The sequence below is a fragment of the Hyperoodon ampullatus genome (genome assembly GCF_949752795.1).
Source record: "Hyperoodon ampullatus genome assembly, chromosome: 13".
Taxonomy (NCBI): Eukaryota; Metazoa; Chordata; class Mammalia; order Artiodactyla; family Ziphiidae; genus Hyperoodon; species Hyperoodon ampullatus.
Window position 1 is genome coordinate 85170396 of NC_136926.1, and position 60223 is coordinate 85230618.

A 60223-nucleotide genomic window follows, 5' to 3' on the forward strand; every position below is an offset into this window, starting at 1 on the left:
ATTGCCCTCATTTAGGGTTTGATGCATTCCTGGCCAGTAAACCACATAAGCGATGCTGTGTCCACTGCAGACATGTGGGGTCCATTGACCCATCTCTAGCAGCACCCATCACAGGTATCACCCAGTTTCCCTACTGCATGGTTCTATTGCTTCCCCTGCAGTGAATAAGCAGGCTATGGGGAGACACACGGAGGCCGGTCCTCATAAAATATTCCCCTTAGACTCAGCATCCATCAGTAATTCTTGCCTGAGTCCGTCTTTACTGTGATGGCTGCACACGATTTCCCATCGCTGGCACCCTCACACATCACCAGCCAACACTCGGCATTCCTGTAGCCCTCCTTTCTCTCCCATTTATTTATTTATTTATTTAATTTATTGTATTTTTATCTTATTTTTGGCTGCACTGTGCCTTCGTTGCTGCGCGCAGGCTTTCTCTAGTTGCAGCGAGCAGGGGCTACTCTTCGTTGCGGCGCGCGGGCTTCTCACTGCAGTGGCTTCACTTGTTGCGGAGCATAGGCTCTAGGTGTGCGGGCTTCAGTAGCTGTGGCTCACGGGCTCTAGAGCGCAGGCTCAGTAGTTGTGGCGCACGGGCTTAGTTGCTCCGCAGCATGTGGGATCTTCCTGGACCAGGGCTCAAACCCGTGTCTCCTGCACTGGTAGGCGGGTTCTTAACCACTGCGCCACCAGGGAAGCCCCCCCCCATTTATTTATCCTTTAATTATCATTATGAACTCGAGGATTCTATTTTTTTCGAACAGTTAATAAGTCACTACTGTACTTGTCTGGCTGCTGAGATTGGGCCAGATTTAGCCAATGAGAGTCCCATCAAGTTGGCTCCTGTGTCCTTCCGACATGCCCCATCTTTTCTTTTTTTTAATCACTCCTTATTTTGTGGCATAAGGTACCCCACGCTCATGGACCTACACTGTCTTAGCCCTGAAATCAGCCATTTCTTGGAGGAGTCCTGGCTCCTTTGGGTGGGAAATAGTATTTGACACCAAGGTCTGGGTACAAGGTGTTCATTGCCACCGAGGTGTACTTGCTTCTAGGCCTTTCAGTGGACTCAGCACTCAACAATGTCTTGAGTGACTGAACAAATGAGTGCATTTCTATCATGGGGGTGTCCTTTCCAAGGTCAGCTTTTATTGGAACCAGCATTATATAACACGGTTCTTTCTATGTTCTCTCCCAGGAACAAAGAGGCCTAGAGTTCAGGCAAAGAGGAAAAAATCAATAAGGACACTGTGATAAAGGACTGGGCTCCCAGCACAAAAGGGCACCGCTCTGGGCCGGAGCTACTGGGACCGAGGGCCCCACTCGGGACGGGGCTTTCAAAATCTGATCCCCCGCACTGGTCACTGGATTTGAACCTTTCCCGTGACTTTGGACAGCAAGCCACCAGGTTATTTTAACTAGAAAACGGAGCAGTGAACTTTCTGGGATACTCGTGGAAATCACAGGGAGTTCCTTGAACCCCGCACCTGCCATCATGTCGATGAAATGAATTCCAGGATGCCCAGACTCTGGGGCAGCACCAGCACCAAAGAGCACGTGGCCCATGTCCTCTTTTTAAAACGTGGTATTATAAACCATTTCAAACACACGCAATCGTGAAAGAACCGGTATGGCCTCACCCACCATTCTTAGTTCATCCACACCCCTTCCTCCCCCATACATTTTGGCAAAACGATTTTAAAGCAAATTGTAAACATACTTCAATATGCATCTCCAACAGTAAAGGACAACACCATTATCATCTGCAACAAAATGAAAAGCAATAATCTCATTATCTAATATCTAATAGTACCCAGTCCATGCTTAATTTTCTCCAATTATCTCAAAAATGTCTTTTTATACTTGGTTTAAATTAAGATATAAACAAACAAGGCCCATACATTCAACATGATGGATCTCTTAAGAGTATTTTAACCCATAATAGTGCTCCCTCTTTTTCAATCCCATTTACTTGTTGCAGAAACAGGGTTCTTACAGAATTTCCCACATCCTGGACGTGGCTGATTGTCAAATTAGCTCTTAATATATGAGGAATGTTTAGCTCGGGAGAAATTATCCAGTGACCCAGTGAGTGGTAAACCCGGTGGGTGATGTGGTGATAAGTATGAGAGAAAGGGTATGTTTCTGGGGGCCACTGAGCAGGTGACCAAAGTCCAAAGGAAGAGACAGAAAGAAAGAGGCATTTCTAACTAAGGAAAACACCTCTAGGAATGTGACCCGGGTTCAGCTGAAAGAAGGCGGCCCCCGCAGGTAGGTGATAGCTGGGCACCAACGAACTGGTGCACATTGATCACAGGAAAACCCAAGTCCTCTTTTCCAAAGCTGCGGAAGGAGAGTCTTCGACAGGCTTCCACCGTGTGGCTGCCAGAGTGCATTTCTGATAAACTGCTCTCTCCGTGGTGGTTCGTATTACAGACAGCAGCGCATTACCACCATTCTTAGCAGGAACAAACAAAAACATACTAGTTTTACAGCCTTTAAAACAAAACAAAACACGCCTTAAAACTGCCTTTTAATGTTCATTCTTATCTAATTGACACCTTTTCTTTAATCTTTTTTGTCTGTTTAAATATCTGGATTTGTTATGAGGCCAAGATCCACGGGTACAGAGAGACGCATGACCGGTTATCATGCGGGAAAATGAGGGCTGTCCAGATCCTCCTAACCAGCCGTCTCAAATAGGGCACTTCCCGGTTTCTCCCCTGATTTAGTCTCCTGGGGCTGTCATAACAAGAGGCCACAAACCAGGTGGCTTAAAACAACAGAAATTGATTCTCCCGCAGCTCTGGAGGCCAGAAGTCCAAAACCAAGGTGTTGGCAGGGAAGGGAGAAGCCTTCCTGCCTCTCCCAGCTTCTGGTGGCTGCTGGCAGCCTTTGTCATTCCTGAGCTTTGGCTGCATCCCTCTTTTTCTCTCCCTTCATCAGCACAAGGCGTTCTCCCGCTGCACCTGTCTCCATGTGGCCGTATTCTTATAAGGGTACCAGTCATTGGATTAGGGTCCACCCAGCTCCAGTAGACCTCACCTTATCACACCTGCAACCATCCTATTTCTGAATGAAATCACATCCTCAGGTACTAGGGCTTTGGACTTCAACATGTCTTTTTTTCGGGAGACGTAATTCAACCTATAATGTTCCTCTCTCACATATGATTTCTATATAAATAAGAACACAGGTGTAGCTCCAAATAAAGTACAGATTATCAACCTCCCCACAACTTAAAATCATATGTCTGCCTTATCCAGACCGACATGTGAAATTCTACAGGCCACCAATACCTGGAGGTCTTATACAATGCTGCTATCCTAAAAACCAGGGCATCAACATTCCTTTACCTGTAAAGAATAAATGTAGGAGCTCCTACAAGCCAAGCTGGAGGAAAGCTTGCCAGGGAGGAGCATAGAGATGCTGGGCACCAGAGGCGAAAAGGATGCAGAAAGCAGAGCCAGGACCAGAGCCTGCACCTGTGTGAAGCCAGAACGAAGAGGTAAGACTCAGAGACGTGTGCGCCCTCCGAGCCGAGCAACCTTCTGCAAGTCACCGAGCTTTGCTGAATTTCAGTTTCCTTCTCTGTAAACTAACTGCGCTTGCAGGGTTGTTGTGAGGGTGGAGTGAAATGATGGATGCCCAATGCTTAGCACGCAGTGGTCGGGAAACGGTAGGTACGGCCACCTGCTTCCGTCAGGCACAGAAGCATAGAAGAAACGCTGGAACCAGATCCAAGGACTTGCAATCCCTGGGGGAATGTCTGTGTCCCCACCTCCTCCCACTTCAGAGGCAGGCTCAGTGGGGACGTCATCCCTGCAGGGGGCCAAGGGGACACATGGCAGGGCAGCCCTGTCATGGTAGCCTGGGGCTTAGAGAGCCATCATGGGTGGTTTGAACCTCAGACCAACAGAAAGGAAGCGTGTGGTTCACCCAAGCAGCACCTTGACCAGGTGTTCATGGACTAAACTTGGACATTTAAACTCTGCTCCGTGGAGAGATGTGGAAAAAACAAAGATGACCAAAGGGTATGTCTGGGGCATTTGTGAGAAGGTGAGATGACCGGCCAGGGATATTCCTGCAGGCGAAGTGCCTCGTCAGCTGGGGTAAAGAGGTGGAGAAGAGTAACAGCACTCCTTGTGTGGATGAGAACTAGGGTGTGTGGCTGTCCACTGGTGCACATGGACGCAGGTCGTTATAAAGGGAAATGGTTCTCAATTTGGGGACTGACATACATTGTTCCATAGAATCATTGCCCCAGACACAGGCAGAAATGAGCAAGAGGCTCTGGGGACTGCAAGTGTGAGAATGCTGTGTAGTAAAGTGACTGAGTTCTGCACCCGATGCTTCCTGGGCTATTCCCCAGTCCAACAAATTGCACCCACTCCGAACCGGAGGTAACGATCATGCGTGACCAAGGACTGTATCAAAGGTCTAGATGACGCGGCAGGAACCAAGAGCAAATAAACACCATACTGATAAGACAGAGCAAAAATCAAACAGGCGTGCAGTGCCTACCAAAGGCTTTTGACCACCCTGCTTGACTTTAATGCACTCAATGCACACTGACTCTTCCTCAGCTGAACTCTGTTGAGCAGCTTCAAGGGGCTCACCCCCGACTCCACACCTGTGACTTCCATCCTGCATTCACTGTGGTGCACGTATCAACAGATTCATTACTTCAGTGTACATTCTGGGGGAAGTGTCTCCCCAAAACACTATAGGTTGTTCCAAGTTAGGGGTCAACATGTGAAACATGAGAAAAGATGTATCATTCTTTGGAATCAAATAATTTATATTCATATGTAGGAGACATGTGAGTTATAGGTTCTCAATGCTATCAGACCCCATAGTCACCCTTTTAAAACTAAGATTTTCTAATGCCATCTGAATCTGAAATAAGATCCCTAGATGATATCACTTATACACACTTTTGAAAAGAATCATCATAACAACCTAAATCTAATATAAAGGGAAAATAAAATGAAAGCCGTTCGTAATCGAATAATAATATATATTTTAATACATAAACGTTAGAGGGCAGTTTTACTAGAAGACAAAAAGGGCCCCACATGTTTCCAAAACACCCCCCAGCAGGAAGTACCACTGTCACCGGGAAGCACTAGGGCTGCACGCTGTGACCAGGGCCACCCATTGGACCGTGGAGATCCCCCGACCCAGGAGGGCTCATCCACGGGGTGCAGAAGAGTCTAGCCAACAGTTAGCAGAGCCAAAGATGTCCTCCCAGCATCTGTACTGGAGACTGCAAAGCAAAGCGGCCACCAGAAGTAAAGGGGAGGGCTGGGGACAAATTCAGTGGGCAAATAAAGGTACAAAAAGAGAGAACGCGGGCTTCCCTGGTGGCGCAGTGGTTGAGAGTCCACCTGCCGATGCAGGGACACGGGTTCGTGCCCCGGTCTGGGAAGATCCCACATGCCGCAGAGCGGCTGGGCCCGTGAGCCATGGCCGCTGAGCCTGCGCGTCCGGAGCCTGTGCTCCGCAACGGGAGCGGCCACAACAGTGAGAGGCCCGCGTGCCGCAAAAAAAAAAAAAAAAAAAAGAGAACGCAACAGAAATAAACAGGAAGCCACTTGACCCTGGAGATGGCTCTGACCCTGCTGGCTCCCAGCTCCGGCTCCATCCCATACACTCACTCTCCTACCTTCTCCTTCAGATGGCTTGACTCAACTTCTGTGCCCTAAAATCAACATGGTCAAAATTTTGGAGTGAAAAGGAAGTTTTGACGAGGTTGGTTTGTTTGTTTGTTTTAATCTACTCTTGTGCTGGCTTGAGAAGTGATTTAATGGCGAGGTGAGCACCAGAGGTGTGGAGTTGTAATTTCTAATACTTTGTCAGTCACAAACTCAATACAGAGCTTGAGGCAAAAATACATAACATCATATCCATTGCAAACACCCCTTCCTCCGAGGTAAAGACTGAAAATCTGATTCATTTGACTACTGGTGACCTTGAATTGGAGTTGCTTGACACGCACCTGTACTACACCTGCTCAGAGCAGGTGTGCCCACAGGCTTGCCTGGGTCTGCCCGTGAGCCTTGCAGCACCTTTCAGCCAAGCTCTTCTCCCAGTGGGTGCTGAGTCATCTGCAGGGAACTGCCAAGCAGGGAAGAGGTTGCCAGCTGAGAAGGGACAGCAGAGCCTGGGGGGACCACCTGTGGCCCAAACCATTCAAGACGAAAAGATGGAACAGTGTAGACGTGTGGGATTTTATTCTGAGCTCCATTCTGTTAACCAAAATTTTAGAAACAGAGACCTGATTAGGTTCTTATGATGATTCTTTTCAAAAAAGTATGTATAAATGATATCGTCTAGGGATCTTATTTCAGATTAAGGTGGCATTACAAAATCTTAGTTTTAAAAGGGTGAATATGGGGTCAAATTAAAAGGTTTTTATTTGGAGTTTGTTAGGACTGCAGCCCTGGATACACAGATTCAAGAAGCACTTGAATTGTGTTCTGCCAGACTAAAAAAAGGGGGCGTTTATAAAGGTAAAAATCACAAGATTACAGGTGGTTACATGAGTTGTTTATCAAGAAGTATCATTGGAGCTGGCAAGAAATGGGGGTGCTTGTTAAGTCAGGGTTGGCTGGGGACTGAAATGGTTGTATAGTTACAAGGGGAGGCCTTGAGACCATAAGGTGACAGCTGGCAGGTGTTGCTGGTGGTGTCCTTGGTACAGTTCACAGGCAGTTCAAAATCTCAGTGGTGCACAGATGTGTCTGCGACCAGATCCTCAGTGGCCATCCGACTCCATTTTTGCATGCCTGAACTGTGATGACTTTATTATAATTTCCCTTTGTCATCACTGCCAAGTCCTGGTGCTTTGCAATTTGCAAAACTCACGGCGGCATACCTGCTCGCTTTGGAGCCATGTTCTCCGTCGCAGCTGAAGTCTGTTTCACATGCTGCACCTTCTACCTGCCTTGCTCTCGGCTCACCTGGGTTTTGTGAGGTCTCCTAGGACCAGACGGAGCCCAAAGAGCTGGGTGCCCTGTAGAACCACCTGCCCTTAAACAGCGCTATACATGCTCCTCCACAGAAGACATCCCAATCAGACGGTTTTGGGCAGCACCCCCTGCACGAACGGGCACTAGAGTGCTGTCATGATGCCACTTTCCCAGGACAGGTATGCCAGCCTGGATCTAGTAGCTATTTCATTTTCATTGTTTTTCTTTCCCCTTATGAGAGGTATAACCAATTTCTGGCACAGTACTTTTCTGCTTTAAAAATTAATTTTTAAAAAATGGGCCCTGGGTCACATTTTCCCTGAAAATCTGGCCCAATATTAGGTTTACTCATGGTTAGGGGTTGAATTGTTTCTCCCCAAATTCATATGTTGAAGTCCTAGCTCCCAATGTGAACTTACTTGGAAATAGGGCGATTGCAGATGTGATTAGTTAAGATGAGGTCATACTGGAATAGGGTGGGCCCTAATCCAACATGACTGGTGTCATCAGATGGCCTGTGAAGACACAGACACACAGAAGGAAAACACCATGTGAAGATGAAGGCAGAGATCGGGGTAATTATTCCACAAACCAAGAACACCAGAGTGCCAGCAAGCCACTGGAGGCTGGGAGAAAGACATATATATATATAACATTTATATATGTAACATAAATCTTGTTTGTTATTTTCTCCTTTGGCTATACTTAAGACCAACCCTTAAAGTCAGGCACACTGGGCATTAAATACATCATTTTTCTTCTCTCCTGCCCACAGAAGAATCAAAAGCAGCTTAAAGCAGTGCAAAGGAAGGAGTTGGTTCCACGTTTGGCCTCTAAGGGGAAGAGATTAAATTGAGAATACTCATCTCATCTGAATATCAAACAGTGCTGCAATTCTGAGGAATCAGTCTCCACAATGGGAAGGTGAATGCTAAGAGATACTCAGAATCTGACTCTCACTTTAATAGTGCAATTCTTTGTTTCCACTCCTTAGGCATAAGGTGGATGGATTTTTTAAAAATATTTATTTTATTTTTTAAAAAATTTTTGGCTGCATCCAGTCTTCGTTGTGGCATGCAGGATGTTTTTGTTGTGGCACATGGGCTTCTCTCTAGTTGTGGCGTATGGGTTTTCTCTCTCTAGCTGAGGCGCACGGACTCAGTAGTTGTGGCGTGTGGGCTTAGTTGCTCTGCGGCACATGGGATTGTAGTTCCTTGACAAGGGACTGAACTCACGTCCCCTGCATTGGAGGGTAGATTCTTTACCACTGGACCACCAGGGAAGTCCCAACGTGGATGGGTTTTAATAGTCCCCCGATCGTCAGCCTCGGCAATGCAAGAGATTGCCTAACAGTATGTGTAGCAACAAATTAAGCTGTCCCCTGTGGGTTTTGGCTTAGCAAGGGGCATGTGCATTTTTTTTTTTGAGACAGAGTTTGGAAGCAGACAAACTGATGTCATCGACAGCAAGGCAACCATCTTCGACTAATAAACAGAGCTAATTAAACCTCCCTGACTTGAGAAAAGAACCATGAAACCACGAAATCAAAGAACCTTTGATTTGAAAGGTTTGGGCTCTGAGGCTTTGTCAGCAACATGTTTCACCACATCCTTGTGCTCAAGTTACTCTTTGATGAGTGGGAAAGCAGGAAGTGCTAGAGGCCTCCACTAACCTTTGCTGGACTAAGAAAAGCCAATGATTTGCCTTCTTTGGCTTATGAAGCAAGCGTTGTCCCTCCTGGAGACCAGCTCCTACCCCAGCAAGGGGCAGGGGGGCAGGAGGTGAAGAGGCCCAGGGCACAGCTCCCAGCAGGGTGGCCCTACCTGCCCAGGCTCCTGCTGGCTCCGTCAGGAGAAGTGAGTCAAACAGACATTTTATGGAGGAAGAGCATGTATGCAAACACTGACTTAGGATTCCTCTTCCCTCACATAAGCAAATGACTGCTACCTGATGAAACATGTTGGGTTGATACTAATGAACTATGGTTTCAAGTGAAGCCGGCAGCTTACTGGGCACCACCAGCAGGAAAAATCCACTGCCTAAAGTGTGCATATTCTAACCTAGAAAAACTTCCTTCAGCCCGCACAACTGGCATTGGTCTGACTTACCTCGCCACACCAAAATCCTTTCTGGCTATTCCCAAATATTCACTTTGAGTTAAAAATTCAGACCTCTGCGGGCACCTGGAGGTCCCACCATCCATCCTCAACACATTTACGGAAGGAACTTGTTTTCAGCCACACTGATGTTTAAGAGGAGGGAACATTCACAGCAGAGCCTGTGACTCTCAAAGAGAGGTGTCTGTCTTCCTCACCCTCTGAGCCTGCAGACATTCCCCAGACGCAGGGGGACTCCTGTGCATGAACGCACTCTGACTGGCTGCGCTGAGCTGGGATTTGCTCCAAATCATAATCCTCCCGGGCTGGGGCTCATGGAAACCTGGGGTCAGTTAAGCCAAGCCCGCCCCACATCTGTGTCCCTTGGGCATCATCAGAGCAGCCGTGGCCATCGCTGCTACAGCAGCAAGCTGACGCATCTCTTGTACTGGCCAGGTGTGAGCAGCAAGAGGAACCGGTGGCAGCAGTGGCACCACAGAGACGTCCTGCAGCAGTCAGCACCCGGGGTTTAGGGGTGAGCTTCTCCTTCTCTGGGCGTGGTTCTGAGTTCCAGCTTGTCTTAGCAACAACTCACCTCAAACTGACTTAGACAGTCAAGCGGGTTTATGAATGTTGACTCGCAGTTTGAACCAAAAGAAACTGCCATTCTTATAAGTCAACATTTGTAAATTTATCAGCAGTATTAGAGGCTTCTGAACTGAAAAAACGCCCCATGATCTGGAAGAGAGGCATGATCCAGCAGCTTAGTCAGTGTCTCCAAGAACTCAGATTTTCCCAGTCCTTCCAATCTGCCTTTCATGAGGACAGGCTCATCCCCAGACCTCATGAGTCCCCACCCCAGTAGGACCCAAAATACCTCATGATGCCAAAATGGCTGCAGCAGTCCATGACATACATCTTTACACCCTATCATCCAGGAGAGGAGAGATGGTCTCTTCTGACAGCGCACACAGAGGAGGGAAGGTGTTTCACTTTCCCATGAACACTGGCAAACAGCTCTTCTGCCTCCTTGGTTCTGACAGAACAATATATCTTCCCAATATGGCCAAGAGATAGAATTTTTCAGCTCAAGCAAATCTGGGTTCATCCTGGATTTAGGAGTGGGGTCAATCCTACCCATATCACATCACTGAGAATGATGAGGCTGGTCTCCTAAGAGTCAGATCTGGGTCGTGTTACCAGAAGCACTTGAACTCTGGCTCTGTGCTATGAGCCTGCTATAGCACAACCTTTTGCTTTTTGATACGGACAGAGTTCTGCAATTTACTGTTGAGTGAAAAGAATCTTCCCACTGTGATTCCACTTATCTAAAGGAATGTGAGAAATAATTCTGGAAGAATATATATATTGAAATGCTAATCACAGGTATGTTCAGGTGGCCATCAATTAAAATTTTCTTTTTATCGATTTCTGATTTATACGTTGTTTCATTTTTCTATTAATATATATAAAATACTATAATTTTAAAATTCCCATTTTGAAAAATTTAAATACATAAAATGTATTCATAAATATATGTATTTATTCCTAGGCTTAGGCACCTGCTCTTGGCCACCCATATAATCTCCAGATGGATCCCTCTAAATGTAAATCAGATCACATGTGTTGAAGCCAGGCTGGCCTCCTCCTTCTTCTTCAAATGTCAGGCACCCTGCTGCCTCAGGGCCTTTGCACTTGCTATCCCTGATCTTGGGGATGCTTTTTGTGAGAAATTTGCATGGCTCATTCCCTCACTTCTTTCAGGTCTCCACCCAGATGTCTCCAATTCACAGAGGATTTCCTAATCACCTAATTAAAATCACACTCCTCTTCCCTTTAGAGGGCCTGCTTTACTCTTTTCATAATACTTTTCACTGATGTTCCACACGTCTCTTTATTTACCCGTTATTTGCACACCTCCCAACAGAATGCAGCTTCCAGAGGGCGGGGACTGTGGCGTACTGGTCAGGGCTCGGTCCCCAGGCCCAGATGGTTCTGACTCATAGCAAGAGCTCAATGCATAGTTGGGGGGTGGATTTTAGGCAACAGTTGTGAAGTGAAGAGGAACACTTTTTCCTTCATTCTTACACTTACATAATGAGTGGCTCTTGATCTTTGGGGAATAACAGACCCCTTAAGAATTTAAGAAAACTTACTAATACGCTTCTCAGAAAAACATGCACATGAACAGGACATTTCATATAATTTCTGGGAGTTTAACATCCGCTGGAGCTGCTTTTTAAAGTTGCAATCAGCTGCCCCAAACTTCAAGTGCCACTCATTTAAGCCTAATTGCTATTCAGCTGGGCCAGAAGTTACTAGAAAGCTCTTTCCTTTGGGTTTCTCCCACTGACAAATAACTACTGCTGTCACAGGATGGCAATTGATTATGAGAATGCACATAACACCAACACACATTATAAATGAAAATTTACAATTTGAACTTGAGATGGGTAAGAATCAATAGGCTAGATTTAGCAGTATAAATTATAGTAGGAGCTCTATCAACCTATCTCTACTGAATCTAGTCACCAGATTGTCTCTTTCCTCATCCTTTGAAATACTTAACCAACGCCCATGACACACTGATACGCTCAACGGAGTCTGCCTTCCTGAGGGCCTGCACATCCCAACTCTAACTAGTTAAATGTAGGTTAATCAGTTGCGTTAGTTCCCAGTCTGCTTATCGTAGCTGTATCTATAATTGCAATTACAATATTTAATTGTATGTAATGGACCTGTTCTCAAACAAAAGCACTGGACAAAAGAATGAACATTTGAATGAACTTAAAAAAAAATGATGATGATGTTCCACTTTACCCGACTTTGAGTAATCAACCATCTAACCATACAGTTAAAGGGGCTTCGACTACATTCTAAAAATAGGAAGAGGAGACAGGCAACCCAAAATCATAAACGAAAGAAAGGACATCCTATGAGCATTATGGAATTAATTTTTATAAAGATGTAATGCATCAGAGCTGTTTTGTTTTTCCCCTGGCATGACTCAGCAAACTGAGGAAGAATAGGTCTTCTGTAATCCCTCAGCGGGGGAGAGCTTTAAACAGAAGAGGGGCACAGGTGAAAAGGGCCACACATTGGCTCTGGAGGGAACAGGTTCATGAGAAGAGAAATGAAAGGGTTATGGAATCCCGTCTGAACTTGAAAGAGAACCAACCAAGAAGGGGCATAATGCCCAGGAGAGATGATTCTGAAAAATAACAAGCAGTGAAGAGCATTGGAGATAAAGGCAATGATCAACCCCACGATTTCCCTAAAAGGATTTTGTTCTAATATATGAAAACTTTAGCCAAAAACACTGAGAGATGCTCCTAGCTGTATCTGCTGGGAATTTGCCTATGAGTTAGTGTTTCAGTGTCTCGGGGCAAATCAGTGACCAAGCTCACACCAAGAGGAAAGAGAAATATGCTTTCTCTAGTTACTGTTGGCCTCAGTGGTAAGTCTTGAATGCTGAAATAATCACTATGTTCCCAGGAGGACAGTGTCACTTGGGGCCCCTAAAGCCTATAGGTTTTAGTTAAAATGAAGGCTTTTAGGGACTGGGCTTACTGCCAAGTAAACTTTACCAGCTTGGAAGAGTCTACAGGCTCAGGTCTGGGGCAGGTTTGCTGAAGTCATGAGATACTGCAGCTCGGCAGAGATAAAGAGTAACTAGCAGAAGTTAATCAGACTCAGCTCCAAGAGCACAGAACTCTCCTGACCTCTGGGTGTGTAACCAGCCTTGCCCTCCTTCCTGTTTGCAACTGATAACCTCCCACCCTCCCTCGCCCTCCATTTTTGGACAGGCTCCAAGGTCTAGGTACTAACCTAGCCTCACCAGCTAACAGGATCCGACATGCTAAGAATATCAGGGGCTTGTCAGATAACGTCTTTCTCCGCCTCTTGCCACTTCTGAGAAACTACTAGAGTCTAAACGCACCTGTACTCCAATATACAAAACTGGGAGCCAGCCTTCTGGCTGCTGTTCTTAAAGCTCAATATCCTTTCAGGCTGAGGAGCAGTTTGCCAAGTGCCTTCAGCACCGCCTTGGACTTGGTGCTATCGCCAAGGCTTTTGAGCAAGAGTGATATCAAAGTGGTGTCTCAGTAAAAATAATCCGATAATGGGAATAAGAGATTAGAAATAGATATGTGAGGTGGGAGACCAGCTAAGGGACTTCAGTCATTTATTAGTTTAGTTATTCAGTTAACAAAGAGACACCTCCTATGTCCCAGGAATTGGACAAGCTTTAAAAGATACACCGTGGAACAGAAATAACAGCATGGACAGATCCAGATGGGAAAAGCCAGGGAGGATTTGTAGCAAAAATTTAGAAGAGCTGAAGGCCTGAACTAAGGCAGTGACACTGCAGGTGGAGAAGCGAGATGGATTTGGGTAGAGAGTAGACAGACCATTAGAGCTATTTCTTATTTTTAATTGCAAAGGCATACATTTTCATTCAAGTAATATATGAGGCCAAAATATAAAGTAAAAAAACAAAAGTCCCTTCTCTAGCTTCACATCCCACATCTCACAGGAGGCCACTTTTAACAGAGTGCTGATTTCAGGAAGTGATGCTGTGGGTGAGCAGGATGTGAGCAACTCCCGCTGCTGGCATGAACTGGGCAGATGCTTCTAAGACAACGAACACGGGAGAAGACCAATTTCTTGGGGGTAGGGGATGTTTACTTTGTGCTGAATTTTTAAAATAACTGCTTTATTGAACTATATTATAATCCCACACCATACAGGTCGCCCATTTTAAATTACACAATGCAATGGTTTTTAGTACATTCACGGATACGGGCAGCCATCACCATAATCAATTGTAGAACATTTTCATCACCACCAAAAGAAACCCCATACACATCAGCAGTCACTCCCCATTTCTCCCCAACCCCGGGCAACCACTGCCTATTCTGAGCATTTCATATAAATGGAATCATACGATATGTGGCCTTTGGGGACTACTTTCAAAACAGAGCAGCACCCTATGGTCCTTGTCCCCCGACCATGTCCTCAGCCTGCCTTTTGTCTGTGGAAAAACTTTAGCCAAAGAATAAGTTTAATCAGAGAAGTGAGAAAATGCAGAAACAAAGTCCAAGGAGACCAGACAAGAATAGTCTAATCATTAAGCACAGTCAAGGACCTTTAGTTCCTCCTTAAGGGCTGTGGATAATATTCTGAGCCATCTCCTGTGAGCTGTTTTGCAGATATTGAAGCCCCCCCACCAGGGGGAGGAGGATGACTACACGATGACCAAACTGAAGCCATGACATAAGCTGCCACAATTCCGAGAACTGGCCTCAAAGAAATAGGAACAAACCCTGGAACTAAAGATTAACTGTACTTAAAACAACCAAGGTGACGCTGATCAGACCATCACATTACTGGTTTCAAGATGACTGTCAGAACAGACTGTGCTGTTCTGCTCCCTCTCTCCTCCTGAAACTCCCCTTTAAAAGCCGCTGTTCCCTGAGTAGCCATCCGGAGTTGGTTCTCCGAAAGGAGTCCACCCTCTCCCTGGGCTGCCAGCCTCCGAAATAAAGCGAACTTTCCTTTCCTACCAACACTTGTCTCTCAAGAATTGGCTTCCGAGCCTTGAGCAACCGGACCTGGGTTCGGTAACACTTTCACTTTGCATACGTTTCCAAGGTTCATCCATGTTTTATCACACATAGTACTTTTTGTTCTCAAATAATTCAACACTGCATGAATGTAACACATCTTTTATCCATTTGTCTGTTGATGAACAAATACTTGGATTGTTTCCACTTTTTGGCTATTATGAATGCTGCTGCTGTGAACATTCATGCACAGGTTTTTGTATCAGTACCTGTTTTCAATTTTCTTGAGCATATCGAATTTTGGGGTCATAGGTAACTCTATGTTTAACTTTTTTTTCATTGAAGTATAGTTGATTAACAATGGTGTGTTAATTTCTGCTGTACAGCAAAGTGATTCAGTTATACATATACATTTAAAAAATACTCTTTTCCATTATGGTTTATCACAGGAATGTTTTTTTAAGGAACTGCCATGTTTTCCACAGTGGCTATACCATTTTACATTCCCACCAGCAATGCACAAGGGTTCCAATCTCTCCACATCTTTGTCAAGGCTTGCTATCATCAGATTTTTGTATTATGGCCTTCTTAGTGGGTGTGAAGTGCTATCTCATTGTGGTTTTGACTTTCATTTCCTAATGACTAATGCTGTTGGACATCAATTCATTTATGTGCTCATTGGCTTTGAACATCTTCTTTGGAGAAGTGTACAATCAGATCTTTTGCCAATTTTTCAAATGGGTTATTATTTTTTATTGAGTTGTAAGAGTTCTTTAAAAGTTCCTCATTAAACATGATATGCAAATATTTTCTCCCATTCTGTGTGTTGTCTTTTCACTTGCTTGATGGGGTCCTTTAAAACACAGAAGTTGTTAATTCTGAAGAAGTTCAGTTTATCTATTTCTTCTTTTGTAGTTCGTGCTTCTGGTATCATTATCTAAGAAACCCTTGCCTACTCCAAAATCATAAAGAACTATGCCTATGTTTTCTTCCAAGATAATTATGAATCTGTTGTTGTTCTTGAACTGGTTAACTGAGAAAACGAATGTGAAAGTAATGCAATTACTTATGTATTAAATATTTCCATCTGACAATTCTCTAATGACTTCTTCCTGAAGAGCTATTGACATGACAAGCATAATCATAAAGGTGAAATAAATTCAGTTTATCAATAAAATATTAGGACAATGAAACAAGAGTTTTCAAAGTTGTTGAATGTTCACCACAGGATAAATGTTACTTAAAAGTATCGGGTAAATTCTTTCTACCAGAACTTCTAATTGTTCAGTTATTTCTAGAATTCCCCCATGGCTCCAAGAATATTAAAACAAACAGAACTTTCTTATCTAAAAATGACAACATGTCATTTTAATGGCTTCTTAAATTAACGTGGATTGAAGGTGAAATTTTTGCAGTTGCACCTTTTGCATCATTTTTCTGGAGGACCTACGCTGCAGACAGAAGCAAATGTGTTTCACTTGCTTCTTTCTTCTTTAAGGGGAATGATGAAGGTGGAGTCAACCCACGGCCCCACCCCTGGAAGTATAACTGTTTCAAGGCCCACCTGAAGCCTTGAGTCAACTTCAGCTTGGTGCTCAAGAAGCCAAATGCCACCAGATGTGGAGAGACCACCCGTGGGACCAGAAAGACCTGCTGCCCACCCACCCTCCTTAGAACAACCAGCCTTTATTTAAGAAACTCTGCTTCCAAACTTCACATGGGCTTTGTTTGGTTCATAGTGAATTTCATGACTTACGGGATTCTTTGCGTCATCTGCCTTAGTAGGAAAAAGGAGTGACTAGGTAGAGATACCCGGGCATGAGGCAACAGTAGACAGAAGCAGGAATACAAGGGTTACCTATTTCTCCATTTTTTAGGACTTTCCCTGACAGGGGCATCATTCCCACCTACAACTTGGGCTTCATTTTCTATCTTGATGGAAATGTTCACATTTGACAAAAAAACATATAAGACTGTGATTTAGTTTTAAAACTTACATAATGATTTCATGATCAATGAAATTCTCGAACATATGTTGATCTTTTACAAAATGTGCCTCCAGATGAACCCTCTGCTCCTCCCCCACTCACTACGGGAATCCCTTGTTATCTTTTTCTACGGTTTCTGAGACTAACGCCAAGCTTCGTGCATAAACATCTTCCTCTCCTGTTGCCCCTCCCCCAGCCTGCCCAGCCTTTGAGCAGCTGGACACGGCAGACATAGAAGTCCAGCCCGATCCCCACCATTATGTCTTCTCTTCCATGCCTGCTCCTCCCAGGAACTTGGTAAGGCCTGCTGAGAGCAGGGACAATATGAAAGCTTGTCTTTGCTAATGCCGATGGCACAGGAGTGGACCCTGACCCCTAAGAGCAATGTTGGGCTATCCCAAGTACCAGAGCTCCCCACCCTGATACGGAGCCAAACCAAACTGGGCCTCCAGATAAGGCGACAGTGAACACACATGCAGTCAGAAAGAGCAGAAAGGAGTCTGGAGGTTGGGTTGACCCAGCCTCACAGAGATTTCTGCACATGGACAGGACATGGCTTTTAACTGTAAGTATCGCAATTATTGTACGATTTGCTTTGTTCAAATTTCACACACCAAGTATCTCATCCAAATTTAAAGCAAGCTCTTCCCTAAGAGATCCAGATGGGGGACATGCAAACATTCACTGCGCGTGTGGGCCTGGCAGAGGAGTGCAAGCTTGGTGGTCATTTCATTCCAAGCTTCACAGGAACCTGCAGAGCCCCTATATCTATGGTGAGGTGGGGTGGGGGAGTGGAAGAGGGCAGATGCAGAAACGCTCGCCAGGGCACTAATTTCTTGCCTTAATCCCTTTGGTTATACTGTTTATTTCCAGACACACGCTTCATAATGATGCTGAAAACCATGCCCAGAGCAGTGAACCGACTGCTCTCCTATCTTAGAGGAAGAACTGTGGAACTCGACATGGATATCCTTGGTATGGTAGCATCAAAAAGCAGAGTGAAGGTCCCACAGTCATTTTTATTTAGCTACTGACCTATCCATGATTACACAGTCATGACGGCACGTTACAGCACAGCCTGCTGACTCGTCTGTCGATGTATCAAAATGCAGAGGGATGTGTCGGGCACTTCAAGTCCATTACAAGAGGCATGATTTTGTTCCAGGCTTATGTTTATTAAAATCTAAACAAAGGATTCCTCTGCAAGGTATTTTCCCATGTGATAGAGACAGCTGCCCCACTGCCCTCCTACATTCGCTCTAACTTCCAGTGACAAAAAAGGCAGAGGGTAATACATGTCTTTGATTATAAAAATCTATGCTCTGTAATTTAAACAAATTCCTTTCCAATGTGTTTAGTTATTTCTGAAGACCTCCATGGCTCGCCAGTCGGCTAGAAGGTCAATGGACAATCATCGCTAACTACAAAGTACTTCGAGTCTATAAATTCAACTCTCAAGTTTCGACATTTAAAGAAAAAAGAACTGGGAAGAGAATAATAAACAAAGACGGGATGACTGAATCAGTCCACTGAATCAGTCCACACCAGAGTTCTTCATGGCCCATCACCAGAGCTAAATTTCTCAGATTCCAAATGTCCCACAATCTCTTTCAAATGTGTGTTTTTACAAATTAGGGAATCAACATTTCTTTACAGGAGCACGTAAACAGTTTTCACCTCCGAAGGAGGAGTCTGTAAAACCTGAGAACCTGTATAACTGAGAATCTCTTCGGAATGACATGTTTAAGCTGAGAGAATGGACAGTGGTAATGTTCTCTCGTGGTTCACAGGCTTTTGTGATGTTGCTGGTGTTTTTAATCAAAGAAAAGATGGAGTATCTTTTCTAGGTCTTGCAGGCCACTTTCTCTTTTTATCATCTATATGATTGTTCAAGTAGAACAATTATTAGAAATCTTTAAGCTATTATTTCTGGGCCTTCCTTAATTTCCTTTAAAAAAAACACTACATTGGAAACATGCAATACCTGATTATTCAATTAGATGAAGCAGCACAAGAAGAGATCCAAGGACACCCCTGATCACATCAGACAGACAACTTGGATCTGAAAGATTAGCACATTAAATGACCGCCAAATAGTCAGATTCCAAACATTAAAGACAATTACATATCAAACAGACAGCCAAACATGGTGGTATGTTTTAAAAGATTGTGCCCACAATAAGCAAATGACATAGTGATGGAATATCAAAACAAAGCTGATGGATAAAAAGACACACTCTAAAAGTTCAGGAGTAGAAAGAACAATTCTTTGTGGTTTGTTCTGTGTCTAATGTAGGAGGAAAGGAAAACAGGTGTATTCAAAGCATTTTCAGGTGAAGAGTTCTGTCAGTTGAAGCAGTTAACGGTGGCTTCTTTCTCCCCAGACCAAAGCAGTCTTTTCTTCCATTGGCTTCTGAGAACGTGTTTAGTGTTCCGATGTGTAGAAGTGATACATCAGGGCTACAACCAGTGCTGAGATGGCTGGGATCACCCAATTGGTCCACCAGCTGGAAAGAAACAGCAGTGATGCTTGCATGGTGTTCGAAGGAGAGGACTCAAAACTGTGCTCCTTCTCTTTACCATGAAAGTCACCATGGCATGTTTTTATTACCTAACTTTTTTGGATGAAAAGGTAACTCTGAATTGCTGAAAGTGCAGTGAGTACAACACATGTCCTGGTATACGGGCAACTGGTCTGTCCTTCCAGTCTTATAAGAAAACTAATGTCCTCCCAGTTCCATCTAGGTCTGTTTCTGTGTACTTATACAAAGAGCTATGAATCACTCCCCCAACAGATGCCACCTAGAATTAGTGACTTATCGAAAAGACATCAACTCTGGGTTACACATCACAAGTTCACGAAAGTGAATATTCCTAGCAGGTTTTATTCTAGTTACATCCGTAAGTGAAGAACTGAAAATGGCACTGAACTGAGAACCAGAAGACCAACGTTCTCATTTCAAGAAAGCCATCAGCAAGCTCTATAGCCAAGGGCGAATCACATCCCCTGAGAATAAAGTTAAGGAGTTTGAAGCATGGGATTACTATGGTTGCTACTAGCACCACAGCTCAACATTCTGTGATTCTGTTTTGAAAATCTACTCTTTACATGTGTGTAGTAGGTTTAACGTGTAATAAACAACATGCCCAAATAACTTAATCTGTGGTCCATAGGTGTAAATTCACAAAAATCCCTAATTTACACATTGTTCAGTCCTGATGCACAGAATTTTTGATCTACTGTAAATGACAGATGATATCAGGGGCAGGGTTAGGAAGATCTTCAATACAGATTTGAACCTATAATTTCTTAGAAAACAGAAATTAATGTATAGGTTTTAGAATGTGAATAAAGAGCTGGTAACAGCTATGTATACATATATTTTGTCATAAACTTTCTACCCTTTAATATTCGTCACATATCAACCCATTCAAAGATCAAGTTCAAAATAAAGATTTAAATTGCAAAAGGATTATAAGTGTAACTTGGTAGGTTTTCACTTTCCATTTAGAAGGAGACTGACATTTCAGGGGAAAGCAAGAGGAAATAAGGAAATACTGCAGGGAATGTACCAGAACACTGGCAGCCTGGGGGCAGCAAAATTTGACAGGGGAAAATTAATAAGGAGGACTGTGTAGCTTTGAGCTTGGGTCCAAAAAAATGTATATAATGGCAACTAAACAAGTCAGGATGGTAGAGCTGCCAAAACTGTCATTATGATCTTAAACTATAATAAACGAATCTAGTCCCTAGAACAAGTGATTCATGCTACACTGGATTACTGCGTTCGATTTTAAGACCAACCTAAAAAAGGGACAAGGGAAAACTGAGCCATGCTTAGGGAGGTATAATCATGACAATTTCAGAAACTGACCACATATCAAATGAGGAAGGAAATGAGGAATGTCCGTCTGGAGATTAAAAGATTGCCCGGGTCACAGGACTGCCACAGGGGAACAGGAGACTACATTTGTTCTGTTCCTTAAGGTAGATGCAGCGGGGTCGCTCTAAAGTGTCCACGGTAGGAGCTGTCAGACAGTTGAGGAAGGAAGGGCCTGGGTAGTCCGGTGCTAAGTGGACATGACCCCTGGCCTGTCCACTGAGAGGCACACGGTGGGAGCTGGAGCAACAGAGGTGCCTCGGATGAGGGGAGAGGCCCCCAGTCCAACTCCGATTTTAGGAGCCTTCTGATCACAATAATGCTTTTAAAGAAAACTACCACATACCTGGAATTAGAATCAATAGTAGTAATAAGAGTTTCCTGAAACGCAAGAGAAAAAGTAAAGTAAGTTAAAGGGAAAATCTAAACATTTATTCAATTGACTAAAACCTGTTTTAAAACAAGATCACAGGGCTTCCCTGGTGGCGCAATGGTTGAGAGTCCGCCTGCCGATGCAGGGGACGCGAGTTCGTGCCCCGGTCCAGGAAGATCCCACATGCCGCGGAGCGGCTGGGCCACTGAGCCTGCGCGTCCAGAGCCTGTGCTCCGCAACAGGAGAGGCCACAACAGTGAGAGGCCCGTGTACCGCAAAAAAAAACCCCAACAAGATCACAATAGTGTATTCAATTCATTCTTCTTATTCAGTGCATTCTTCAAAAAAAGTTGAAAGGGAAAATTATACCATAAATTTCTCACCTGAATACCTAATTTCACCATTTTTTCAGAAGAAAAAAAAAATAGATAATTTGAAAGAAAATGTTAAAAATTAATAGGCTACCTAAAATATTCTGCACATCTAAATACTTCAACATAGAAACCGAACACAGGTATCATTTATACATACACAGAACCTATCATTATCTTTAAGGTTTCATTACCTTTAAGTTTCATTCTTCAAAAGCATGAATGAAATGTTCAATAAAAACATCAGTTATTTCATCAAATCTCATATGAAGTAAAAGTGTACCCAGATTATATAAAAAGACATGTCAACCAAAAAGAAAAAATAAGAAGTATCATTTAAATTATAACAGTCTGGACCACCTTTCCTGGCCTTCTTTAACTCTGTCAAGAAGGCTCTAAAAAGACACTGGAGGCGTCACAGGCTGACTTCACACTGTCACCCACCAAGAAACCTTCAAATGCCACGGTCTTTCACAGTTACAGCCTGTATTACTTTCCAGCACTTTCTGAGAGGGGTCCTTCCTGTCAGTGCCATGAAAATGAACTATGGATGGCTCTAGGAAGACGCATACTTCCCCAAACAGTGGGGTAACTAAGGCCTAGTGAAATGTAAGCTTTTTCGGGCTTAAAAACTTGTTAAGAAGCATTCTTTTGAAGCGCCACACCAGCAAAAGTATTAGTGCCTCAAAGAAAGGTAGCCAAAAATAAGGCAGCTTCACAGAGAGTTCTATCTCTGTAGTTTCCCAAAACACAAGATAAAAAACCATTAGCAAAACAATCAGCGATTTGCAGTGAGGCAAAGCTACACACAGCAAGGCGAGTTAAAGACATTCCCATGAAAAGGCAGAAACCTTCCAGGAAGAGCAAGCAAAGCAGTTATGAGACCCACCAACCTGGTAACATGGCCTTTAAGATTCCTGACACAGGAGGAGGGAAAAAAATAGTCATTTAAAAGAAAACTTCACAGTTATTATCTTTTTAAGCAATATTAAATCTTAGAGACTACAAAAAGTATTCATAACTACTGCAAGATTAGGTTTCAAATTTTGTATAGATGAATAAAATTAGTAAGTAGAAGTAACTGGACAATGAGAAAATATTATTTAGCTATTAGAGACATATAAAGAAAGACATAATCAGTTCTGAAACAAATACAACAGTTCATTTAAGGTAAAATGTTATTGTCACACTAGAAAGCTAAGCCTGAAGTAGTAAACAGAAGGCAAACACGGATCTGTTATTTTGTTATACCGAGCACATGCATTTCACCAAACATGCTGACAACTCGGCATGGAAACTTGGCTGGCTTGCCCTTCACTACTAGTGCATCGTCACCACCAGCAACAACAATGATCCTCTAAAGAGCTGAACTGTAAAAGATAATATGCATTTTTGATTGCTTATTGTCTGTTGGACTCTTAACCCAGGGATGCTTAAGAGTTAAGGCAAGTTTGAATTACCACTTAGCACTTGGGCCACAGTTGGGTTTTGGTATGTAACTAACAAATTTGTCAGAACAGGGAAAAAAGACTCTGGTCTTTATTACAGGCTGTGCCTCCTGTTCACTCCGTGACCTTGAGGGGTTCAATTTCAAGTAGGAAAAGGTTAACAATGAAATCAGTACATGATAAGCTCTCAATAAAAGCATGCAAAGCCCATCGAGCTTTTGCAACTCAAAGTCACCTCATTTATAACTTCATCTCACTTAGCCTATTTCTTCACTGGAAGGCTTTCCTAAAAATACTGCTGATGGAGTGATGCCTTTTATGTGAAGGCTAGAGCCTACGGAGGCATGAGAGACTTGCAACTGCCAAGCCTTAAGTAGACGCTAGCAGTGGTTCTGCAGTGTGTGACCTTGAACAAGGTCAAAGCTTGGAACAAGGTTGAGTTTCATTGCCTTCACCTTCCCTAGAAGGTCCAGGGATTCCCCCATGATATCATGAGAACCAAATCAATTCACTAACATAGCAATGTTTTGAAAACTGCAACCACAAAAACCTATCAGTAGGTATTGCCACTAATGATATCGTCCATGCCAAATTGATAGATATGGATTTGCTTACTTAAAAATGCGTCTCGGGCTTCCCTGGTGGCGCAGTGGTTGAGAGTCCGCCTGCTGATGCAGGGGACACGGGTTCGTGCCCCGGTCCAGGAAGATCCTACATGCCACGGAGTGGCTAGGCCCGTGAGCCATGGCCGCTAAGCCTGCGCGTCCGGAGCCTGTGCTCCGCAGTGGGAGAGGCCACAACAGAGAGAGGCCCGCGTACCGCAAAAAAAAAAAAAAGCATCTCTGTGTCTACAAATATCTTAACTTGGCAACTTCACCTGTTTCCCTTTGGGCAGGTTCAAGCTAATAATCTTTGGTGCAGCTTATTTCACAATTCGAATATATTCAGCAGGCAAAATTTCAAAAATTCAGACCACAGTGTACATTTATCAGACTGGAGATAGATGGAATGGTTATAAGACACACCCAGGGCTTCCCTGGTGGCGCAGTGGTTGAGAGTCCGCCTGCCGATGCAGAGGACACGGGTTCGTGCCCCGGTCCGGGAAGATCCCACATGCCACGGAGCGGCTGGGCCCGTGAGCTATGGCCGCTGAGCCTGTGCATCAGGCTCCGCAACGGGAGAGGCCACAACAGTGAGAGGTCCGCATACCGCAAAAAAAATAAAAAAAAATAAAAAAAAAAAAGACACACCCAACAAGGAACACTCTCTTCTGATAAACTAGAAGCACAGAAAAGATAAATCTAGGAAAGTGGTCATGTATTTTCTTTCACTGTGTTTGCTTATGGCCTCTAAGAAAAATAGCAAGTTCCTGTCCCATATTCCTCCAGTTCTGCTCTGAAGTCAGCAAAGTCACATATGTTCTAAAGGAAGAGTCTGTCTCTCAGAAGTAAAACAGTTATGTAGGAGATCTTAGCTCTAATTGGTGCTTGCTTCTGCTGGTAGGAATCGTGGTTCAGGACATGGTTGGACCTACATTAGTTCCAAGTTCAGGTAACAAGCCTTAGCAAATCCTTGTTTGACTACAGCTGAATGATATACACCAAGCTTACTAACATACCAAACACCTAATGGGAAAAATTACACTTTTTCCCTGACAGACTTCAGAGAAAAAGCAAAAAACTTCATGTATCACAGAATTTCAACAGTCCAAAAAGGAGCCTCAAAAAAGGTACTAAGTCATCTAAGTAAGGTGATCAGTTCAGAGAGAAGGGCTAGTGAACCAGGGCATAAAAGTAGCACTACTAGAATTATTTTCCTTCCTTAAGGAAAAACACATCAAAAAGTTCTTTAATTAGCATTAAATTCAACCAACAAATATTTACCGAACACCTATTATGAAGATGAAGACACAGGTAGTGTCCTTAAAGGTTTAAGTATTAAGACCTCTGCTCAGATTTTAACTTCTCTGAAAAGAAGGCTTACGTCAAATCTTTCAGATCAGAAGCACAATGCTACTTATAAAAAGTACCTCTTCAAAAGGTATCTGTTGATCATTATGATGAAAAAGTTATTTTAAGTATTGAGAGTCTTGTGACGAGAATACACATGCTATCCTAATGAAATATACTGAGCGGCCTAAACAAACAAAAAATTTTGCTGAGACAACAGGGTACATATTCATCTAACCTAGAAAGACCTATGCTGGCCTCAGGTAAATAAATGCCCTCCAGTTTGACAGGTATGAAATACAGCGCAGATAACTATAGCCGAGATACTGGAGATGGTCACACTTACCGAAGGCTTGGTTATCTTTGACCTGTCGTCCTGCAATTAAGAAAAAAACAAGTAAGGCCCATTATGAAAAGAAAAACATCTGTAAAACTACCATTTCCAAAGTACTCGCTTTTACTGAGATTTAAAAAAAAAAATTATTGTTCAGTAATTAGCGTTTTAGGTTCCATCTAGGTTATCAAATACACAGTTTGATCCATCTGACTGCAAAAATCAATAGCAGATTAAGTGCCTAGACTTACTTCGATCTAGCGTTCCAAAGTTTAAAATAGCATGATAGTCATATTTAAAATAGCATCCCTGATAGTCATATTTATATGCTGATCTGTATATATATTTATGAGACCCGGATTCTGATCTGTAATTCAGGAAGCAGCTGAGACCTAATTAGATTCTTCCCTTCTATCCTCTGAAATTCACTTTGAGGTGGGGGGTGGGGTAGGGTGTGTGTGTGTGTGTGTAATTTGTGTGGTATCCTCAGTGAATTCCTGCGGTCTCCCAATTATAGGGTTATAATCTACTCTCTAAAGGGTGATCACAGGTGAGGCAGAAACGCTGCAGTCACAGCCTGAAATCCCACCTGCTCTACCCTCACAAACTTTGGAATGGAAAGAGTAAGGAGAGGATGGAACATTTTAAGGGAAGGCCTTTCCAATTACCATACAACTATTTCGCTTTGGTGACATATGAAGATAAAGATGAAAATATGTGGATGAATAAACCTTCCTGATAAATGAAGCTTCGTTTCTCAAAGTACCATCTCCCACCACCAAAAAAACCACATCCCACTCAACGGAAACTGCTCTAAAACAGATTTCCTACCTTCAGGCTTCCCCAAAGAGCCTACTTCAACCTTCCCTTTATTCACAGTCACTACAAGAAGCATCAATCAGACGCAACAAAACTTTTTGTATGGCTGTTTTTCATATGGTTTCTAGGTGTGCTCACTGGGATGGAGGCTACTTGCTATGCATTTTTCTTGCTGGAGGCCGCTTCTAAGAGCACCTCCACCCCTTCGGGTTGGCCACTGGTAACATGCCCAGAGCTGGGGGAGGAGGAAGGAAGGCACTGGCTCGGAGGAGAGGTCCAGGCTCTCTGTAGAGGTGAGAGGGATCTACCTGTCTGCTCCAGACTCCAAGTTTGCACATCTCCAAGTTTGCAGCTATATTCCTGATAACTTTGGGTGACAGATGAGTGAAGTTATAAATGTACATTTTAAAATGCTGCAGAAGGGCCTAAATTCCTATTACAGCCCTGGATTTACATAAAAGCCAAAACAAGCCTACGTTTTTGCACAATCAGTCCATGGGTTGCCACCAAAGGTGATGCTCTCAAAGGTCTCAGGTAGAGTGAGAAGGAGGAGGACCATGTGTGGGTTTTACAAAAGGCAGCATTTATTCATTTAACAGAGCTATTTTTCTTTAATTTCTAAATCATTTTTTAGAATTTAAGTATCCTCAAACTAATGAAAGTGGAAAGGAGTTTCTTAAGAAAAATATTTTGGTCAGAGAAGAAAGAAAGACAAAATAACCCTACTCTGGGTCAATACCCCACCTTCTAAAATCTGCTGCTCAGGGAAACTTCAGAGTCTGAGACGCACCGTCCCCAGGATGTGACCCTGGAGTGAGAGGATTCTAAGTGCTGGTGAAAAGTGCAACCAGGAAAATACATAGACATTTCTGGTCAATTTATTTCTAAAGTCAGGAGGAACTGTTTTTTGCTTTTTTCCTTTTTAAATTTTGTAATATGTAAGCCTACAGGCTCGAGTAAGGTCAACCCACAGCTTTAAAGAGAAACAAGGCCCCCAAAAGGTGCTTACTGGATGCAGCTCTCCAATGATAAACGTCTTGGACAATTCTCGAGCATCCGTAGAGTGTCCGACATCCTCAAAGTTTTCAGTAGCATCACCTCCAGCTTGTTCCCTTAAGACTTCTTCCCCACCAGGGTGCTGTTTGAAGGACAGACAGAAAAATGAGTATGTTTTCCAGGCAAATGAGTTAAAAGGAAGTGGCCAGTTTACTTAACCAAACAGGCTACTCCAGAAGTCACAGATGACAATGTGGCAATATAAATCATTCATAACCTGGATGAAAACGATTCCTTTGTATTCAGTTTCCTACTTGAAAGTGCAGACAAACTTTCTCCAATAGTAAGACATTTATTTCCCGGTTATTCACATGACAACAAAACCATTAGGCACACATTTTTCATCCTTTGGGAATGTCCTCTTTGCTTTTCCATAAAGCTCTCAAAATCTCAAAAAGATTTTCTCAGTCTTTACCCAATCTACATCTTGAACGCATTTCCACACTTATTTAAAAGCCTTCCACTGGGCACAGAATATGAGTCCACTTAAACATGGGAAGCCGCCCTGGAGGTACAGGCTGTTGACTGGCTCACTCTGAAAGCGAGCTTGAAGCTTCCTGATGCATCTCCAAGGCTGTGGCAATGACAAATGTGGTTTGTTAATTCTCGAACAGTCTGTTTATTCTTAGGCACAGCCTGACAGGCACAGAAGCAACAACGTGGGAGACACAAAATGACTAACTTATGCAGCACCCACAAATTATGCAAATTCACAGATTGTTGTTTCTTCTGTGTGGGTGGCTTCATTCATCAGTTCCTTAACTTTTGGGTCCTGTTAAAGATATGTGACCATAGACCAGTCTCCCAAATTAAATCATTATTTTCCAGTTACAGCCCATCTTCAAAGGAAAATTTCAAATGAGGTTAAAAACATAGATTGGCCTTTTGTAAACAATCAGAAAATTATACAAATTTTAAAAATATAGAATTTGGGGACTTCCTTGGTTGCACAGTAGTTAAGAATCCACCTGCCAATGCAGGGGACATGGGTTCGAGCCCTGTTCCAGGAAGATCCCACATGCCACGGAGCATCTAAGCCCGTGCGCCAAAACTACTGAGCCTGCACTCTAGAGCCCATGAGCCACAACTACTGAGCCCAGGCACCACAACTACTGAAGCCTGCGCGCCTAGAGCCCGTGCTCTGCAACAAGAGAAGCCACCGCAGTGAGAAGCCCCGCACTCCACAATGAAGAGTAGCCCCTGCTCGCCGCAACTAGAGAAAGCACGCACGCAGCAATGAAGACCCAACACAGCCAAAAATAAATAAATAAAATAAATTTATTTAAAATATATATATATATAGAATTTTATCTTTAAAGTGCTAAAATAAAGAAAGTAAACATTCTACTTCATAGACAGTAACACAATAGGCTTCACCTAAAACAAAAGGACAACTTCTCAACTTAATTTCTCATCAAGCACAGGAAACAAAAAAGTATGTGTCTACATGTATGTATGCACACATGCATTGCATGTGCAAGTGTGTATGCATTATGCATATGTGTATGCATGCACAGATGTAACCATTTATGATTCAGACCCTGCCTAAACCATTTATAAGGCAGTTTTCTAAGGAAAAAATAGAGAATGAGAGAAACATCTTGGGTTATATTGGTTTGAATGACCACTGTTTAGGAAAAAATATAGAATAAATGAATTGATGCTAAAATACATTTGCTCTACTTTTTAAGATTTTTTTGTTTTTTTTAAACAAGTAGTAAGGAAACAAAGCCTGAACATTGATTTTTGGAAAAAAATAATTCAAGTCTTGGTAAGACAATAAACATGGGACTGGCTTGTTATGTTGCAGGGAGAGACAGAGAGAGACACGTTGCCAAGGAAATCAAGTCTAAATCATGATGGTGTGGAACTCCGCAATTCATCTTGTCACTGTCCTCACTCTTGTGACTAAGTTCATGCTGCCGTTTTAATAAGCAACCATCACATTTGAAGACTAAAAGAAATGCTCTTCCTTACCTGCTGGCGCCCGAAAGTGACAAAGAAAGAAAACTGGGAATGCTGGTGTTGGCGCCATCTTGGTTATTCCCAGAGATGGTCTATGTCTCCCATTTCCTTCCAGAAACTCTCAGAGAACATACTACTATCTTTGGGGCAGGTTATAGAATTTGGGGTAGCCCAAAGAAAAGGCAAGGCTTTGAAAAAGGAAAGTGATATAAGAACAGGCATGCAAAGCAAAATTATCTGAGGATTTTCTAAAAGATTAAGGAAAAGACCAAAATGCCTAGCTACAGGCAGGCAAGATTAGAGGTAACAAAAAAGAGTCTGAGACAAATTTTGGTGAAGTCTGTATCAGAAATCTGTCCTGATAAAGGGTCACTCGCTAGAACCTCCACTCATCCCACTGTGTGCAGTCAGCTGCTGTAGAGCCCAGAGAGAGAGAAAGACGGGAGGGAACGTCAGCGGTGATGGTAGGAGGACCCAGGAAGGACAGAATCAGCGGCAGCCATGGCAAAACAAGCCATTCCCACTGGAATTGTCCTTCTAACAAAAAATCTCCCATTTTTCCAGAGGAAGATTCCATTTTCCATGTGCATAATTCCGTCTGCTTCTGTGAAATCTCTACTTATTATAAGGTCCCCAAGTACCACCTTGCGTTGATAACATATGAGAATCTCCAGATACAAACTAGGGAATACCAATAAAATAACTGGAAATAGCTTTCATTTTTTACATCTTTTTGTATATAAGGGTTACTTGCAAGCAAATAAACAGGAAATAGATTTTAAAAGATGAAACACTGGCATAATCCATAATTCAGAAGACATCAACTGTCACAATCTCTACCCATTCCTAAGAACACTTTCAGAAAGACGTGGTAAATTCTTGTGATATAAAGAGAATGGTGGCTACCAGGTCCTGAAATTACAACTGGCTTTCTACTGCTCACAGCATAAATGCTTTCAGCAATGCTGGCACAGTGGATCTCTTCTCCTTGAAATGTTTTCTTCACGTGGCTTCCAGTACAACAGGCTCTCCTAGTTTCCCTTCAACTTTATTTCCCCTCCTGATCTCCGAGTCTCAACCCCAACGCTCAGTCCTTGGCACTCTCCCATTCCACCTGTACTAGCTCTCCTGGTGATCTTACCTGGTCTCCGACCCAGAATATCACCTGTTCTCCAGCGAGTGCAGTTCATTAGGCCTCCCTTGAGCTCCAGACTTCTCCCAAATGCAACAGCCTACTTACCTGTTCACTCAATGTCTAATGAGCATCCTGAACATAACATAACCAAAACCGAACGTTTTACTTTGCCCCCAGATACACTCCTTCCCAGTCTTTCTATTCTCAGTGAATGTTGCCACCATGCAAACAGTTGCTGCAGCCAAAAACTAGAAATCAAACTTCATTCCTCTTTCCTTCTCACTGCCATCCATCAGCAAATCCAGCTGGCTATCTTCACAACATATTCAGAAGCTATCCACCTCTCCCCACTTCCAATGCTACCACCTTAGACCAAACCAGCATCTCCTGAATGGACAACCACAACTGACCCCTAATGGGTCTCCTGCTTCTTCTTGATCATTCCCACCATCGACTGTGCTTACTCCATCATGCCTGTACCTGTTTACCTGTTACCTCTCTCGCTTCCACTATGACCAGCTACCCTGGACTAAGCTAACATCCGAGGATTTTCAGATGTTAGCTTAGTCCAGGGTAGCTGGTCATAGTGGAAGCGAGAGAGGTAACAGGTAAAATCGAAAAGCAAAACAGGCACACTTCAGTGACAGGTCTTCTGACAGGCCCTCAGACTTGCCAAACTAGTTCCCCATCTCAGAACCCCTACATTTGCCTCTGTGTGGAATGCTCCTCTCCCAAACCTTGATGAGATTTCATCTGCCCCTCGTTTATCCCTGCTCACATGTCAGCTTTCCAGAGCCCTTCGCTGAGTTGCCCGTCCAGAAGGGCCTACCCCATCCTCACACCACGGTCTCTATCCCCTCCCTGCTCTTGCCTGCACAGCACCTAGCACTCCTGAAGCTCTATTTTATCAATCATTTGTAAGATTCATGAGGACAGAGGCCTTTGTCTGTCTTACTCATCCCTGCTGCCCAATACCTAGTTCAATGCCGGGCACATGGCAGATACAAAGAAATATTTGTAAGCAAGTTTGGATACATAAAGGAGATGAGCACAGCTGATTACACATTGGTCTTAGAACTAGCATATACAACTGGTTAAGTGACTGACAACTTTCCCATTCCAACTATTCTAGTTCACACCCCTTTCCTTCTCCTGAACTATAATAGTTCTTACCATTCAGAAACCATATAATTTCATATTCACTTTTGTTTAATTCATTTAATCAAAATATTTATGAATACTATGTGCAAAGCATTGCATGGGACACACAAAAGTACATTAAAAATAGACATGATTTGACCCTGAAAAAGCATACAATTAATTTGAGGTTAAAGAAGAAAAACACAGATATAGCCTCAGAGTTTTGACTATTCATGTGTGACCCACGGCAGTGATTGCCACCATTCTATCTTCCAGGTCACTTACCCATTCTTCTGCCTCAGTTATTCTGCTACTGATTCCTTCTAGTGTATTTTTCATTTCACTTATTGTATTGTCCATCTCTGTTCGTCTGTTAATTCTTCCAGGTCTTTGTTAAACATTTCTTGCATCTTCTCGATTTTTGCCTCCATTCTTTTTCCAAGGCCCTGGATCATCTTCACTATCATTACTCTGCATTCTTTTTCTGGAAGGTTGCCTATCTCCACTTCATGTAGTTGTTTTTCTGGGGTTTTACCCTGTTCCTTCATCTGGGACATAATCCTCTGCCTTTTCATTTTGTCTGTCTCTCTGTGATTGTGTCTGCCCTCTGGTGGATGAGGCTATCTAAGAGGCTTGTGCAAGCTTCCTGATGGGAGGGACTGGTGGTGGGCAGAGCTCAGTAAAACTTTAATCCACTTGACTGTTGATGCTGGGGCTGGGTTCCCTCCCTGTTGGTTGTTTGGCCTGAGGCAACCCATCACTGGAAGCTACAGGCTCTTTGGTGGGACTAATGGTGGACTCCTGGAGGGCTCATGCCAATGAGTACTTCCCAGAACTTCTGCTGCCAGTGTCCTTGTCCCCGCAGTGAGCCACAGCCACCCCCCGCCTCTGCAGGAGACCCTCCAACAGTAGCAGGTAGGTCTGGTTCAGTCTCCTGTGGGCTCACTGCTCCTTCCCCCTGGGTCCTGGTGCACACAAGACTTTGTGTGTGCCCTCCAAGAGCGCAGTCACTGTTTCCCCCAGTCCTGTTGAAGTCCTGCAATCAAATCCCACTGGCCTTCAAAGTCCGATTCTCTGGGGATTCCTCCTCCCATTGCCAGACCCCCAGGTTGGGAAGCCTGACGTGGGGCTCAGAACCTTTACTCCAGTGGGTGGACTTCTGTGGTATTGTTTTCCAGTTTGTGAGTCGCCCACCCAGCAGTTATGGGATTTGATTTTATCGTGATTGTGCCCCTTTTACCGTCTCATTGTGGCTTCTCCTTTGTTTTTAGATGTGGGGTATCATTTTTGGGGAGTCCCAGTGTTTTCCTGTCAGTGATTGTTCAGCAGTTAGTTCTGGTGCTCTCACAAGAAGGAGTGCCAGACATTAGAAATTTGGTTTCCAATAAGATGTGAATTCAGAAATGACTTGGAATAGTGATGTAAACGATTGCACCAAATACCCTATCTGTATGGAAACAACCAACCAAAAACGTGGTTCCTTCACAAAAGCTGCTTTAGTGAGAGCTCCAGATTTGTGCTTAGAACTTTTTGCAATGATAGAAATGCTCTATATCGAAACTGTCCAATATGGTGGCCACAAGTGGCTACTAAACACTTGAAATGGAGCTGAAAAATAATGTAAATTTTATTTATTTAAATTTAACTAGTGGGGCTTCCCTGGTGGCACAGTGGTTGAGAGTCCGCCTGACGATGCAGGGGACACGGGTTCGTGCCCCGGTCCGGGAAGATCCCACATGCCACGGAGAGTATGGGCCCGTGAGCCATGGCCGCTGAGCCTGCGTGTCCGGAGCCTGTGCTCCGCAACGGGAGAGGCCACAACAGTGAGAGGCCCGCGTACCGCAAAAAAAAAAAAAAAAAAAAAAAAAAAAAAATTTAACTAGTGATTTTTGTCTATTAGCTACCATATTGAAAAGTGTAGCTATAGACAATGCAAACATTTTTCAAGAGATAGAGCCAACCTAGGTGAAAACTGAAAAGGCATTTCATTTGCAGTGAAAGACATGAACATTTATTTATTGTGTGTGTGTGTGAATAAAGGTGAGCTCAGTATATTGAGAAGGGTGTTCCTTTGCGTAATGTGATGATGATTAAAGAAGTGGTGGCATCAGCTTTAATCTGAAAAAACACACAGTGCAGGTGGAGTTCAAGTGTTCCTGGGATTGCTTCCTTCAGGAGCGATACCAAGCTTATCAGGGTTAACCCCACATTTGCAGCACCTCCCGTCAGGGACCACATGATACGCTTCATTCATAACAAAAGTTCCAAGAACCTCACGTGGCCCATTGAAAACTACAAAGCTCCATGGTGTATCCCCTAGGACGTTACAAAACAGTATGTGACCCAAACCTGATATGCAATGCCCTCATGGCCCAGCAATGCTACACCACACTGTTCAAGAGGCGAAGGCCAGTCCCTAGGAGGATTGCACCTCATCCTCTAACCCCTGGATATTCTCCACTTCAGGGATAACTAGCACTGAGAGAGAGACCACATAAAACATGTAACTTTTTTTCAAATAAAAGTAAGAGTCCAGTTTCCCACATACAGGGGAGAAAGAAAAAAAAAGAGAGTATCAAGCGTAAAAGAGCAGAAGGTGCTTTACCAGACCACAAAAGTACAAATATATAAGGGGTCAGGTACAGAATAAGTGTTACAATCGATGAAGGCAAGGTCTTGGATAACTTTTGTATGTTACGAGGCCAAGAATTCTGAAGTCAACATAATGAGAGTTATGCCTCACGTCCTTTTTAGAATGAAGCCAAAGAGAAATGCTAAATAAAGCAATAAATGCATTATTAGAGATTTCACAAGATCAAGGATTATTTTACATTATAGGTAAATTCTACTTCATATTTAATAGTACAATAAATAGTAATAATACATTAAAAATGGATCTAGAAAAGCTGGGAAGATAAAAAAGATAAACTTACATGCCACTCCTGATACAGATGCTTTCAATAAATAACTTCTTAATATGAAGGCAATAATCTTAATCAGAAAGAAAATGTTGTGGGTAAAATCAAAATGTTGAATCACTCTAGATTCGAACATGCAGTCTGTAACTACTATTAATTGGGAAACTGATTATTGAGTGAAAATACCTTCCAGGTCCATTCTGCTGCATTCCTACTGTTTGCTTCTACGGCCATTTACAGTTCCTTAGATTCTCTACCCAGAAAATAAAAATGGGTCTATATTATCTTTTTGAAATTGCCTCTGCTAGTTATATTCCTCTTTAATACAAATAATTTCATAAACGAGATACTTTTAGGCTTGATACAGAAAAATGTTTTACTTACTCTTTGAACTTAACTCCTAGAATTCCTACATTTTAGTGGCTTTAGAAAAACAAGTTATAAAATTTCGAAGTCAAAGGTTAGAAGGTCTTGTTAGTATGACAGCAAAGCCCTACATTCTTGTAAATAAACCAGGGAAGTGCTTCTCATCAAATTCATGGCTCCAGCCACCAAACTAGTCTTCCCCTCTCCAATCCCGCAGCACATTCTTAACCATCTTATATATTGCTGCTAGAATATTCAACCTCAAATATTGTTTTGACCCTCCCCCACCCCACTTAAACTTTTAGCTGGGAAATGGCTACTTAGAATAGAAGATTTTCCCAGCCTCCCTTGCAGCTGGGTATGCCATGTGATTAAATTCTGCCTAATGTGAGCAGAAGTGTCAGGAGAACCTTCAGAGTGATGTGCACCCTTTGCCCTTTCTCTTCATCCCTTCTTTCATCTTGCTGTATGGAATGGGAATGCAGCCTTTGAAAATAACGATGAGGGCCTGACTCTGGAGGTAAGTGAGAAGTGAGCCAGAAGGAGAGCCCCAGGGGACTTGATGGAACACAGCTAGCACACCAGACCTGGACTGCAAAGCTCATTTCTTTATGACAGATGAATAAACATCTACCTTGTTCAAGCACAAGGGGGTTCTTCTGAGCTTAATTCTTATTACTACATCAATCACTTTGTCAAAAAAATACCATGTGGCAGGCATTGTACTAAGTCCTGAACACATAAAAGACATAGATAAACATACTGTGTGTCAAGAAACTTAAAACCAAATTAGGACAATGATCTTCATGTATGATAAAAAATTAGAGAAATATTAAGGGATCATCTTAATGGTTGACTGAACAGAGTAGAAGTCTAGAAAGGTAGATGCTTTTAAAAAATAATCTAGGCTGCTTTAGGAGAGTGAGTATTTGGATAAATAGAGTAGATAAAGATGAATAAGATCAAGAGGAATAGGAACATGAATATGAAGGCTTACTGGCTGAAATATACATGGCATACTTGGGGCAAGTGAAGAGATAAGTGTGAATAAAGTAAAATATGTGAGGCTGTGTGATGGCTTACTTTACATGTCAACTTGAGGTGAGACTTGATTTCTGGAAGCTGTTTCTAGATGAGATTAGCATTTGGATCAGTGGACTCAGCGGAGGAGATGGCCCTGCCCAATGTGGGTGGGCACTATCCCATCCATTCAGAGCTTGAATAGAACAAAAGGTGGAGCAAGGAAGAATTCACCTGTTTTCCTGTATCATTATTTGAGTTGGGATATCTCATCTCTCCTTCCCCCGCCCTCAGCCTCCCATTGACTCCTCTGGTTCTCAGGCCTTCAGACTCAGACAATCACTCCACCAGCTCTCCTGGGTCTCCAGCTGGCAGATGGCAGATTGGGGGACTTGTCACCCTCCATAATCACGGAAGCCAATTCCTTATAATAAATCTCTTCATACATAAATATATACATGAAGTATGTAAGAGTATCTCCTATTGGTTCTGTTTCTCTGGAGAATCCTAACACAGGCTGGATGGTTAGAAGGACCAAACCATTAGGGCCTTGAGAGCCAGTGTGAAGTGGAAGACACTGAGGACCACTGTGGGCTCCTGAAGAGCAGGGCGACCATGACAAAGTGCCGGATGGACCTGTCATGGTTAGAACAGAGGCTCAAAATCCAGACAGGGAGAGCACCACTGCAGACACGCAGCAACCTGACCAGCACGAGCGGCACGAACACCCCTCTTGCCCTCTACCGGCCCACAGGCACCAGCCTTCATGATAAACCACTCTCGGGTTCCCAAAAGTCGGCTGTCCTCCACGGCATCTGTGAACACAGCATCAAAAGCATAAAACTCAACTGGAGATCTTAACTCAAAAGGCTAGGATAAATGTTAAAACCCCAGAAGTTCAGAGTTTAAAAAAACCTTCAGAGACCCAACACCCTTAAATTCACGGATGGATAACCGGGGATCCAGAGAAATTAAGCCCAACGTCACACTGACAGTTCGTGGAGTAGCAGGACCAGAACGCTGGGGTCTGACTTATAGTGCAACCTCCCCTCCCTTTTTTGAATGGGCAAATTAAATGGCCCTTTTCATGTTTCTGAACAAAGTGACTTTAGATGCCTTAAAAATAAAGTTTCTTTGTACATTTCTCTTTGGGGACTTTGTTGGGGAATCTCTCTCACTTCTAGACCCCAAGAAATGTTGTCATTTGCCCTGCCTTCCTGGGCCTTAATAACTAAGGACAACTCAAAGGATGGACATGCTTCTGTCTCAGGGCTCTGTCTGGCTACGACGTTGTCCCAATAAAAAACCCAGAAGGGTATGCAGCACCACACTGCAGCCTCGCAATACTCATCAGGTCAAAGCCATTCACTTCGAGGGCTTGCTTAACTCAGCAAAAGCAAATGATGATAACAGAAAAACCCTTTCCACGTAAATGTAATGTTATATGGACCCAAAGTCCACCAGTTCTGGAGTTTTAAATAGGATCTTTCAATCCAAACACTTAACACTGCCAAAAAAACGGTGGCACAAACAAGACTGTGCATAAACAATGACTAGGCAAAACAAGTTTATCTAAAGAGATTATCTTCAATAGTTAAGCCAAAAATGAAAACAACTATTTGGAGTGCAATCAATTTATATAAAATTCAGAAAAAAATAACAAGATAGCCAAATGTTTCCTATCATTTCTAGACACTGTTTCTGATAAGGCAAAGGGTGATGTCCTTGGAGCTGGTTGGGTTCCCCAGACTTCTGTTCTGCTCTGCCCGCCTGTGGACTGGGTGAAGGGGCTGGCGCCTGCGTCTGCACCGCCTCGGGGCTTTCTGCGCACCTTCTCACTTGAACCCTCAACGCTTAGGGACCAGAGGCTCACAGGCATCATCTGAATTACTTCTCCTCATTTCACTCTGAAAATGATGAGATGAAACATGAAACAAGGCCCATCTTTGCATTCCCGATGCTGGCTTATGAGACCCACCCGCTCACTCAAACATCTGCCAAGTGCCATGCCAAGCTCTGTTGTTTCCAAGATGGGTAAGTCATGGTCCCTGCCCTCAGGGAGTTACACTCCAGTGACATGTAGACAAGTAAGAGCTAAACATAGTAAGCCCCAGGTGCAGAGCCATGGCACAACGGAGGGAAGGATGAGCTCTCCCAGAGCTGGAGGTGAGAAGGGGCCAGGGAGGGGTCGCTAAGGAGGGGGTGTGAAAGGTACACTGGTGGTTCGCCAGGAGAAAAGGGGTGGGGAAGGGGGTGTTCTATGCAAAGAAAATGGAGAACACAAAGGCCCGGAGGCAGAGACACAATGGCACCCTGGAGGAACTGCAGGCACTGTAAATAACCGGATTTCTCATGGATACAAATGCACCGCTGATCATTGTTTTATTTGTTTTTGTTTGGGGGAGGCAATGAGAAAAGAGAATCAAGCACATGTCACCTCCCAATTACTATCAATAACCCTCCCCCATATCACTCGACAAAACGTTAAAGCAGACCCCTCAGTAGTCACGTATTTGGCCATAGCCCCTGCACCTTTGTTGCGGTTTGGTCTCCAGCTGTCTTGGTCTCCACGTCCAGGCAGTACTGTGTTATGGAAGAAGTCCAGGCTTGGAAGCAAAGGAAGCTGAATTCAAGATCCGGCTCTGCCACGTCTTAGCAGAGCGACCCAGGAAGGTGGCAGCTCTTCCTGAGCTTCCGTTTCTCCATCATTAGATACCTCTCCCACTTAAACTACAGAGATTAAGTCACAGAACTAGTACAATACCTGGCATGTAATAGGTGTTCCATCAATATCAATTTCATTCCCTTTCTTATTCAGTACTGCCCATTCAATACTGCCAGAAAGAACCTTGCACAGAACCTCGCACAGCGCCTGGTCCCTGTAAACTGCTGAGGCCACAAGTCCAGCACCAAACTCCAAACCCCAAGGGACCCCTTCTTTCCACCCTGCCCGTCATCTTCAAGAGATTTCTGTGGATTAAATCAACTGGCTTGATCCTGCTAAGCCACAGGCCCAATGACAAGAGTTAATAGAAACAACATACCATAAGGACAAAGAACATTCGCTTCATGAAATAATTCTTAAAGGTCATTAGGATGAGAACAGATAAGCAATGCAGCTGTGAGCTGGTAACTATCCTGCAGAGTGCTGTTACAGTGTTCTCTCCTTGAAAAGAAAGAGAAGCAAAATCATTCATGGTTACTTTTATTTTTTAATTTTTTTATTTTTATTTTTTAATAAATTTATTTATTTATTTTTGGCTGTGTTGGGTCTTCATTTCTGTGCGAGGGCTTTCTCTAGTTGCGGCAAGCAGGGGCCACTCTTCATCGCAGTGCGCGGGCCTCTCACTGTCGCGGCCTCTCCCGTTGCGGAGCACGGGCTCCGGACACGCAGGCTGAGCAGCCACGGCTCACGGGCCCAGTTGCTCTGCGGCATGTGGGATCTCCCCGGACCAGGGCTCGAACCCATGTCCCCTGCATTGGCAGGCAGATTCTCAACCACTGCACCACCAGGGAAGCCCCGTGGTTACTTTTAGAGTTGAGACAGTAAATGTTTGGCCCAAAATTTACCATGAATCAAAGATAATTTTGCTTTTAGTCAGTGGGCCCTGACCAATATTTTTAATTCTACCATCACTAAACTTATCTCATTAGGTAAAATAAGTGAGTTCACTGGAGATGTAACAACTCCTGGGATCTCTGAAGGGAAGAGTAAGTCCCAGACTGAGAAGTAATGACCCTGGGGTAGAGGTAGGGGCAGAGACAGGTCTACCTCCGAGGGACAAGAGCAGGGGACACCGAGGCCAGGAGAGTTAGAACACACACCGCTTGCCTTGTGACCCAGCTCAACCCAACGCTCCTCATAAGAACAAGCAAAGCCACCAAAATTGAGGGCCCAGTGGAAGATGGGTTATGATCTAAGAGGGGCTATTCCTCTATCCACGCTAGGATCCATCTTGAGTTGGAATGGCCAAAAGATGAGAGGACAGGACAGGCTACAATTGAGACTGAAAAGGAGGACTGAGGGTGGAACCAGTCCTCCTCAATACAAATCATTAGGCCTATTTTTCCTTTTATATCTAGTGTTAAGAATAAAAAAATTTGGCTAAAACAGGCAACTGGAGGCAAGAGAGAAATAAAACAAGCTGTCAGGAAATTATCCACGCTGGCCCAATAGCCATTCTGCATCGATTTTCTAATATTTTACACTTGTAAACTTTCACTTATTCATTCAATAAATAACTATTTATTGAGTCTTTTCTATGTGCCAGCATTGTTCCAGTTGCTGGGGTATACCGGGGAATAAAGCAGAAAGAAATTCCTGCATTCACGGAGTCTACATTCCAGTAGAGGGAGACAGATAAGCAGTAAACATGAGAAATAGGTTACAGGGTATGTTAGAAGGTGACAATGTGCTACAGGAAAAAGAAAAACCAGCGCAGGGTGGTGGGGTCCAGAATGCAGGGGGCTGGGGGGATGTCCAGTTGTAAATGGGGTTCAGGAGAGGCCTCGTTGAGAAAGTGAAGGAGTGAGCATGCTGCTATCTGGGGGATAACCTTCCGGCGCAAAGGGTTACGGTGGAAGGGTTCCTGGCACGCTCTTAGAAGAGCAAGGGCATCAGCATGCATGACGCAGGACATCCAGAAGGCGGTGGGACCTTGTAGCTGCCTTACAGGCTTGGCTTTAACCACGAAGGAGAGGGAGCTGATGAACGTGTTTTTTGTTTTAACTCTTTATATTGAAAATAGCTGCAGAGAGGTGCCATGTGCCCATCACTCAGACCCCTTCAATGGGCAACATTTTCCATAACTGTAATGCATCGTCAAAACCAGCAAATATCTGAAATAGGAGTCACTAGCCTGACTCAGAGTTGTTGTGTGCACTTGTGTGTCTGTCTGGTGTATCTCTGCGGCCTGGTCTGTGGCACTTTCCCACATGTAGATTCACAGAACACAGGACCCTGCTGCCACCACAAAGGCGCTCCCCCTGCTGCCCCTGTGCAGTCCCCCTCCCCCACCGCCTATCATCTGTTCTTCACTTCTGTGACCCTGTCATTCTGAGAATGTCACAGAAATGGAAGCACACTGTGTGCAATCTTTTGAGACTGTCTTTTTTCACTTAGCGTAATACCCTTGACACCCAGTCAGGTTGCTTTATTCCCTTTTTACTGCTGAGTTGTCTTCCCTCTACGCATGTACCAGTCTAACCAGGGACCCACTGAGGAACATTTGAGTTGTTTCCAGTTCGGGGCTTTACAAATAAAGCTGCCAGCCCAACAGCCACTCTGTATCAATTGTCTGATATTGTTTACACTTATAAACTTTTTTTTTTTTTTTTCCGGTACGCGGGCCTCTCACTGTTGTGGCCTCTCCAGCTGCGGAGCACAGGCTCCAGACGTGCAGGCCCGGCGGCCATGGCTCACGGGCCCAGCCGCTCTGCAGCACATGGGATCCTCCCGGACCGGGTCACAAACCCGCGTCCCCTGCATCGGCAGGTGGACTCTCAACCACTGCGCCACCAGGGAAGCCCACTTATAAACTTTTATTCATTCAATCAATCAATATTGAGTCCTCTCTCTGTGCCAGCACTGTTCTAGTTGCTGGGATTTGCATACAGGCTTTTATGTGGACATAAATTTTCATTTCTCTAGGACAAATGTCAAGGAGTGCTACTGTTGAGTCATACAGTAAGTCTATGTTTAGCTTTTTAAAACAGGTAGATTGATTTCCAGAGTGTCTGTACCATTCTACATTCTCACCAGCAATGCATGACCAATACAGCATTTCTACATCTTCACCAAATTTTGGCTTACCAGTATATCTTATTCTAACAAGTATGTTATAGTATCTCACTGTGGTTTTAATTTGCACTTCCTTAGCAGCTAATGATGTTGGACATCTTTTCATGTATTCATTTGCCATTCATATATCTTCTTGGAGGAAATGTCTATTCAAGTCTTTTTCCCATTTTCTATTTGGATTATTTGTTTCCTTATTGTTGAGATTAGAAAATTCTTTATATATTCTGGATATAAGTCCTTTGTCAGATATGAGATTAGAAAAAGTTTTCTCCTAGTCAATGGCCCCGTCATTTCATTCTATTAGCAGGATCTTTTAAAGAACAGAGTTTTTAATTTTTATGAAGTCCAATTTATCCACTTTTTCTTATATGGATCATGCGTTTGCTGTTGTGTCTAAGAACTTTGCCTAATCCTAAGTCTCTTCAAAATTTTAAAATTTTATATTTGGATCTATGATCTACTTGGGGTTAATTTTTATATAAAGTGTGAGGTTTGGGTCAAGATTTATATTTTTGACTACTGTTGTCCAATTGTTCCAGAACCATTTGTTAAAAAGGCTGTCCTTCCTCCATCAAATTGCTTTTGCATCTCTGTCAAAAGTCAGAAGTATGTGCATGGGTCTATTTCTGGTTTCTCTACTCTGTTCCATTGATCCCCGTATACGTCTCTTTGCCAGGACCATGCTTTGATTACCGCAGCTATATCCAAAGTCTTAAATTGGGTGGTGTCATTAGCCACTGAAGGGTTTAAACAGGAAAGTGATAGGATCTGACATCTTAAAATAGCACTCTACTACCAAAAGTACACAGTCACGGGTGGGGGCCACCGGGCTGGAGGTGATGGTGCTTGGAGCAGGGAGACGGCGTAGAGGGGGAAAGATTAGTCGGATTTTGACTCCTTTAGAAAAGCTGAGCCCACAGAATGTTCTGGGGGATTCAGTGTGGGTGTGAGAGAGAGAGAAGGATCAGACAGGACCCCAGGGTTTTCGATCTGAGCAAATGGATGGAAGCGTCATCACTGAGATAGAGAAGGTGGCAGCAAGATGTGTGAGGGAAGGTCAGTTCAGTCTTTAACACGTTGGGTCTGAGAGGCATGTTAGAGATCTGAGTGGAGATGTGAAGTGAGTTGCGGATACAAGAATCCTGAGTGTAGGAGAGACATCTCTGTGACCTGGAGATAGAAATCCAGGAGCTGTCACCACATTTAAAGTCATGACCCTGGATGAGACGGCCGAGGGAAAGTGGAAAACACTGGGCCCCAGGGCCTCCGACACTGCAGGATGAGACAGAACATCCCCCTTTCTGGTAAAAGACATTGGGCGGCGACCTGAAGAGGGTGGTCAAAGGAGGGCACACCAGGCAGAAGGAAAACTGCACAAAGGTCTTAAGGCAGAAACAAGCCCGACTTGTTAGGGACCCAGAAAGGTGTGGAGGGCAAGGCGACAGTGTTACCAGCTGAGGTGGGAGAGGAAGGAAGGGGCCAGATCACGCAGTTTATTGCACCAGGAGAGAGATGGCATTTTATTCTAAATGCACTGGAAAGCCATGGAAAGGGACTAAGCAGAGAAATGACAGTCTGTTTCTACAAAATGAATTTTATGTTCTTCTAGAAATTACATTCTTTAACATAATAACAACATACATTACCTGAACTGAAAACTCATAAATCAACAACCAACGTGATGGAAGCACTGAAATCCTGAAGACTATGTCAGGACATGAGCTCTGAAGAGGAAGATAGTCTAACAGCTAGAGCCACAAGAAAGGAAGGTGAAGACGGATGACAGTGTGAAGGAAGGAGGGAGAGACCCTTCCAGAGGCCCCCAGGAACCACGTGTAAGTGAGACGGGGACATTGGCAGACAAGGAAACACGGTACCACCCACAACTCAGAGGGCAGGATGGAAATCAGCGAGGGGGTGGGAAGGAGAGGGCAGGGGATTAGCTAAATCCACAGAAGGATTTTATCAGAGCAGTAACCTCATCAGATTTCCATTCAGAACAAGCCCTTCCAGGCCAATTATTTAAGAGGCCTCTAGAAAACAACATTTAACCTCTGCACGCATGCCCAACAATCTCTTTCTTGAATGAAATAATACAGATTCTTAAAATCATCCAGATGTCATCTGTGTTAGGAACAAATGGCATCCTTGAAGACTCCTTCAGAACTTTCTCTACTTAAAAACTCCCCATGGGCACTGGAATGGCTGTTTTCTCCACCTTCTAGAAGGCAACACAGTGAAACGACAGCAGATGGAAAGAAGAGCACATTTTAGCCCTTTGACCTTCCAAAGGTTTTCTTTTTATTCTTTCACAACTTCCCTTTGCTTTCTCCCGGGTTCCTATGGAGAACCCTGGATATGGGGGTGGGGGAGGATCTCAAAGCAAATAACAGCAGCTGTGTACCAACTGGGTGTCTGTTTTCTTTTAAAGCTGTACTAGTTATCTTAGGTCCCCTGCCCTAGTCACAGAGTTAGTGTTTTCCACTTTCCCTCGGCCAACTCATCCAGTGTCACAACTTTAAATGTGCTCACAGCTCCTGGATTTCTTCAAAATATAAATTCTCACATTCACCATTGTGAGATGAGGCTCTGATGCCTATTTACCCAAGATGCCTGAACCACCTTTACCACCAAGGATCCCTTTATATTTTCCTCCTATGGATTTCATATTTTCTGAGTTTTATTTACCAAACTATGTATGCTAAATAATAATAACTTTTCCATTTCACACTCATCAAAGACATATTTGTAACTGCAGCTTTTTAGTAGTATAAGATTCAGGATATTATCAAACTTCCTTGAAAAAAGCAAAGGCATTTGGGATTTTAGCACTAAATATGACAGTCCTACCAACAGTAAAGATGTAGGGTCCTTTGTGTTTTTCAAAATTAAGGACACTGAGTTTCAAGCACCCACACTCTCTTGCTGGCTCCCCAGGGCACTGAGGTCCCCCAGGCTTGGAACCACTCATCTCTGCAAAGCAGGCAGCCATGTTCAAGGAAAACAACAAAAAGTAAGTCCCTAAAACAAAACCTGCTATAGAGACTATTGCCTAAGACTCAAAAGGCATAAGTGAGTCAGAAGCCAACAGCTTTGTAAGGCAGAATGCTGTTAAAGAATATCTAAGATGCAGATACAGAGCATCAGAATCCCAAGATCACCAGAAAAAGTTCTACAGAAACAAGTTTCCATTTTGATCATGTAAAGGCGGAGGACAACTTGACACAAAATATTATGCTTTATAATATTTTTCAGGAAGGTGTCTATTTCACAAATTAAACACGTAAAGACTTGAACTGAAAGCAAGTTAATATTACTGCCATCAACTATGTGATATTTTCTTCTCATATTCCACAGCACTCAGAAAACCTGAATAAATGCTACTGCCCAAATCACAGAAAGGGGAAAGCAAATCATTTTTCTCCCTAGCCCCAAATGCCTGCATTTTCATTCAAAGTTCTACAATCGTTAACCTTGCTAATGATATAATCAGAAATAACAAGATTCAAATTCACAAATATAAGTTCAAAAACTGTAACTCAGAATTGAAGAACAAAACCCACCTACTTCAAAATACGTAGGCAGGGACTCCCCTGGTGGCACAGTGGTTAAGAATCTGCCTTCCAATACAGGGGAAACAGGTTCGATCCCTGGTCCAGGAAGATCCCACATGCCGCAGGGCAACTAAGCCCGTGCACCACAGTTAGTGAGCCTGCACTCTAGAGTCCACAAGCCACAACTACTGAGCCCACATGCCACAACTACTGAAGCCCACGTGCCTAGAGCCCGTGCTCCACAGCAAGAGAAGCCACCGCAATGAGAAGCCCGCGCACCGCAATGAAGAGTAGCCCCCGCTCGCCGCAACTAGTGAAAGCCCACGCGCAGCAACAAAGACCCAACGCAGCCCCAAATAAATAAATAAATAAATAAAATTTTCAAAAAATACGTAGGCAACAAGGCTCATAATCTCATAGATCAGTATCAGATAGTAACTGAACACCTGCTGCAACAAGGAGCCAGTCTTCCCTCTCAGGTGTCTACCCTTCTCTGGAAAACAAAACAGCTTTATAAGGCTATTATTTCAGGAGGTGGAGCTCACTGCACAACTCAGAAACTTCACTTGTGTTCTTGGCCAGAGGGTATAATTTTTATAATGCTCTCCTGTTTCAACGTCACCTGCCAGATTTTCACCTTCACCTAAAATCTCATGTTAGCACTCAGCTGCATATGATGCTACAGAAAGAAAGCCACACCCCACGCTGACCTGTACAGGTATAGGAGTTTGCATTTACTGTGAATACCATACACCTGCCATTGTGTTATATGTTTAACCAGCATTATTTTGTTTCTTATTGTAACCCCTCAAAGTTGGCACTATTGTCATCCTCCCATTTTATGTTAAATAAGGCATAGGAGGCATAGAGAGCGTAGGCACAGACTAGGACCCCCTTCCAGCCATCACAGTATATACTGTCTCAACATGAATACAGACACGCATATAGATCTACGATATATATGGAGATCTAGCCCATAATGAAAGTTCACTATTTAGAGGTAGGAAGGCAAAAAACAAAAAACAAACAAAAAACTTCTTTCATATTTGGGTAAGTTAGGGAAGGTAGAATCTTCTTTAGTTACCACGCAAAGGCTTCACGAATTTCTGGAGCTTTTAAATGACGGGAGAAAGGGGGAAGGAATGGAACAGGCGGAATCTAGGAAGAAGTGAAAATTCCGGTCGAGCGCCCTGCAGGTCTCTGAAGGAGATGTGTGTTGAAGATGCAGGGAGCCACTGGCAGGGAATCCTAGGATGGCTAAGCTGGGGCAGGAAGCCAAAGCCTAGGACACTGCATTAATCAGAGGTCACAAAAAGTGAAAACAGATAGTGAAAACAGTAAATAGAACATATGTCCCCTAAAAGTAGAATCAGATGTTCTGGGAAGGCTGGCACCGCCGATGACCAGCTACAACAGGTTGCGTGAGCCTCCTCCTCGCTGCATACCTTCATCCTTCTGATCGGTCCCATTTCACAATGTCAGCCACTGTCCTGTTCTACCTTAATCCAGACCCGCTCTGGGAGCCGGTCTGTCACCGCTGATGTTAGGCCCTACTCACCAGAGTCGATGCCTGACGCCTCACACGGCCACTCCAGGTCCACTCCCCACCGCTGAACTAGACTCTGGCTGATACAGCGCAGCTTTGTGTGTAATAATCCCTGCCCATGCATTGTTTTCTGTGTTATTCCTGCTTCCTCAAACGGAAACTTCTGAGAATAGAACTGGTATCTCTTCCTCTCGAGTTCCACAGTCTCCACTAGAAGAACTCAGCAGATGCAGGATCACTGATCAAAAGGAAGGGCGTGAGTGAGTACCAGAGAGCAGTGGTGTCACAGATAGGCTATTCTGGGGAGTTTCTACCAAGAAGCAATTAAGAAAAGTTTAGTTTATAGGAACCGCTGTAAACTTGTTTTTATGTATCTCACTATAAACAGTAGTTTTGAGTTATCTTGCTATAAGTATTAGTTATCAAATATTAGCGATAAACTCGACTCATCGCATTTTTCTTGAGAGATGTTCTCCCCAAGCTACTTTTAAAGAAAGAGTATTGAAAACTGAGTGAAAAACAAAGGAATTTGCTGTCAGCTAATTCACCCACTGAACAGCTGGTTTGCATCTCTTCCCGTTTCGCTTAGAAAACCTTGTGCAATTCCTTTTCTGCCTCATAAGAATGAAATGTAAATGGTTTATAGTAAAGCTTAATAATCTTCCCTTCCTTATCTCCTGAGAAATGTACCCATAAAAGTTATGCAAAATATATCTTAGGGCAGTGATTCTTGACTAGCAGTGACTTTGTTGTCCCCAAGGAGACATTTGGCAATAGTTGGAGACATTTTTGGTTGTCACAACGGGGGGAGGGGGTGATACTGGCATCTGGTGTGGGGAGACCATGGAGGCCCCCTGTACGACACAATGAATAGGGCAGACCCCACAAAACAGAAAGGAAAAAATGGCAACGCTTCATAACATAAAATATCCTATTATTTTATAAATGCTATGCTTTTTTATAGACACAAATAAAGAAAGCACACAATGGATCTTAAAATTCTACAATTACATATACCACGGGAAGGGGGAAGGAACAGTTTTAAGCAGACATCTGGTATCAATTAGACCTGATGTTATGATGCAGGATTATTAGTTCAAGAATCTCTAATAGCAAATAAGCTCTGTAGCTCAGCAGAAGGAACAGGACAGATCAGATCTGACCCTCTACTATAACCCACTCTTAACCAGATCAGGACACTATTTTATCTTCTGGCACATCACCTGAGGACAATTTAACAGTAATATGTCTTACTAATAACCATCAACTTCAACCTTAAAAAAATTTTTTTTAAACATTCTCTACAAAACCAATGTCCTTTGATATAAATTGTGATCCAGCTCAGACCAGGCCTCTATCTTCATTTTCCTCACAAACTATGTAGAAAATTCCCATCACTAAGCATTCCTGTCTATTGCCTGGGGAAATGAAGGAGAGTAAGTGTTACATTAAGATTTATGACTGAAACTCCCCCACAGTGATATAACACAGCCAGAGGCAGCAAAGAAAAACTCCTTAGAATTTATTGCAAAAATTATAATCAGCGCAAAGAATCTTATCAAAGGAATGTTTTCGTCAAAGTTAAGCAAAGTTACTTTACAATTCCCAAAGCTGCTTAAGGATGCCGTCGCACCGGCATTTCTCACTTCTCGGTCCCTCTCCCCTGCTCCTCATCAAAGCCACACACACAGCCCCATGCTCACTCGCAGGAGTCCACTACTGTACCTCACCGAAGTCGTCACTGGATACCTTAAATACCACTGGGCGCCTTCTAGGTGAACAGCGGGTGGGTGGGCGTGGATGGTGGGGTGGGCTTGTGGATGCCAGCGGGAGAGCCGGGGCAGACCACACCTGGACCTCCGAACTCAAGGTCCCCTCTTGTGGGATCCCACAGCTCTCAAGGTGGGTGGTCTCCAACCGGCTCCAATTAGGAATCCACTCCAGGAATAATAAGTGGGACGACCCCTGTCCTAGATGAAGACCTGGTCTATGCACACTCAAGGATAAAAAGGATCTTCAAAAATCCTTCCGTAGTTGCGCTCTCTCTTAGGAAGACAGCTCCAGATGAGATTTTGTTTCCCACGAAGTGCGAAGTGGTGCTCTCCTACATGCCCGCGCAGGGTCTCGGGAGACAGTTTCTGCCCTACAAGGGCTGCTAAACTGATTCACCTGGTCGCGGCAGTGACTTATGCACCTCCAGGTGTGAAAACGCGGGCGCGCAGCCTCAGGTGTACAAACTCGGGGTCCGCTCCCAGGTGTACAGACTCATGGGGTGCACACACAAGTATGCAGACGCGGGGAGCAGCTCCCAGGTGTGCAAAGCCGGGTGCGCACGCACTGGTTAACACACTCAGGAGCGCACATAGAGCCGGGCAGGTCAATCCCACCACGCTGCGAACGACAAGTCTCGACAGGGAACCCCCAAACTCCGGTCGGCATCCTGCCTCCACCAACTCACCTCCTCCAAAAATTTGGTCACATCGTACACCTTGTAATGCAGGATCAACCAGGTGCTCTTGCTGTGGTTGTGCTTCTGGATCTCTTCCAGGGTATAGTACTTCACGGCTTTGTCGGACTCCTCTGCCATTTCGGAACGCGACGAGCCTCAGGCCCTAAAACGAGCAGCGGAGTCGGGCGGAGTTCAGCGGGCGTCTCCTCGAACTTACCCCGGGACATTCCCAATACCCTGCTCAGCGCCTGGGCAGGGAGGCAGGCACTGGGGTGATGTGGGCGGGGGGGCGGGGAGGCCGAAGCAAGACCTCCGTTGATTGGCCAAAATTCGTGTCACTCAAGGGTCCCGCCCTCGGCCAACACTCCACCAACTCCAACGGGCCGCGCCCAGTTCGCGAGTGTTGATTGGCTGCAGAAGGTGCCCTTCACAATCACAGCTGTAGGAGCACGCGGAGGGCGGGGCTCCCTTTGTGTCTGCGCAGAAAGCGGTGGCGCGGAGATCCGGCGCCAGGGCCGGAGCGCTCGCGTGTGGGTGTTCCTGGCGGACAAGGCGAGGTGGCTGGCGAGGGAGGGTCCGACGGGGCGGGCGCAGAGTCCATCTTGTGCAGGGCAGCGACCGCACATCAAAATCGCCGCGATTTCCCAATCAGGTCAGATCAGGCAGAGCTGGGCGTTCATTTGTAACAAAGTCGTTCCGCTGCGAGTGTCGGGGTGGACTGTTAGTGTGAGGGGAGATGTAAACGAGCCTCGTGGACGGTAAGAGACGCAGTTACCTCATTTAGCCTCGACAAAACAAGTGTGCTGCCCAGAACAGTGCTCTGTAATTGCCCCCGACCCATCCGCAGAACTGCCCCATTCTCACAGGGTAAACAAACCCAGGGAAATTGTTCTATAAAAGCAAAAACGTCTTAATGTGCGTAGGACGTATGTCGCTCTCAAGTTATTCGCTGTTGACCCTGACTAGGCGAGTACTTGTATTAGTGTCTCCTGTCTATTCTCAACAGTATACTGTTTAAGGTAAATCCTAAATAACTGATTGCTCTTGGAATAGAGTCTGGAACAGTACCTCCCCAGCTGGGCACCTATAGGAAGATTTACAAATGTTCTGTTTTTAAAAGGCGGGGGAGAGAATTCCAGCATATTAAAAAGTCGTCTGATATTTATTAAGGTCTTTTTCGGCAGTGGTATTTAATTCCAAAAAGAACTACACAGTAGGTTACACATGTAGGTCATCCTCCCAGAAACTAAGCACAGTTCTTCCACGCTAGTTGCTGATGAATGTTAGCTTCCTGTCCCCCTGCTTACCTCTTCCATAGGAATGCAAGGCCATGGAAAAGACATTTTTCCAAACATTTCAAATAGTCTTTAGCCTTTTCATATGATGGAATACATTGATTTTCAAATACTGCACTCACTTTGCATCTCTGAAATAAACCCCACTTGCTTACGATGTATAATTCTTCTTTTATTTGCTTTTTTAAAAAAATTGAAGTATAGTTAATATACAATGTTGTGTTAGTTTCTGATGTACAGCAAAGTGATTCAGTTATACATACATATATATGTTTTTTCATATTCTTTTCCGTTATAGTGTATTACAAGATATTGAATATAGTTCCCTGTGTTATACAGTAGGACCTTGTTGTTTATCTATTTTATATAAATAGTTTGTATCTGCTAATCCCAAACTCCTAATTTATCCCACCCCCTTCCCCTTTGGTAACCATAAATTTGTTTTCTATGTCTGTGAGTCTGCTTCTGTTTTGTAAATATGTTCACTTGTATCATATTTTAGAGTCCATATTATAGATGATATCATATGATATTTGTCTTTCTCTGACTTACTTCATTTAGTATGTTAATCTCTAGGTCCATCCATATTACTGTGTCATAATTTCATTCCATTTTACAGCTGAGTAGTATTCCATTGTACATATGTGTGCGTATATATATATACACACATATACCACATCTTTTTTATTCATTCATCTGTCAATGGACATTTAGGTTGCTTCTATGTCTTGGCTATTGTACATAGTGCTGCTATGAATACTGATTGGGGTGTATGTCTCTTTTTGAATTAGAGTTTTCTCTGGATATATGCCCAGCAGGACTGCAAGATCATATGGTAACTCTAGTTTTTTTTTAAGAAAACTAGAGTTTTATACTGTTCTCCATAGTGGCTGCATCAATTTACATTCCCACGGTGTAGGAGGGTTCCATTTTCTCCACACCCTCTCCAGCATTTATTATTTGTAGACTTATTTGTATTGTTTCTGACGTGTGTGAGGTGATAGCTCATTGTAGTTTTGATTCGCATTTCTCTAATAATTAGAAATGTTAAGCATCTTTTCATGTGCTTATTATCCATCTCTATGTTGCAGAAATATCTATTTAGGTCTTCTGCCCATTTTTTGATTGGGCTGTTTGCTTTTTAATACATATTTATGAGAGATATTGGTGTGTAGTTTTCATTTTATGCATTGTATTTGTCTGGCTTGGCTATCAGAGTAATACTGGCTTCATAGAATAAGTTGTGAAGTATTCCCTTTTCCTCTATTTTTCTGGTAAAGAATGTGTAGAATTGGTGTTACTCTTCTTTAAAAGCTTGATAGAATTCTCCAGTGAAATCATATGGGCTGGCAGATGTATTTTTCAGGAAGTTTTAAACTATGAGTTTAATTTCCATAACAGTTATAAGACTATTCAGATCTGTTTCATACTGGGTGAGTTGTGGTAGTCTGTACTTTTCGAGGAATTGGTCCACTTCATCTGAATTGTCAAATCTATGTATAGAGTTGTTCATAGTTGTCCCTTATTATCTTTTGATGTCTGCAACGTCTGCAGTGATATCCTCTGTTTAATTCCTGGTAGTAGTAATTTGACCACTCTTCTTGTTGTTATTGTTGTCGGCCTTGCTAGAGGTTTGTCAGTTTTACTGATTTTTTCAAAGAGCTAGCTTTCTGTCTCTGATTTTCTCTATTGTTTTTATTTTTTTAAATGTCACTGATTTCTGCTCTTTATTGAGTCCTTCTTTCTGCTTGCTTTGGGTTTCTTTTTTTTTTTTTCCCTAGTCTCTTGGGGTGAGAGTTTAGATTATTGAATTGAGACTTTTCCTCTTTCCAAATGCATGCATTTAGTGTTACAACTTTCTTAAATGCTTTAAAAATAGTAAACCAGGGACTTCCCTGGTGGTCCAGTGGTAAAGAATCCGCCTTCCAATGCAAGGGATGCAGGTTCAATCCCTGGTCGGGGAACTAAGATCCCACATGCCACGGGGCAACTAAGCCCTTGCGCCACAACTAGAGAGAGAAAAACCCACATGCCACAACTAGAGAGAAGCCCTAGTGCCACAACAAAAGATCCTGCATGCCTCAATGAAGATCCCGTGTGCCGCAACTAAGGGCCAACACAGCCAAATAAATAAATATTAAAAAAAAAAGTTAACCAGATTATGTATATACTATTTTCCTAACAATTCCCAGGTCTGCTGAACCTCCCCGTGACTCTGGCAGAGCAATGAGTCTCTTGAGTGCACAGCTACCTCTATAATCCAATGTCAAGACCGATTCAGATTTCAGTCCCAGTTCCAAATAATTCCATAAGTGGTTAAAACAAAACTTTGGTGCCAGTGACCTCGTCCTACCCCTGGGTTAGTAACTTATCAAATGCATGACTATGACCTAATCAGTTAATCATCTAAGCCACTGCTTATAAAATGCTTAGCACAGGGTCTGGCACATAGAAAGCAATCAATAGATTTTAGCAAGTGCTATTATCAATCAAGACTTCCTTATTCTAAAACACAGGTATAAGGAAACATCCTACGTGGAAGGTGCTCCAAGATGAAGTAAATTTAGGCAAATTTAGAAACAAACAAACCTTAGAAATTAAAGGAACATAAGAATTTATAAACTCTTCCTGACCTCCCCTCCAGCAAATAAATTTTAATAAACATTTAGAAAACCACCTCTACTCCTAAAGTTCCTCAGGTAAAATATACTGTAGAAAGCACTCAGTCTTCTACCATAAAGCACAAATAAGCAAACGTTATTACATTTTTTATTCCTTTTTCTAATTCTGCCACTAATGCACAAGAAACACTTCATCAGCTCTTTCCTTCCCATTGACAAATCATTACATTTGCCATAACCATAGAGAGCAGGTTCCCTCTTAACAAGTGGGCACTCTAAAAAGATGGACTCCAAATTATCTACATGGATAATTTGTATTAAATCCATGTCTTTTAAATATGTTAGCATAGGTTAACTTTTCCCTTCTAAAAATATCTATCTCTAGTATGTATACCCTATTTAGTTGATTTCCAAACAATTCCCCATCTATTAGCAATAATATCCAAAATTTTCTAAATTTTTAAAATTTTCATTCATTTTAAATAAAGCATTTATGTCTTGAAGTTTTTTTAATCCATGTATATTTATAACACACCAGAATGTCTGTTGATAATCTCTAATCAGTTGAATAGCAAAGGCAGAAATGAGCAGAAAATAATAGATACCTGATCACAAAGCCAATACAAAGGTCTTAAGTTCATTGCTGAGGTAGGGCAACTTTCCTCAGTAACTTCAGACAACGTCAAGTTAATTATATGTAGGACATCTTATTGTAAATACGTTCTTAGGCACATTTTCCTTGTATGTCCATCTTTAAGTAGGAGCAGGTAAATAAAAAGATTAGATGTTTGATTGTACATGGTTGCAATATTAAACTTCTTTTTAAAAATCTTTTTGTCTCCAGCACAAGTAAACAGAACAAGAGTAAAATGGTATAGATAAGGAAAGTTCCAGATATCCTATTTAACTCTGTAAAGGCTTCAGGGTTCTAGACAGTTCTATGAAATACAGCTGATAGTGTTATCATCATCAGGTCACCCAAGTCAGAAGCTTGGGAATCATGCAGGTCAGTCTCTCCTCTTTATCCCTCCTACCACTGCCCCAGATTTGCCTTTCATGATTACCTGCCTATCTGCTTACAATAACTTCCTAACAGGCTTTTTGCCTCTAGTCTTGAACTCCTCAGACCCATCTTCCATGAGTAATGGATCCAAAATTAAAATCTGATCATATCATTATTTGCCTAAGACATTCCAATGTTTCCCAATAACTAAAGTTCAAATTCCTTACCAGAACATCCAAGATCATTCAAAATCTGTCTCTCTCTAGCTTCATCCTTTGTCATTTCCCCCTCAAGCCTTATAGCCTAGCAACAGTGAACTATTTTTAGATCTCCAACACACTGCATTCTTTCCTCACTTCCATACCCTTGCTCAAGCCCTGTCCTTTGCCTCTTACCTTAAGTTTACCTCTTTCCTCTTACTCTCCTTACCTCCTTTCTCCTACTTCCTTTATCCTGGCCAAGGACTCAGGATCCTTTTTTTTTTTTGCGGTACACAGGCCCCTCACTGTTGTGGACTCTCCCGTTGTGGAGCACAGGCTCCGGACGTGCAGGCTCAGCGGCCATGGCTCACGGGCCCAGCCGCTCCACGGCATGTGGGATCTTCCCGGACGGGGGCACGAACCCGTGTCCCCTGCATCGGCAGGCGGACTCCCAACCACTGCGCCACCAGGGAAGCCCTCAGGATCCTTTTTGACTCAGCTTAGGAGTCAACTGTGGAGGAAGCATGTGCTGACCACACCCTTCCCCTCCAAGTAGTGCCCTCTCTGCTCCTTTATTCCCCAATCATGGCTATCATGCACTCACTACATCATCGGTCAACATGTCTTTCTCACTGGACCAAGAGTTCCTAAAGGACAGGAATGGTTAGTCACATCTGCATCTTCAGAGCCTAGCACAGTGCCTGGCACTCAGCACGTGCTCCATAAATGTTTTTGAATGAATAAGGGTATAAATGTGATATAGGAGATGGCATGTGAGTACTTGGAAAAATCATAATTACACTATAATCATACTGAGAAATGTGGATTCATTTATCTGACACTAGCAAGAGTATTAGCCAAGTTTTTAACTTTTCCCAGGACACCTACTGAAATGGGGGGGAGTAATCATCAGTTAGATCCATTACACCTGTAACTTGCCCTCGCTGATCAAGCTTGCTTTAATTGTTTTTACAAAAACTTGCATGTGCTCCAAGTGTCACACAGCCCAAATAATAAGAGATGTTTGCCCAGGTTGTTTATCGGGAACTTGGAGTCAGCTGTGTCCAGTTCAAGCTCCAGGCAGTTAAGACTGGTTAAGATGGTGAAAATGTCTCATGTCAGAAGGCCAAAAACTCCACCCTCAGAACATGCTAATGCCACCATTTTCTGAGCACGTGTCCCAAGAAGAAGCCTGTAGCTTAGGTGCACAACGATGATTACCTTACCTTTTTCGTGTCTCTAATTACCTTTCCTCACACTCCCCGTGCTCCTGACACCCCAGCTTTATTCCATAAATATCCCAAGTCCCTTGCCTTTGGGGAAGTGGATTTGAGATTTGTTCTCCCATCTCCTCACTTGGTGGCCCCGAGAATAAACCCTTTCTCTGCTGCAAACCTCAGGGTCTCAGCGTTTGGCTTGCATGTCAGACAAACAAACCTGGCTCGGTAACACTACAAAAAGTAAAATTGTTTTATTTCTTTCCCAGTCTAGGAAACTGGGGAAAAGAAGCCAAATGCAGCAGCAGCAGCATGAAAATAGTTTAAAATGAATGAGTGTGTGGACCTAACACCAGTCCAAGGTGCTCAATGCAGCCACATAAGTGTACCAGTAACATGAATGATGGAGAGGGCCGTGGAGTTCTCGAACGCTGGGAGCCCCATATCAGAAACACAGCTACCTACCAAAATACGAATACCATCTAGGGCCTCTAAGGCTGACACTAGAAGGAAGTCAAAGTTTCTTCTTTCTAGGTATGCAACTGCATCCCTCCATATCCTTCCTTCCCTGATTCTCTCACTGATTACTGATACCACTCCCCACCACCTACCACTATGCTACTCTCCTTGACACTCTGGCATAAGTGTGGATAAAGAGCCCTTTCTTTGCCTCCTTACAGCAGAGCCAGACTATTCAAATGAACTTTGCTAAAGGATAACCTAAAAGAATTTTCCACTATGAGAGCCTGATATAGTTCATTCACCTTTAATAAATGAAGCAGTGACGCCAATTCAAAAAGTCTGTCTGGGGCTTCCCTGGTGGCGCAGTGGTTGAGAGTCCGCCTGCCGATGCAGGGGACACAGGTTTGTGCCCTGGTCCAGGAGGATCCCACATGCCGTGGAGCGGCTGGGCCCGTGAGCCATGGCCGCTGAGCCTGCGTGTCCGGAGCCTGTGCTCCGCAACGGGAGAGGCCTCAACAGTGAGAGGCCCACGTACCGCAAAAAAAGTCTGTCTGATTGTCAAACCTCAGATGACTGTGAGGCGCACACCCAGTGAGGACCCTTTTTAGGGACCCTTCCTTCTAAGTCCCAGTCTCCCTCTGTACGTTTGAGGGCAGATGATTATACTCTACCCATAAATACAATCTCAGACATCCCAGTTCTTCGAATTCCAGGCCAAGGTGCATGCTGAACCAGCCGTAACGCCCATCTAGGTCTTGTCATCTTAGTTCCAGTTTCCTGTCTAAAGACCTGACTCTTCCCCAGGTAGTTCTTCTGAGAAATGACCTTCATTTTCATGTGGTACTTGGCTACCCACAAAGTGTGGCCTAATCTTTGCATGTCCTAACGGTTTAAACATGATTTAACACAATGCAAGAATCTTAATCTTTATAAAAGATACATACAGGTAACTAGTGGGTGGAATCCTTAACAGCATTCCTTCCCATCTTGAATGCCTGTGAGTGAGATAAAGGGAAACTTAAGTAACTCATATACTTGGAAAATTGAATAAGCTTGCCCACAAGCTTGTCATCAAAATGTATCCTGTGAGGGAAGTTTTTCCCTGGATGAAAATTCTTGCTGGCCCTATAACATTCTGTGGTTTTTTGTTAATTAAAAATTATGATGTAATGTTTTATACATATAAATGGATGTGCATATATATTTTGAAGCATAGTACTATAAATGAACACCAATGAACCCTTCACTCGACTTGGGGACAGTGGGCTCCTCCCATATCCCATTCTTCTGCCTCCCCCAAATCATTATTATCCTGAATTGTGTTCATGATGTCCTTGCCTATTAAAAAAATTAGTTGTGCACGTATGGATATATCAACAAACAATTTATTCAGCTTCCCTAGAGAACTATTGAGCTTTATAAAAATAGGATTATACTGTATGTAGTCTTCTGGAACTTTCTTCTCCATTCAAAATTATGTTTTAAAAATTCATCCATATTGAATAGAAGGAAATACAAAACAAAAGAACAAGAATGGTCTTAGCAGCATCCTTCATAATAATTCTAAACTGGAAGCACTCAAATTGTCCTTCAGCCTCAGGAAGGATAAATATATACACACAATGGAACCCTATCCAGCAATGAAAATGAATAAAATACTGCTGCCCTCAACAATATGGATGAATCTTATGAATATAATATTTACAAAGAAGCTGTACACAAGAGAGTTTGTGTTGTATGATTCCATTAACTTTCAAAGCAAGCAAAATTAATGTATGGTGTTAGCAGTTGGGACAGTAGTTACCTTAGAGGAAGTGGGTAAGTGGCTGGGAGAGGGCATGCGAGTACTTCCTGGACACAGGTAATGTTCTATCTTTAGATCTGGGTGGTAGGTACATAAGGGTGGTCATTTTCGAAAAAAATTCGAAAAACCGTCTAAGTGTCTACAGTAAGTCCCCTACATACCAACCTTCAAGTTGCGAACTTTCAAAGATACGAACGTGCATTCATGTGTCCAGTCACGTAAGTTAGTTCACGTGTCTGGCGTACATTGTCACGTGTGTGCATCCTCTACAAGTGGTTGTGCTTTTGTGTACTTTACTGTACAGTACTGCTGCTGTGCAACACAAGGAGCTTACTAATGAAGACCCGATGGAATTGGAGGCTCAGAGAAAGGACGAAGAGAGACAAGAGGAAGAAGAAGTAACTGAAGAACCGAAGAGATTCACGACGCAGGAAAAGGCAAGGGGATTTTCTTCGTTTGAGGAGGCACTGTTAGTTTTTGAGGCACAGGACCCAAACGTAAAATGGTAAATGAAGGTTGCAACAGCCATTCAGAATGCAATCCAGTATCACTGTCACCTATGACGAGAAAAAAAGAGCTACTACCCAGACATCACTGGATCGTTTTCTCAAGAGGGTAGACAGAATTAAATCCAGCAAGGAACCAGAACCTGTGCCATCAACGTCAGGCGTGAGTGACATGGCAGCTCGCCCTCCGTCTCCTACTGCTGACGATCCTTCAGCTCTACCATCTCCCACCTCCTCTCCCTCCCCCAGTCAGTAACTTCTTGCCTGTTCACTCAATGCCAGCCCCTGTATGCCAGCTGTTGTACTATACTACTGTACTTTTCAAGGTACTGTACTGTAAGATTTTAAATGTTTTCTTTATTTTTTGTGTTTGTTTTTTATGTATTATTTGTGTGAAAAGTATTATAAACCTATTACAGTACAGTACTATATAGCCGATTGTGTTAGTCGGGTACCTAGGCTAATTTTGTTGGACTTACAAACAAATTGGACTTACAAACGTGCTCTTGGAACAGAACTTGTTCGTATGTAGAGGACCTGCTGTACTTATGATATGTTCACATTTTAAGTTTGAAAGTGTTACCCATATTGTTGCATATAAATGTAGTTCATTATTTTTTTTCTTTGCTGTATAATATCCAATTTTGTAAATATAATTCAATTTATCTATCTGTTCCCCGTCCCTGAACATTCAGGATTTTGTTTGGTTTTTTTTTTGCATTTACTTATTTTATTCAACAAACAATGCTGCAACAAACATATTTCTTGGTGCACATATGTAAGAGTCTCTTTAGGGGAAGTGTATATAAGGAATTTCTAAGTCTAAGGGTATGTTAATATTCAACTTCAGAAGATTACATCACATTATTTTCAAATTTACATTCCTACATTTCAACAGTGTATGGAGATCGTATTCTGCATCCTTACTAACCCTTAGAATTTTGCCAATACTATGGTATTTCGTTGTGCTCTTTAGATTTAATAATTAATGAGGTTGAGTATCTTTTCATAGGCTTATAAGCCATCCTTTTTCTTCCTTCTGCAAAATACCTGTTCATGACCTTAGTGCTTTTTTCTATGACTGACAGACTGTCTTACTCTAATTGATTTGTGAGAGTTCTTTATATAATCTGGAAACTAATCACTTGTGGGTTACTTTTATGAAAATATCTTCTCCCAACTTGTGGCCTGTCTCTTCACTTTATTTCACTTTTGAAAAACGAAAGTTTTTTAAAAGCTTTTTATTATAGAAAAGTTCAAACACACCACAAAAGTGGAGAAGATAGTAAAATATATAAAAGCACAGATAATAATAGGAACCTTCACTCATTTTCAACAATTATCAAAACATGGCCAATTCTGTTACCTCTTTGTCACCACCCTCATCTCCCATGGGATCATTCTAAAGCAAATCCCAGATACGTCATTTCATCCATAAATACTTCTATACGTCTGTGAAATAAGGATCTTATAAGTATTACCTGTAGATGTTATTTTGCCATCTAGAAAATAATTCCTTAGTACAATTAAATATACAGAGTATGCAAATTTCTGACTGTTTCATAAATAGTTTTTATAGTTTATTTAAATCAAGATCCAAATAAAAGCCATACATTTCACCTTTTATGTGAAGAGAACTGGACTGTTTAGTACTTGGATGTTTGATGTAAATGTTTGTCATAGGAGGCTGATTTTACTCACCAACCTTTACTACAATCTCACAGTTGTGGTTATAAGTAACCAAGCAATATGTAAGTATTGAGCACTTCGTTACCAAGTTAGGATATCTAAAAGCATTCCTCTTTGCCAAAACTCATTTTTCAAATAAAATAAGTAAATTACTCTAATAGATGAAACATTAAGCACAATACAAAACCTCATTCTTTCACAGTATAACTTCTCGAACCTGGTAAGATGTGAGGTTAAAAAGTGGCAAATCTTGGGCTTCCCTGGTGGCGCAGTGGTTGAGAGTCCGCCTGCCGATGCAGGGGACGCGGGTTCGTGCCCCGGTCTGGGAAGATCCCACATGCCGCGGAGCGGCTGGGCCCGTGAGCCATGGCCGCTGAGCCTGCGCGTCCGGAGCCTGTGCTCCGCAACGGGAGAGGCCACAACAGTGAGAGGCCCGCGTACCACACACACACACACAAAAGTGGCAAATCTTCTCTTACTTGATGAAAATCTCCTGACATTCCACCCGTGAGCTTCCTCCTCCTCATCTCCCTGAACTTATACAGGAGTCTCCCAGGATTCAGTGTGAAGACTTCCTTCTTTCTACCCTTTCACTCTCTTCCCGATGGGTTCTGGTCTCATGATTTTAAATACCATCTATTACATACAGATCTTTCCCCAGAACTCCTCCTCTTCACTTC

At 43.2% G+C, this 60223-nt stretch overlaps 1 protein-coding gene across 1 annotated transcript; it reads right to left on the reverse strand.

The window, feature by feature from the left end:
- Window positions 1-19047: 19047 nt before the first annotated feature.
- CYB5A (cytochrome b5 type A) lies at window positions 19048-48884 on the reverse strand (the record flags this gene model as incomplete). The annotated part of the gene is made up of 5 exons (XM_079717091.1): window positions 19048-19129; window positions 20850-20884; window positions 24991-25020; window positions 26807-26935; window positions 48756-48884. The coding sequence occupies 5 exons, from the start codon at window positions 48882-48884 to the stop codon at window positions 19048-19050; spliced, it is 405 nt and encodes a 134-aa protein (XP_079573217.1).
- Between the last annotated feature and the right edge of the window lie 11339 nt (window positions 48885-60223).